General features: G+C 38.1%; 5 protein-coding genes across 21 annotated transcripts; 1 reads left to right on the top strand and 4 right to left on the bottom strand.

Moving 5' to 3' along the window:
- Positions 1-9,538: 9,538 nt before the first annotated feature.
- Positions 9,539-13,608, top strand: LOC110936307 (uncharacterized protein At1g01500). Of its 6 annotated transcripts, XM_035989095.1 has the most exons (4): positions 9,544-9,629; positions 9,720-9,867; positions 10,734-11,474; positions 13,341-13,608. In XM_035989095.1, exons 3-4 carry the CDS (start codon positions 10,782-10,784, stop codon positions 13,581-13,583), a joined length of 936 nt encoding a protein of 311 aa, XP_035844988.1. In that variant the 5' UTR covers positions 9,544-9,629; positions 9,720-9,867; positions 10,734-10,781; the 3' UTR covers positions 13,584-13,608. The 6 variants fall into 6 exon arrangements, with proteins under 6 accessions (XP_035844990.1, XP_035844987.1, XP_035844989.1 ...); XM_035989097.1 differs by having other exon boundaries at positions 9,539-9,867; positions 10,731-11,474; XM_035989094.1 differs by having other exon boundaries at positions 9,539-9,867.
- Positions 13,609-18,927: 5,319 nt separating this feature from the next.
- Positions 18,928-24,433, bottom strand: LOC110936305 (calponin homology domain-containing protein DDB_G0272472-like). Of its 4 annotated transcripts, XM_035989093.1 has the most exons (7): positions 22,092-24,433; positions 21,855-22,010; positions 21,591-21,722; positions 21,264-21,512; positions 20,094-21,193; positions 19,721-20,011; positions 18,928-19,645 (listed from the first exon to the last, which is right to left on the bottom strand). In XM_035989093.1, the coding sequence occupies exons 1-7, from the start codon at positions 22,789-22,791 to the stop codon at positions 19,232-19,234; spliced, it is 3,042 nt and encodes a 1,013-aa protein (XP_035844986.1). In that variant the 5' UTR covers positions 22,792-24,433; the 3' UTR covers positions 18,928-19,231. The 4 variants fall into 4 exon arrangements, with proteins under 4 accessions (XP_035844986.1, XP_022034350.2, XP_022034349.2 ...); XM_022178658.2 differs by having other exon boundaries at positions 21,264-21,722; XM_022178657.2 differs by having other exon boundaries at positions 21,591-22,010.
- Positions 24,434-28,884: 4,451 nt separating this feature from the next.
- LOC110936310 (ALA-interacting subunit 5) lies at positions 28,885-32,313 on the bottom strand. The gene is made up of 8 exons (XM_022178668.2): positions 32,124-32,313; positions 30,490-30,548; positions 30,317-30,391; positions 30,119-30,235; positions 29,947-30,017; positions 29,548-29,857; positions 29,186-29,475; positions 28,885-29,104 (listed from the first exon to the last, which is right to left on the bottom strand). The coding sequence occupies exons 1-8, from the start codon at positions 32,179-32,181 to the stop codon at positions 29,053-29,055; spliced, it is 1,032 nt and encodes a 343-aa protein (XP_022034360.1). The 5' UTR covers positions 32,182-32,313; the 3' UTR covers positions 28,885-29,052.
- A 2,535-nt stretch (positions 32,314-34,848) lies between these two features.
- LOC110936311 (phosphatidylinositol transfer protein PDR17) lies at positions 34,849-40,464 on the bottom strand. 2 transcript variants are annotated; one of them, XM_022178670.2, is made up of 6 exons: positions 40,313-40,464; positions 37,646-37,740; positions 36,674-36,850; positions 36,351-36,449; positions 35,397-35,642; positions 34,849-35,306 (listed from the first exon to the last, which is right to left on the bottom strand). In XM_022178670.2, exons 2-6 carry the CDS (start codon positions 37,721-37,723, stop codon positions 35,010-35,012), a joined length of 897 nt encoding a protein of 298 aa, XP_022034362.1. In that variant the 5' UTR covers positions 37,724-37,740; positions 40,313-40,464; the 3' UTR covers positions 34,849-35,009. The 2 variants fall into 2 exon arrangements, with proteins under 2 accessions (XP_022034362.1, XP_022034361.1); XM_022178669.2 differs by having other exon boundaries at positions 40,301-40,464.
- Positions 40,465-49,686: 9,222 nt separating this feature from the next.
- LOC110936308 lies at positions 49,687-54,144 on the bottom strand. 8 transcript variants are annotated; one of them, XM_022178665.2, is made up of 9 exons: positions 53,856-54,144; positions 53,004-53,062; positions 52,064-52,902; positions 51,896-51,974; positions 51,362-51,807; positions 50,890-50,988; positions 50,136-50,324; positions 50,004-50,040; positions 49,687-49,972 (listed from the first exon to the last, which is right to left on the bottom strand). In XM_022178665.2, exons 3-7 carry the CDS (start codon positions 52,859-52,861, stop codon positions 50,142-50,144), a joined length of 1,605 nt encoding a protein of 534 aa, XP_022034357.1. In that variant the 5' UTR covers positions 52,862-52,902; positions 53,004-53,062; positions 53,856-54,144; the 3' UTR covers positions 49,687-49,972; positions 50,004-50,040; positions 50,136-50,141. The 8 variants fall into 8 exon arrangements, with proteins under 8 accessions (XP_022034357.1, XP_035844994.1, XP_022034354.1 ...); XM_035989101.1 differs by adding an exon at positions 53,131-53,167 and having other exon boundaries at positions 49,689-50,324; positions 53,856-53,958; XM_022178662.2 differs by having other exon boundaries at positions 49,689-50,324.
- Between the last annotated feature and the right edge of the window lie 17,062 nt (positions 54,145-71,206).

The following is a 71,206-nucleotide window of genomic DNA, read 5'->3' on the forward strand; positions in this document are numbered from 1 at the left end:
CGCCATAGAGATCGAGTACCTTGTCCCACCACATCGAAATGCAACCCCCTCATTGTCAAACGGGTCACACCTTAAAGTGAAGGTGAAAGTACTGTAGAATTCCATAGTGCATTGATGTACCGATCGAAGTCGGGTGGTCAAGGCAACCCTTAGTGGTCCGGTAACAAGGTTGTTGAATCGGTCGAGCTGGTTCACCAAGGTTAACAGGTCCGTGCACGCTTGCCTTGGGTACTCTTCGGGTCTAGTTTGAGGTATCTCCTATCTTGCTCTAGCATCGAGTTCGTTCGCGTTAAATCTTGTGAACTTCGACATCTGAAAGAATACACCAAAAGTTAGCACGAAACACTGAGATTTTCGAAAGAAACTGCAAACAGTGAGCTGGACACGGCCCCGTGCTCGGCGGGCACGACCCCGTGTCCAGGCGTCTGTTACTCAAAAACTTCATTTTTCGACCCGGTCCCGAAAATCTGAAAAGTTTTTGGCCAAGTAGGTGCGGTTTCCCCCGAAAATGAAACCCCAAGTGCCGTTTTTCCCAAAACAACCCGTTTATCCCATCAATTTTATCTTTTTCGGTTCAAAAATAAGGGTTTGAGGTTTTTGTGAGAAATCGGGCAAATCTATCAACAATACAAGTGTATTTACTTCCCATTACACTAATCTAAACTAATACTAACAGATTATATCAAAAATTTGAGGGTTGATTCGGACGAACTTCAAGAACCCTAGATTTTCCCCCAAATTTTTGATGTTTAACTACATACAAGTAACTAATCTAACTACTAATGATGATAGAATCATACCTTGATGTTGTTAGATCTAGAGGTAACGTCGAAAATCTGCAGAAAATCGCCTCGGACCAGAGCTTTTTCGGGGAAACGGGGCGTGTGGAATGATGTAACTGTTATGAAAAGAGGGTTTTATCCCGACAGTTGCGTCTACACGGCCCCATGTCCAGCGGACACGGCCCCGTGCCGAGCAAAGTTTTTTTTTTTGTGTGTGCTCGTGTGAGTGTCCGTTTTTCCCAATAAGCATGGTTAAAAGACTTACCGCTTTCGATGTATACTTACTTGTTCGTAACATACCAGGTATGATGTGGATGCTTTTTACTCATTGACCGTTTGAAGCGAGATCTCTTCTTCCTCATCCTCAATGGATCCTCGATAGAGTTTTAGCCGTTGGCCATTCACTTTGAATGGAATCCCATTTCGAGCTTTAATTTCTACTGCACCGTGAGGAAAAATATGGGTGATGGAAAAAGGTCCTGACCACCTAGATTTTAGTTTACCTGGAAATAATCGAAGTCGTGAATTAAACAACAGAACTTGGTCTCCTACTCGAAATTCATTAGGTTTAATATATTTGTCGTGTAAATTTTTCATTCTTTCCATATAAATTTCAGAGTTAGAGTATGCACAATTCCTTAGCTCGTCTAATTCATTCATTTGACAAAATCGATTTTTACCTGCAGTTTCTAAGTCTAGGTTTACACTTTTTATTGCCCAGTAGGCTCTGTGAGCTATTTCTACTGGCAAATGACAACTTTTTCCATAGACAAGCTTATATGGGGTTGTGCCTATAGTGGTTTTATAAGCGGTTCGAAAGGCCCATAAAGCATCATCTAATTTATCAGCCCATTCCTTTTTATTTAAACCTACGGTTTTTTCAAGTATTCGTTTTAAACCTCTGTTAGTCACTTCGGCTTGTCCATTTGTTTGAGGGTGATATGCTGTTGAGACCCGATGATAGACCCCATACCTTGTTAAGATTTTTTCGAGTTGGTGGTTGCAAAAATGGGTACCTCTATCCCTTATTAACGCTTTGGGTGTTCCAAAACGAGAGATGTCGCCGCCAACACGCTCCCCCGTCGGAACAAACCTCCCGGAAAATTTGTGAAGTGGAGTGGTGAGTTGTTTGTGATGGCTTTCTAGACATTCCTTCCTTTTGAGGCAAAGAAAGAAAGGGGGGACACGTGTTTAAGCAGGTGACAAACACCCACCACTCAATAAAAGCAAAGATGTTTAAAAATTGAAAGAAACTTATATTGCACATGGTACAACTCAGTATGCAACATTTTGTTGCAAATTTATATTATATATGGCAACCCGTACTAATTGCCCTTGCACTGATACCAGTAAGGGGAGCGTCGGCCAGGGGAAAAATCGCACAGACTTATATACAGGGGAAGGACCTTAATTTTCTCAGAAATTTTACCACTACTCTTCCATCGTTTGTTGGAAAAGCTTCGGCCTCGGCCCATTTAGACAAGTAATCAACCGCCACAAGTATATATTTGTTTCCTTTTGACGGTGGGAAGGGTCCCATGAAATCGAGTCCCCACACATCAAAAATTTCACAAACGAGAATGCCGTTTTGAGGCATTTCGTTTTTGGAAGAAATATTACTTGATCTTTGGCAAGCATCACATGTCTTTACAAGATCTTGCGCATCTTTGTAAATGGTTGGCCAATAAAATCCTGAATCAAATACCTTTCGTGCGGTACTAGCGGCACCATGATGTCCTCCATATGGACCTTCATGACAATGGCGGAGAATTCTTCGTGCTTCGCCACCATGGACACACCTTCGGATGAGTTGGTCAGCACACATTTTGAAAAGATAAGGGTCTTCCCAAAAGTAATGCTTTACATCGGCAAAGAATTTCTTTCTTTGATGATGTGGCCATCCTTTGGTGACTATACCGCTAGCTAAGTAATTAGCGTAGTCGGCATACCATGGTTCTTGTCTGCTTCCCACCATTTCCAAGGATTCTGTAGGAAATTTTTCGTTGATCTGTTCATCCCTGGTTGCCTCCAAAGCTGGGTCTTCTAGGCGCGAAAGATGATCTGCAGCAGTGTTTTATGCTTCTCTTTTGTCCTTGATTTCAATATCAAATTCTTGGAGGAGTAGAATCCATCTGATCAGACGGGGTTTGGCGTCTTGTTTCTTGAAGAGGTATCGGATAGCTGCATGATCTGTATAGACTACAGTTTTAGAAAGAACAAGGTAAGAACGAAATTTATCAAAAGCAAATACCACAGCTAGTAACTCTTTTTCAGTAGTTGTGTAATTTTCTTGTGCATCGTTAAGTGTTTTACTAGCATAATAAATCGGGTGGAAATGCTTTTCTTTTCTTTGTCCCAAGACTGCTCCAACAACAAAGTGACTTGCATCACACATGATTTCGAAAGGAAATTTCCAATCAGGCGCTATCATGATAGGTGCATTGACTAGCATTTCCTTGAGGGTTAGAAATGCTTGATTGCAATCCTTGTCAAAGATGAAAGGTGCATCTTTTTCAAGTAATTTTGTTAGAGGTCTTGAAATTTTTGAAAAGTCCTTGATAAATCTTCTATAAAATCCGGCATGCCCTAGGAAACTTCTGATTGCTCTAACGGAGGAGGGTGGAGGTAATCGAGAAATAGTGTCTACTTTTGCTCGATCAACTTCCATTCCTTTGCTCGAGATTTTGTGACCGAGTACTATTCCCTCTGTTACCATGAAATGGCATTTTTCCCAGTTAAGGGCGAGGTTAGTTTCCTCACATCGGGATAGCATTCGTTCAAGGTTATTGAGGCATTGGTCATATGAATCTCCAAAGATAGAAAAGTCGTCCATGAAGACTTCCATTGTCTTTTCTATCATGTCATGGAAAATGGCTATCATACAACGTTGGAATGTTGCAGGTGCATTACATAGACCAAACGGCATGCGTCGATAGGCGAAAGTTCCGTAGGGGCATGTGAAAGTCATCTTTTCTTGGTCTTCAGGTGCTATCGGAATTTGAAAATAACCTGAAAAACCATCCAAGAAACAATAAAATTTATGACCGGATAGTCGTTCTAACATTTGATCAATGAAGGGCAAAGGAAAGTGATCTTTCCTCGTTGCTTCATTTAATCGTCTATAGTCTATACAAACTCTCCATCATGTGACGGTTCTTGTTGGTATTAATTCATTTTTTTCATTAGTTATTACCGTCATACCTCCTTTTTTCGGGACTACTTGGACGGGACTTACCCATGGACTATCTGAGATAGGATAGATTAGTCCGGCGTCAAGTAGTTTGATGACCTCATTTTTAACCACTTCTTGCACATTGGGATTTACTCTACGTTGTGGTTGTATTACTGTTTTGTAGTCATCATTCATTAAAATTTTGTGCGTGCACATGGAAGGACTTATTCCTTTAATATCTACAAGCTTCCAAGCGATCGCATTTTTGTGTTTCCTAAGAAGATTAACTAATTTTTCTTTTTCTATGCTACTTAATTTAGACGAAATAATTACAGGTAAATTACCATCTTTGTCTAGAAAAGCATATTCCAAACCTTTCGGAAGTTCTTTGAGCTCAAGGGGTGGGTCTTTAGGAGACACCTTATTTTGTGGCTCATCTAGATCAAGAACTTTAAAAGTTTGTTCTATGGCGACCTCTTCTTCAACAAAGTGGCCAACTTCTTCAATTGTATCGGGTGGCTCATCTTCATCTTCAATTAGGGGGTCATTATTGCCCAAAGGATATTTCATTGAACGCTCAAGATCTATGCTCCTTTTGAATGCCCTTAACTGAAGAGGTAGATTGTTAAATTTCCGGTTTTTCAACGCTCTATGAGTTTTTACAAAAGGTTTTCCCAAGACGAGAGGAGCGTCATCGAGGATGACAAAGTCGGTTGGAATAACCAATTGATTTGTTTGAATCAAGACATCCTCAACTACACCGATTGATTTTATTACTTTCCGATTGGATAGAAAAATGGGTATTTGAAGTGGAGCAAAATCACTAATACTTAATTTTTCAAAAATGTAATTAGGCATTATGTTAACACAAAGATCTTTATCAATGGTGACATTACTAATAAATGAATTTTGAAAAAAACATGGAACCGGTGTAATGTTAATTTCAAAAGGATCTTCTTTTATTAGTGAAGTTTGATCATTAGTTAACTTAACACTTACCATTTCCTCGATTTTAGTATTAGTGTTTAACTCTTTTAAAAACTTAACATGAGGGGTTACTAAACAATGATTTTCAAAAGAAGGTGACAAGAGATTAATTTCTTCAAAATTAGACTCTTCTTGAATTTTTACGTATCGGCCTCACCTCTTTCGTTGTTTATCTCATGAGTTGGTTTTTCACTTATTTGTTCTTCCATTTTTAATTCCTCAATTATCGTTTCTTCCTTTTTTTAATTCTTCTCTTGCGCGGGACTCCTCTTCCCTTGCGCGAGATTCTTTTATGCATCTTTCGATCAATTTGAGTTTTTCTATTATCCTATCGGCTATGTCGGTGATAGAGTAAGGATCAGGATCCTCAAAGCTTGAATCCGGTTGTTCGATCATTGGCTCCTCATAGTACTCGTATGAAGTAGATGGTTCACACCATTGTTCTTCATGGTGAGTATATGATGGATAAGGGTCGGAATTTTGTTCTTCATAGTACTCATATGAGGTGGGTTGTTCACGCCATGATTCCTCATAATAAGTGTATGAAGGTGGTGGCTCATATCTTGACTCTTCAAAGTATGAGTATGAAGGTTCATACCTTGGTTCATCAAAATATGAGTATGAGGGAGAAGGTTCATACCTTTGGTCTTCATAGGATGTGTATGAAGTCGATGGCTCCTACCTGGGCTCCTTATAATGGTTGTATGAAGTAGATGGTTGAAACAAGTTACAATATTGTACCGAGTGCGGTTTACCACAATTAGTGCAATAGTCTCTCATATAATCATCCTCCTCATAGGTGTAGTTGTAGCCTCCTGAGTATTGATCCGTAAGAATCACTCAACAGACCACAACCGAGTCTTGGGACCAGAAAACAAAAACAAAGACGAAAACAGAAGCTGGACACGGCCCCGTGTACAGGGTCTGTATCTGGGCGTTTTAATTAAAGTTACTGGTCTCGTTGAGTACGGGGGCGTGTTCAGTGGACACGGCCCCGTGTTCAGACTCTGTATCTGGGTATCTAACTAAAAATATGCAGCACGCTGCACGGGGGCGTGTTCAGTGGACACGGCCCCGTGTTCAGGCTACTGTAAATGCAAACTAGACTAAAATGCAGAAAAATGTGCGCGCGTTTTAAAAAGGTTTTGAAAAACTAATTAGGCCATTGATTTTAAGCTTTCTTAAAATCCTTGTGTCCCCGGCAACGGCGCCAAAAACTTGATGCGTGTCGGTGTGTATATGTTTTAGATATATATTTTAAGCCCTTTTTACACTTTTTAGCCAAGTTTTAAATTTATAAAAACACGATATTTACTAACACTAAACACACATATGGGCAAGTGCACCCATCGTGGACGTAGTATAGTGTTGGTAAGATACCGAGGTCGTCCAAGGACACAAGAGCTTTTAGTACCGGTTTATCCTCAACGTCTAATCAAATCAAAATGTTAGAAAAAGATTTTTTTTAAACTAAGAAAATAAAGCTAACTAAATGCTGAAAAATAAAATAAAAATAAAAACAGATAGACAAGATGAATCACTTGGATCCGACTCGTGTGTTAGTATAACCTTTGATTATTTTCGCACTTTTCCACTTGTTTAAGAGATTATCTTAGTTATTGTAGTAGGCCCCTCTTTTGAAGGCGACGTTACCCTCAACCCAGTAGTTTGAGTCAGCAAGGATACAATCCTAAAGGGTTGGATTATTGAAAGATAATTAATTAAGTTATTAATGCAAGTTATGGTAGGCCCCTATTTTGGAGGTGACGTTACCCTCGACTAAGTAGTCTGAGTAAGCAGGGATACAGTCCTAAATAGCCGGGTTATAGTATTAATAGTAGTTAACTTATGAGGGGGTCAAAGAGTTTGGATCTCCGCCATCCAATACCTTTAGGTATTGAAGGAGGTCCTACTAAATTTGACCCAGGTCCCTTGCAGGACCTCTAAACGCTGAACAAGGGCAAGACCCTTACCAAACCGTTCCCTTAACCCCCGACCAGGTAGCCAACATACCTCCATATAGACCGTGGAGATATGAATGGTGAAAATCTTTTATTTCATGTAGACAGTAAAATAGTGCCAAGACACCACGGACAAACGATAAGGAAGAATCACCTTCAACATAAGAAACTAGTTATTAAAGTCATTAATACAAAACCAATTAAGAAGTGCAAAAGATTAAAAATAAAAAGTATTATACTAAACACTTGTCTTCACCAAGTGATGTAAGAGACTTAGGCAAACATGGCCTTGATTGTCAAGAACTCTTACGATCAATCTTGGATCCCGAGACGACTCACACACTCTATGATGGACAATGGATGGTGGTGGTGGATGATGGTGTTGTGATGGTGGTGGGTGGTGGATAAAGTGTGAGAGAGGTGGTGTGCCAAGGGATGAGTTGCAATGAAGCCAAGCACTCCTATTTATAGGCTGAACAGAGGCCTGGGCACGGCCCCGTGTCCGCTGGGCATGGCCCCGTGCCCTTCTGACACTTTCTCTCTTCATTAATTGTAATTCGCAATTACAATTAATGCGCCTGCGGTACTTTGGGCACGTCCCCGTGTTCACTGGGCACGGCCCCGTGGTGAGCAATAGAAGCTTCTATAGGTTTGTCTTTTCTGCTGCTTCTTGGGCACGGCCCCGTGCTCGCTGAGCACGGGGCATGTTCAGTTTTCTGTCTTCTTGTTTTGCTTTGGGAGGATGCTGTCGAGGGGTCGGGCATTCCACTTTTGTTTCTTTTTTTGTATTTATGTTAGACTTAGCTGTCTTTTTGCTTCTTTTGTTAATTTGAGCTCATTTAATCCTGAAAATACAAAAGGAAGACAAAAACACACTTTTTCCAACATTAGTACTTAAAAAGGGTTAGTTTTATGCCTCATTTGATGTAATTTATATGTTGCATTTTACATACATCAGATGTCCCTCAAATAAGACACACCAATGTCTCGCCTATCAAAAGTGAAGAAGGGGGATTTCCACACGAGAAGGAAAAAAGCCCTAAAAACGGTAAGTTCGGGAATATGACCCAGGGCTATGCAAGCAAATTCAAACTGTCGAAGTTTGAACAACCCTAACGGATGCAGTTGGGAAATGTGAATGGGATAATGGTCAAGCACCAACTTACAAAACTTGGTGATTGGGAATCGGAAGTTGCAAAATTTGAAAAAATCACTAAACAGAGTGATTTTACCCTTTTTCAACGGAAATGTCGTGTCTGTCTTTGACGGCAACACCGGATTCCACTCTGCTCTAATGTCGTAATCTTGAACAAGATTGTTGAACGAAACAAGCCCCCATTTGACATATAGGGCATCAGAACTTGCTTGGGTAGAAGAAGAGGACTCGTCGGTTTTGGAAGCCATTTATGGAATCAAGAAGTTGAAGAAAGTGGTTGTGAACAAGGAATGGAAATGTAATCCCAAACCCTAAACGGGAAACCTATTTATAACGGATTACAACCTTTCGAATTCGAAAAGGCAAATAGATGGGAACACGCGTCAAGACAGGGGAGGTACAACTGTCATCCTAATGATGACTTAGCTGTCACATCCTTTCCCATCGCCGCCATTTTTCAAAAAACGTAACGGTACCCAGAGCCGTCCCTAAAAACTCTCAAAAAAATTTAGGTCTCGGGCGACAAAAAGAATTGGGCCCAAAATTGTAGTTAAGGGGAAATGAATTAAAAAAAACCTTAGTGGTGGAACCAAGAATTGAACTTGTGATCTTTACATTGTTTTCAGATGGTTTTTTCCACTACACCACCAACACTTTTTTGCATAATAAATAGATGAATATATGAAATATATAATTTAATAAATATATAAAAGCTTATAAAGACTTTTCGGGCCCTTTAAAAATTTGGGCCTTAGGCTTCGGCACGGGTTGGCCGGCCCAAGAGTCGGCCCAGACGGTACCCCACCCGAAAAACTTACACTCAAAGGGGGAATTTTGACTTTTTCCTTTTTTTAGTCTGATCTCATGAATTTCATTTCATAACTTCGGACTGGGGGGACATGACGAGGTATGACCCGGATCGGCTAACTCGACCCGGTCATTACCTATTATTTTATTATAAATATTTAATTACACATGTTTATTCTAGAATGTTCTATTCTGCATGGATAAACCACGTAACCAAATCCCCAAACTTTTGGGAAGATCATGCAAATCCCTAACTTATCGGAGCCCTAATGGTGAACTATAAATAGAGGTAAACATCAAAGGTACGAATCATCTTGCTCTCGTTTACTCTCTCTCTCTCTCTCTACATTCATATTTTCTTTCTCCCAAAACAAGACTTATTCTCACGCCGGATGATGGTTACAAGAATAACGCCATTCCTGTAACGAGTTCTAACTGTGTTTGGTTTTGCAGTTAGCTGTTTAGATCGCCAAAGAGTTGAAGTCCTAGCCGGAGCTTACCCATAAGGTCAGTGTTTCTTCAACACCAAAATAAAATAATAAATTATATGGAAGACATTTTGAGAATAAAATAATAAATTATATGCAAGATATTTTGAGAATTTTAATATTTTTAAGTCGACAAAAAGCAGTATTAAATGCAAACCTTATTTATGAAGCTCATTTAATTACTAAAAACCATCTATCCCTCCCATCACCCAAACCTCTTTCGGATAACGAAGGAACTTTCCCGATTTCCCCTGCCAATCGCCATCAAATCTACGTGTACGTATATACGTATTCAACCCTCGTGATCTCAAGATATTTCGACATCTGGGTCCTCACCATATCCAGTTTCTGATTTTCTTTTTTTAGGGCTTTTAAAGTGGTGATCTAAAGCTATTTTGTGGAGTGTTTGAAAGCGATTGATCAAATTAACTTGTGGCTTGTATTCACTGTTGCGATTGATCAATTTGATTATTTAGCAAGTGGGATTTCACTGTTGTGATTGATTTTGTGGTGGGTAAGTTGATTTATCAACAATTTGTTTGTGGTTTTGTCGGTGTTAGTGTTTGATTGCTGAATATTAATCGAGCATCAATTGGGATAAATTTTGTATTTTTAACAAACTGGGGTTAGTAAATTGAAGAAAAGAATTAATTGGGAGCAGTTATTGGGTTTGATCATTGGATTCTGGTGCGTTTTTATTGTATTTATCTTTGAATTTTGTTAGGGTTCATTGAATTCTGGTTTACTGTGTGTGATTTTAAGCTTCATGTGTGTTTAGGGGTGTGGATGGGGCGGTTCGGTTCTGTTCGGTTTGAGCATCACAGAAACTGAGATGTTTGGTTGTTGTATTCTATTAACCCGGTTTTCGGTTAATCAGTTCAGTGGATGCTCAAAACCGAACCAAACTGGCCCATCCACAGGTTACTGGATTCTATTAACCGATCTTTCTTTGGTTAATCGATTTGGATTGGTTCGGTTAATCTGTGAGGTTTGGTTTTTTCAGTGACGAATATGATCATAACCGAAACAGAACTGAAAAATTCAGTTTTCAGAAAATCATTAAACCTAACAGTTGGTTTTTGCCATGGTTCGGTTATGTTAGTTAATTCCGTTACGGGTTAATTAACTCGGTTTCTGCTCACCCCTTTATATATGTATATAAGTTGATTGGAAATAAAAATCTGATCTTTGCATATAAATTTCCAAGAATTCAGTTTTATAGAGAATCACTAAACCGAACCGTTGGTTTTTGGTATGATTCGGTTATGTCAGTTAATTCTGTTTTCTGCTCACCCTTATGTGTATATAAGTTGATCGGAAATTGGGATTTGTAAGATTTAATCAACTGATTGCGATTATAATGTTTGTTTTTTTAAGCAGTGTTTGTTCTTCGAGCTTATTTTCCATGAGAATTAAGCTCACAGAAACATGGAGAATATAAATGGAGGAATCAAGAACAACCTTCAAATCATAAAATATCCTACTTACAAACCGTACACGAAACCGCGACTATCTTGGTTTGATATACGCGTGTTCTATGTTCGCATCAGCAACTTTGACAGTTACACTCCTGAATATCTCACTCTCAGCCACATTCCGTTAGACCCCGACACGATTCTCGAAGTCAACAATAAAAGATGCACCCTCGACTCACCGGGAAGTTCATGCCGTTTGAAACGAAACCGCGTGGACAAAAAGTTCGAAGAAGCTACATTTGTGAGCACAGACAGTATAAGATTATCAGGAAGCGTTAAGTTCGAGGTTTTCGACGGTGAAGATTTGATTCTTTCTGGGACATTGGAGATGTGTAAGAATAGTAGTGATTTTGTTGGTAAACCGAAGAATAATAATAATGTTAAGAGATGGAGTATGACATGTGAATCGATGATTGGGCCGAACACTCGGGTTTTGAAGGGGAAACATTTGATGGGATGTGACTCGATGCCGCCGATGATTGAAGTTTATGTTGCGGGTTCGTTTTCGGGTGAACCTGTGATTTTGACCAAGGCGTTGCAGGTTGGTCTCAGAAAGAAGCAAAATCGAAAAGGGGTGTTGGATTCGATTCCCGAGGGTGATTTGACTGAACACAAGAAAGATGTTGCATCTGGACTTGATCTTCAGGTATTCATTAAAATTTTAAGATTTATTTACCTATGTACGGGTCATATGTTTTATCTCCGACGGATAAAATGGAAAGTTAGCTAAAAAGAAAACGGGCCAAATGGGTTGAAAGTCGCTTAGAAGTGTAGTAAACATCCTGAATCAGTTTGTTGAGATGATATAGTTTCTGTAATTATATTTGGCACACTAATTGTTTATAAAAAAAGAGTTAAATGCCATTTTAGTCCATGTGGTTTGGGCCATTTTACCAGTTTAGTCCAAAGGTTTCATTTTTCGCCTGTGGGTCCAAAAAGGTTTCACCGTTGCCGTTTTAGTCCCTGTGGTTTGGGCCATTTTACCAGTTTAGTCCAAAGGTTTCATTTTTCGCCTGTGGGTCCAAAAAGGTTTCACAGTTGCCATTTTAGTCCACTAGGTTAACTTCATCCATTATTTTTGTTAATGAGAAGGGCAATTCGGTCATTTTATATGGCCGAATTGCCCTTTTCGTTAACAGAAATAATAGATGACGTTAACCCAGTGAACTAAAATGGCAACTGTGAAACCTTTTTGGACCCACAGGCGAAAAATGAAACCTTTGGACTAAACTGGCAAAATCGTCCAAACCACAGGGACTAAAATGGCATTTAACTCTAAAAAAAATTAAAATTTTTTCACAAAAATTATATAGACTTGATCGTTTGGTATTTATTAAAATTCATGATTTACTTTAACTTATCTTGGTAACCTCATTGTTAGAGGTGGTAATTTTGACTTGTTTACTTATGAACGGATCAGTTCAAAGGCTAAAGGGGTATGGTCCCAAAAAGTCGCGCAAACCTCATAACAGGTTGCACGTGAGACCATACTCCTTAGCATAACAACTTGATAATAACAGCCTCGCGCAACTTACGTCACATTATGACTTAGCCCCGCGCGAGGAAGAGCACATAATGAAGACAGATAGCAACACTTAGCATGAAAACAATGGTATAAGTGAACACACTAGCCCCGCGCGGGTTAGTCGCCACCAAGCAAAGTCATCTTCATAAGAAGACGCGCTGTTACCTACAGAGGTACACAGGGTACGAGTGGCAGGAAAAAGAGCCAATGAACGTCCAGCAGGCTCTGTTCAATCGTGCGCCACGATCTTCTGACGATAAGTACACAAGGACGCCTACACGGCACCAATCAAGAGACGGGGACAACTGTCCCACGATCTCCACTTGTCTGCTGATGACAGAAGGGACAACAAGGCCGACAACAATGACACGTGGCTCCAATCAAGGTGCGCCAGCACCGACGAGCATCTAGAAGCCACTAAGCAGTCGAGGCCAGCGAGGCAAAGAGCATATTCGTTGTCCGTTTCTGGCCCAAGGCCCATCAGCCCACAACCTCTTACACCACTCTGGCTATAAATAGAGAACTCCATCCCTCAGGTTATTCATTCTATTCTCTCGGCTCTCACTCTTTACTACTTAATTACTCTCAAAGCAATCGCTTATTCTCACGCCGGAGCCCGGTTAAGAGGGAAACCCCCACATTCCCCTCTTAACGAGTAACGGTGTTCTGTTTTGCAGGTTGAGTAACCAGTCGGAGCTCAAATACCTAAAAGAAGATTAACCTCCATGAAAGGAACATAAACCCATCTAATTAATACCTTAATTAGATCTCTGTTTCTTCAAAGGCTTAGATGGTTTGAAAGCCGTTTAAAAGTGTATTTTTAATGCAATAAACATGTTGAATCCTTCCATTGAGTTAATATAGTTTCTGTGATCATATCTGGCACCCTAATTGTTTTGCTTGTTTATAATAAAGTTTAACATTTAGGACAATCATATGCTATTTTCATTTTTGTTTCTTGAACTTTTCATAATTTTGTTAATGCAGGAAGCAGAATATGGACCTTACAAGACTGAAAATGAGTATGATTGCAATAATAGCCTGGCGCATTGGAGGCAAAATGAGTACATGGAAGGCGAAGATGGAGAGCTCACATGGTTTAATGCTGGTGTGAGGGTCGGTGTCGGTTTAGGCCTCGGAATTTGCCTCGGCGTTGGAATCGGAGTCGGAATCGCTCATCGCGCAGCAAGCAGTGTTGACGGCAGAACCGTCCTTGGTCACTCCTCCTAGTCAGGGGGTGCGCCAAATGCCACCACCAGCCAATCTTCAAGGCAGAACCAACAGGCCTCCCCCTACAAGACGTGTAAGCGTACAAGACACGCGCGATACAAGAGGGGAAACGGATAGTCACTATGAATATCCGTCGAACCTTCAACGAGGCCCTGTTCACAGCCGGCTCACGCCGCGCAACATGAACAATGAATGGGAAGAAACCGACCCATATGATCCTACATGGGAAGGTGATGAAGAGTCGTCAGTCTTCAATCGTTTACCAAAAAACCACGAGTACTATAAGCCAAGACAACACATTGGCTATACAGAAGAGGCTGAAAGAGATTTCCGCCTGGCTTACAGGCCAGCGGAAGCTGCGGAACACTCCAAGTTTATCCCGAAAATCGCACTCGCACCACTCTCACGAGAGAAGCTACCCCCAACCGTTGGGAAATTCAATGGGTTGACTGACCCAGACGACCACGTCAGAACATTCACGAGTGTGGGCTGCATGGGAGGTTGGAACATGCCCATGTGGTGCCACCTGTTCATTCAAACGCTGACCGGAGCGGCTCGCGCCTGGTTTGACAGCCTTCCGCCCGGAAAAATTAAGTCATGGACAGACTTCAAGACACAATTCTTAAGCTATTTTAGCCAACAACGTCGCTATCAGCGTGATACGGCAGAAGTAGAAGACATATGGCGAAGGGATGGTGAAGGTCTGGAGGACTTCATCACGCGTTTCAACAAAGAATGTTTAGAGATTGGCGGCGTCAGTGAGCAACTCATGCGCTGCCACTTCAAGAAGGCTATACGCTGTGATAGCCTCATTAGAACCATCACAGGCAAAGATGGGATGCCAAAAGAGTGGGATAAACTGATGGAAGCAGCAAAGATCGTCGCGCAAACCGAGGAGTCCCTTGCTGGTGGAAAGGGTTATTACTCCGAAGATCGATTTTCAAGAGCAAACGAGAGGCCGCGCGACAACAACAACAACAAGCGCAACAAGTACAAGAGTCATGACTGGAAGTCTGAGAGACCCAGAGGCCGCGACGACAGGCCACGTTACAGAGAAGATGCGCGAGATACGATTGACCGAATCGGTTACAAGAAAGCAGTCAGAGACGACAACCGCGACAAACACTGGACTCCGCTCACAAAAACTCCAAAAGAGGTGTTGATGACGGAGAATGTCGATTTCAAGGCGCCAAGGCCGATGACAAACAAGAAAGGGCAAGACCCTAACTTATACTGCGATTTTCACAAAGATTCGGGGCATTTGACCGATGACTGCTACAGTTTGCGCCAGGAAATCGAAAGAGCGCTCAAAAGCGGCAAGCTAAGCCATTTAGTGAAGAATGCGCGCAAGGACACCCGTCAACTCCAGCGTCATGATGAAGGCAGCCACAAAAAGGTGAGACGGCTAGAGACTCACATGGTCAACGGACCAAGATACACCGCGAGAGAAAAAGGCAAACGGCCCTACGAGCCTTCTTGGCAAGAACAGCAAGTCATATTCCCAGTAGTGCGCGGCGGTCCTCGCGCTACACGACCCGTCGTCATTACTGGTATAATTGGTCACTATGAAACAGAGTACATCTTCATCGACCCAGGAAGCACAGCCGACATCATCTACGAACAATGTTTCAATCAATTCGATGAAGAAGACAAAGCGAGACTCGAGCCAGTCGATTATCCTTTGTCCGGCTTTTGCAACGAAATGGTCTTCCCTCTCGGCCAAATCAGTTTCCCCGTCACGCTCTCTGACGGGAAACACTCAAGAACAACAACCGTAAACTTCATGGTAATGCCAGTGAAGTCAAGACACGACGTACTCATCGGAAGGGAAACACAAGGCGAACTAAACATGGTGACTTCAACACCTCATTCTGCAATAGGTTTCCCTACCAAGACAGGCGTAGCAATCATATACGCCAAGAAAGAAGTGATGTCAACTGAAGAGCTGCGCCCAACAAAAGCGGCGAAGGTCTCTACGACCGAGCCAGAAAAATGGGTCTTAAACCGCAAGTACCCAGAACAGACAGTGACAATTGGCCACGCCATTTCGTCAGACATCAGAAAACGTTTAAAGCAACTGCTGTTCCGCAACATGGATATATTTGCCTGGACCCCGTCAGACATGACCGGCGTCCCGCGCAACATAACTGAGCATTGCCTAAACACGTACCCTTCTGTAGAACCAAAAGTCCAGCGAAGGCGCAGCCTAGGCGCGGATAAGACAAAAGCGATGAATGAGCAAGTATGCGAGTTGCTCAAGGCGGGAATCCTGAGAGAGGTAAGATACCAAAGCTGGGTCGCGAACCCAGTAATGGTGGAAAAGTCAAATGGCGGATGGCGCATGTGTGTAGATTACACCGATCTCAACAAAGCATGCCCAAAGGATTGCTATTCCTTGCCAGAAATCGATAAAAAGATTGACTCCCTCGCGCCTTACCGATGGAAGTGTTTCTTGGATTGCTATAAAGGATACCATCAAGTGCAGATGAAGCTAGAAGATGAAGACAAGACAGCCTTCAGGACTGATCTTGGAATATTCTGCTACACCAAAATGCCTTTTGGTTTAAAGAATGCAGGCGCGACTTATCAACGCTTGATGGACAAAACCTTCGCAGGTGACATCGGAAAACACATTGAGGTTTATATCGATGATCTAGTGGTGAAAAGTCCCGAGGAGGACCAAATGATAAAAGACATCGAAAAAACGTTCAACTCATTGCGCAGCGTAAATATGAAGCTAAACCCAGCCAAGTGTTCCTTTGGCATGGAAGAAGGGAAGTTTCTGGGCTTCATTGTCACAAACGGCGGTTTCAAGGTGAATCCAGAGAAGGTACAAGCTATAGAACGAATGCCGTCACCAAGAAACATCAAGGAAATGCAACGACTAGCCGGCCGACTGGCCGCGCTAAATCGTTTTCTCTCCAATCACGCCGCAAAGTCGTATCCCTTCATTAGCACGTTGCGCAATTGCGTAAAGAAGCAAGAGTTCAAATGGACCCCGGAAGCCGAAACAGCTTTTCAACAAATGAAAGCGTGTCTGATCGAACTCCCTACGCTGACGGCACCGTTTGAAAAAGAGCCCCTTGTGCTGTACTTGTCCTCCTCGGATAAGGCAGTAGGGTCAGTATTGTTGGTAGACAGGAACGGCGTGCAAACCCCGATCTATTACGTCAGCAGGGTACTCACAGACCCAGAAACAAGATATTCCACAATGGAAAAGCTGGTTCTTGCGCTACTACACGCCTCCCGAAGATTGCGCCGATACTTCACAGGCCATGTGATAACTGTGCTTACCAACTTCCACATTGGCACTATACTTCAGAAGCCTGAGACATCAGGCAGGTTGGCAAAGTGGGCCATTGAACTGGGCGGCCATAACATCTTGTATAGGCCGCGCCCAGCCATTAAGGGGCAGGTCCTCGCCGACTTCATCACAGAAGTGCCGGCCGATAAAATCAAGGAGTGCGAGATGATAGAGACTCCTAAGGAAAACACAACAGAGGAGATCTGGATGCTTTACACTGACGGGGCATCAAATGAAGATGGCGCGGGAGCAGGTTTACGTCTAGTGAGCCCAGAAAAGCACGAGTTTACTTACGCTATTAAGCTCGACTTCAAAAACACCAACAATGAAGCTGAGTATGAGGCTTTTCTGGCAGGCTTACGCCTCGCCATCAAGATGGGAGCAAAAAACTTGCGCGCACATGTGGATTCACTCCTGATAGCCAGTCAAGTAAATGGCATATACGACGCGAAGGGTGAAGTCATGGCTTTATATCTGGAACAAGCGAAAGAATTGCTCCAACAATTCAAAACCCACGAAGTCATACATATCAATCGCTCAGAAAACAAGCCCGCAGATGCCCTGAGCAAGCTCGCCTCGACCTCCTTTCAACATCTAGCCAAGGATGTAAGGATAGAGGTACTCAAGAACCCATCGGTTTTACTGCGCCAAGTTAACGTAATCGAAACAGGGCAGACATCATGGATAACCCCTATCATCCAATACTTGCGAGAGGGGGTGCTTCCTGAGAACAAAGCGGAAGCAAGAAAGCTCCAAAACAAAGCCCTACAGTACGAAATGAACAACGGTATCTTGTACCGAAAATCCTTCTTGGGACCACTACTGCGCTGTGTGGACCCCCAGGACGCGAATTATTTGATAAGGGAAATCCACGAAGGGATTTGCGGCATCCACTCCGGACCAAGGATGGTCGTCGCGAAGATCATGAGCGCCGGTTACTACTGGCCGGGTATGCATGTTGACGCAATGAAGGAGATCCGCAAGTGTGACTCTTGCCAGAGGCACGCTCCAAAAACGTTGCGGCCTAAAAATGATCTTATCCCCGTGTCCACCGCATGGCCCTTTCAGCAATGGGGAATTGACATGGTAGGACCCTTCCCGGATGCCCCCGGCGCCGTAAAGTTCATCATAGTAGCTGTCGACTACTTCACGAAGTGGGTAGAAGCCAAAGCCCTTGCATCCACCACAGCCATGATTGTGCGCAAGTTCATATGGGAGCACATCATATGCAGATTCGGCCTCCCGCTCAAGATCGTGACAGACAACGGCACCAACTTCGCGTCAGACGATCTTAAGAACTGGATGAAGGAGATGAACATTGAACACACTTTCACCTCCGTTGCGCACCCACAAGGCAACGGACAAGTGGAAAGTGTGAACAAATGCATCGTCGAAGGGATAAAGGCCAGATTAGGAACAAGGCGGCGCGGATGGGTCGATGAGCTCCCAAGCATTTTATGGGCTCATCGGACCATGCCAAAGACAAGTACCGGCGAGACCCCTTTCAGCCTAGTCTATGGCTCAGAGGCGGTAATCCCGGCAGAGATTGGCTTGCCCTCGCCGCGAATGACCACGGTCAACACGGTTGACAATGAAGCAGAAAGGCGTCTAGACTTAGACTTGTTAGAAGAACGGCGCGAAATCGCAAGAATCAGAGAGGCCAAATACAAAACCCAGCTGGAAAGGTACTACAACACAAGGGTTCGCATTTGTACCTTCAATCCAGGGGAGTACGTCTTTCGCGACAACGAAGCGTCAAATGCGGAACGCCCAGGGAAATTGGCACCTAAATGGGAAGGCCCATATCTGATTCATGAGGTCCTAGGCAAAGGGGCCTACAAATTGCGCACCTTAGATGGCCACATCTTACCAAGAACTTGGAATGCGCAACAATTGCGCAAATGCTATATGTAACCTTTTCGGCCTTGCGCCATTTTTCAGTTTCGCCACGCCGGCTACGAGCCATTGGCAAATATGTATGAAGGCCTAAGGGCCAACTTCTGATTTGAATGAAAACATACGACATGTTCTATTACATTGTTTTTTCGTTACAAATGCATGTTAAACTTCTGATTAGCGCGAAAACACTCCAGCATTTTGAGATGGTTCAAAACCACCTCCAAGGTCCTCCGCAAACAAAGCGCGAGACCGGGTGGCCACCTTATACTTAGATAACGCTTCCATTTATTCGAGCTAATTTAACCTAAGTTTTTACAGCAATGCAATAATTGCAACAGAAAAAACGAAGACATTTCATTGTCATTAAAACTGCGCAAAAGCGCATCACTTACAATCAAGTCAGAAACAAAGGCACAAACGCCTATCAACAAACTAACAACCTACTCTATTTGTCTTCTTTCTTCTCACCATCATCATCTTCGTTCCCTTCACCATCGTCGCCATCGTCATCACCTCCGCCATCATCACCAGCTGCTTCCTCATCAGATGATTCAACAGTAATCGGTGGATCAAGGATCGCCTTGAGGCGCTGACACCAATCATCCTTTTTTAAGGCACTAACAACCAAGTCCATGATGGGCAAGGAGAGGTTGTCATATGAGTTCTCAGCACTGGCCAGCGCAGCATCAGCTTGTTCCGTCACTGAGCAATGACTTGTATCGAATTCTTGTCCCAGCATTCGCTCAACGTGATCAGCACACTCCAGGTAACCTCCTCGATGACCAACTGCACGCGCCGCATCCGTAAGAGCAGCAACAGCGCGATCTAGCTCGCCGGCGTTCAGGATGGAGTTGGCAACCTTCATCAAAAGAGGAGCATTAAGAATAAACTCTTCAACATGTTAAAAGAAAAAGGTAAGGCAAAAGGGACTTACCAGCACTATTCCCCGAGTGCGCATCCATTCTGCTTCAGAAACAAGCGTGTCCACAATGCCTTGGGCCTCAGAATAATTTGTCTGAGCCACGTTAAGCGCCGCAGTGCTGACAGCACGCGCCTCCTCGGCATCGGTGGCCTTGACCTTCTCAGCCTCAAGGTCAATCTCCAAAGACTCGCATCTGTCGATTTGCTCATTCAAGCGACGCTTGAGTTCCGCTATCTCAACGTCCTTGGCATGGAGATCCTTGTCCTTGTTAGACAATTGCACCTTGGCTTCAGTCAGCTCAACCTAAAAATTGACAAACACCTTGAGAATTGACTTAGAGAAATCTCGTAAACAAAAAGGAAGAGCGGGAATCAGTAGAACTAACCTCCATCTGCTGCTTGGCAGTTTTTTCACCCTGCGCTTCCTCCACCTTTGAGGTCAAGTCCGCAACTGTAGCCTCAAGACCAACGATCTTCTGGCGAAGAGCATAAGTACGCTCGTTGTCTTGAGCGCATATACGCTTGAACTCGGCCTTCTCCTTGGCCAGTTGCTCTTCCACATTATGAAGTTTCTTTTGCAGGCCCTCGCGACCCCACTCTTCAGCTTTCCTATCAGCCTCAAACTTGGCTCTCTCCTCATCAAATGTGGCCTTAGCCTTCTCAAATTCACCAACACGTTTTAGCACACGTTCTCGGTAAGCCTCCCAGTCGGCGCGCTCTCTGACCATTGTTCGCCATTCACGAACTATCTGATGGTTAGCAGATCGAGCGTTAGCCTCGGCAAGAATGTAAGTGCGATACAACATTTCATGCGGCTTCGCCTTTTGACGGTTAACTTCGCCAGGAGTGAATTGGTTCAAGTACCAATCGCGAGAAGGACCAAATTCAACAAATGTATCCTTCTGCCTTAAGCTCCAAGGGGCTTGATGAGGAGCATCACCACGTTCCTCTTCAGTATAAGTTTTATAATATATGTCCCCGACGGTATCCTTCGCACCTATCACATTGGGGTTATAGCCCCCAGCCCCTCCAGAGCTTGCACCACTAGACACATAGCGCCCTAACCCCTTAGAGGTAACAATCGGCGCAGCAGGGGGAGGTTTTGGGACACCAGACTGCCCTTGAACAGAAGACTGATCGGCAGCTCTTTCTTTCCTCGCCTCTTCCGCCTTCCTCTGCCTATCCGCCTCCTCCCTCAGCTTTCTCTCCTCTTCCGCTTTCCTCTTCCTCTCCGCCTCCAGCTTTCTCTCCTCCTCCTCCTTCCTCTTTTTCTCTTCCTCTTCTTTGCGCTTTCGCTCTTCAGCGTTCTTCTGCGCAGCAATCCTACTCTCTTCTTTCCTCCGATCCTCTTCTGCCTTTCGCTGCGCTTCAGCAGTTTTCGCAGCATCACGCGCAGCAGAATCGGAAGGTTCAGTGGCAACCTTAGGTCTTTTCGTGCTGGGTTCAACAAACTTAACCCCCTTTTCAGGGGTCTTCTTCTTGATCTCTACAAAAATAAAGCAAACGCACTTGAGCAAAAGGAGGTTAAATTATAAAGAAGGGAGATAAGAGCATACCAGGAGAAAACTGGTATAACGAGCGCAACTTGCTTTTCTTCCCAACAACGGGAATAACAACTGAAACAGGCGCAGAGGCCATACCAGTTGTCGCCTCGCTTCTACCCCTCTTTCTTCCAATCAACGGGGCAGTCTCTTCTTCCTCTTCTTCTTCATCCTCAGGTTGAGATGGAGTTGCGTCAGCATCCGGGTTACGAGAACCCGCGCTCCCAGAGCCCTTTGACCCACCAGCGCCAGTCTTTCCCATAGCTGCATATGATAAACCTTCATAAGAGTCACTGATTATCACGTAATCGTCTAAGTCACGTTGCCGGAGGCGAAGCGTACCTTTGACAGCAGCAGTAGTTGCGCGACTGGCGCCAGGACCCTTGCTGGTCACTTCAACATCCGCCTTCTTTTTCTTCTTCGAAGGTTTCTTCTTCTTCTCCTCTGGGTCAACCCCCAGATCGCGCAACACACCTGCAAAGATTTTAGGCAACGAACTTAACTCGCCATTCGAAGACCCTACTGACTCCTCGCTGGAAAGATAGAAAGTCTCTTTCCCAGCAGAAGTCACAGAGCGCAACGGACGAGGTTTAGGATATTGCGCACCTTCAGTTGCATCCGGCGGCGAGGCGAAGGCGTCAGCAGGAGGAAACATGAAGTTCCCTTTTATCTGGTCATACCAGCCTTCCTCATCATCGCGCAGAGGGCGAACGCCCATGGAGCCACCAAAGGCTGGGAAGGCAGCCTGATAGAGTTGCGTCTCTACACAACAAAAACAAAGTATAAGAAACCAGTTAAGTGAATGTACTCGGAAGCAAAACAAAAAGGGGGAAAGTATCTAACCTTGATCCCCGATCTTCAAGACCGGGAGTTCCCTGCTACTAGGTGACCACTGGTCACTCATCTTGGCAGCAACCAGAACATTCTCCCCAAATACCCGGTTAGGGGTTGCGGTAAGCTGCTGATACCACTGAGCAGACTTCGGTATAGGAAGGTCCTCCTTTGGTATAACCTCGGTCCATTCCCTAAACGGCATAGCTATTGGCAAGACTTCCTCCCGGATGAAGAAGAACTTGGGTTTCCAGTCGTGGAAACTCTTGGGAGGATTCAACAAAATCTTCTTAGCCGTACCACGGCTAGCAAAAGAAAAGAACCCCATTGTTCTTTGCAGTTGATAGAAGACACGAAACTTATTCACCGTCGGCTCAATGCCGTGAGATTGACACAAGAACTCAAAGTGCCTCACCCTCACCATCCCAGGTGGGCTTAACTGTGAGATATGAAACTTGTAGTAGGACAATATGCTACCAAAGAAGTTAGTCGCCGGCAGCCGGAAGTTTCCTTGAAGGAAGAAGTCTTCGAACAAAGTAATGTAACCGGGTGGGGCATCAGCCGCGGTCTGACCCTGAGCAGGGTACCGGGCATCCCACTCCGGTGGAAACCTAAAACTTCGAACGATCTGTTCGAATAAACCTAAGTCCCATCTCAGGACTGGGACTGGCCCCTCCTCACTAACAGGAGCTTCTTGATGTTCTTCACTCATATTTCAAGAAAAAGCTGGAAAAAACTTGAAGAAAGTTTGAAGATTTGAAGAAAGTTTGAAGAAGATGAAGAACAATATGAAGACTCAAAGAGAAAAAGGGAGAAGAAACGAAGAGAAAGTGAATCTCTCACCTTTCTCTTCGGATATATATACCCATCGCATTTAATGCGATGGGTAACCGTGCCGCACTCGCCGCAGGGGCAACCAACGAGAGGTTGCCACGTCAAGCGGAAAAGCAGGGACGACGGTTACCACGCGCGCGTGGCATCCACTCTCCTGACATGAAGTGCAACCGCCGCAGGCGGCATGATGACATCCGTGCCAGGGGTCAACTCAAGCGTCGCTCTCAGCGACTTATCTCACCAACCTGTCAGAGGTTCAAATTTCGAAGTTTCCCGCCATAAAACGTGCAAGTAACTTCATGCAGAAGTCACAAGAATCGCGCCAGATATACGTAAACTACTAACACCTCGCGCGATTAAAAGGACAAACAAGATATCACTCGACACCTGCCTAGTACCTGCGCATCGAAAACCACAGTTTCCTACATGCGCCTTACAAGTCAAGACCAAAAGGACAACTTCCCCTTCTCTTATTTTTATCAAGTCCAGAGCTCCAACCACTTGCGTTGCGCATGGTGCAGCACTGGACTGGGGGGACTTAAAGGGGTATGGTCCCAAAAAGTCGCGCAAACCTCATAACAGGTTGCACGTGAGACCATACTCCTTAGCATAACAACTTGATAATAACAGCCTCGCGCAACTTACGTCACATTATGACTTAGCCCCGCGCAAGGAAGAGCACATAATGAAGACAGATAGCAACACTTAGCATGAAAACAATGGTATAAGTGAACACACTAGCCCCGCGCGGGTTAGTCGCCACCAAGCAAAGTCATCTTCATAAGAAGACGCGCTGTTACCTACAGAGGTACACAGGGTACGAGTGGCAGGAAAAAGAGCCAATGAACGTCCAGCAGGCTCTGTTCAATCGTGCGCCACGATCTTCTGACGATAAGTACACAAGGACGCCTACACGGCACCAATCAAGAGACGGGGACAACTGTCCCACGATCTCCACTTGTCTGCTGATGACAGAAGGGACAACAAGGCCGACAACAATGACACGTGGCTCCAATCAAGGTGCGCCAGCACCGACGAGCATCTAGAAGCCACTAAGCAGTCGAGGCCAGCGAGGCAAAGAGCATATTCGTTGTCCGTTTCTGGCCCAAGGCCCATCAGCCCACAACCTCTTACACCACTCTGGCTATAAATAGAGAACTCCATCCCTCAGGTTATTCATTCTATTCTCTCGGCTCTCACTCTTTACTACTTAATTACTCTCAAAGCAATCGCTTATTCTCACGCCGGAGCCCGGTTAAGAGGGAAACCCCCACATTCCCCTCTTAACGAGTAACGGTGTTCTGTTTTGCAGGTTGAGTAACCAGTCGGAGCTCAAATACCTAAAAGAAGATTAACCTCCATGAAAGGAACATAAACCCATCTAATTAATACCTTAATTAGATCTCTGTTTCTTCAAAGGCTTAGATGGTTTGAAAGCCGTTTAAAAGTGTATTTTTAATGCAATAAACATGTTGAATCCTTCCATTGAGTTAATATAGTTTCTGTGATCATATCTGGCACCCTAATTGTTTTGCTTGTTTATAATAAAGTTTAACATTTAGGACAATCATATGCTATTTTCATTTTTGTTTCTTGAACTTTTCATAATTTTGTTAATGCAGGAAGCAGAATATGGACCTTACAAGACTGAAAATGAGTATGATTGCAATAATAGCCTGGCGCATTGGAGGCAAAATGAGTACATGGAAGGCGAAGATGGAGAGCTCACATGGTTTAATGCTGGTGTGAGGGTCGGTGTCGGTTTAGGCCTCGGAATTTGCCTCGGCGTTGGAATCGGAGTCGGTCTTCTAGTTCGTACCACCCGGAATTTCAAAAGGCGGCTTTTTTAATTTGTCTCGTCAAGGTTTTTTTTTTTTTTTTTTTTTTTTTTTACCGGTTTGATGATATATGTAATTAGAGTGTGTGGATACAGATTGGAATGAGTACACAAGTAAAAACTACAGACATTAAAAAAGTCGCAGCAGCGATTTTGCATGTTGAATTTTAGTTGTTTCTTGTAAATAGGTTTTGTTGATATGTATAAGAAGAGTAAAAGATTTTGTGTACATGTTGACGGGTTCAACCTGAAACTGATCCGTTATCGTTTAGTCTAAACTTAAAACATATTGGAGTAAACGATTTTGTGTACATGTTGGTTCATGATATGCATGGTTCAAATCTAGCTTAGCTAAATGTATTAGTAGGTTCAGTTTGAAACTGGCTCAAAATTGTTTAGGCTATACCTGAAACACGTAAATTCATTCCGTTTTAGATTCAGGTAGCGTCATAATTTTATACCCTTAACGTAAAAGACATGTAAACAAGGCTCAAAGTTCCATAATGTAATAATATGCTAGCAAAAGAAGATGAATAGCACATGGCTTTATAGCCTAGTGGCATCTTGGAGGTGGGATAAGGCTTTGGGACCAATATGTCCTGAGTTATCCAAATTTGCCGTTCAAGAAAAAAAGAAGATAAATAGCAAAACACACCAAAGAATTCACATACATCTTAAGCAAAACTAGATTTAAAAAAAAATGTATATAAACAGAATGAATATATGCACGCACAGTGGATTTGTAACATTCAGCTAAAACAACTCGGTGTCTATGCCTTCTCTCGTCTTTTTATATACATACATAGCAAATCACATACAAAGAGGTATTCTCTTACTATTATATATAAGGGTGAGGGGGCCTAAATAGAGATTAGGCAAACCATTAAAAAAACAAAAAGATGTTACGGGCGGGCCTCACCTTCTCTTTCTCTCCTTCTCTTTCCCGCAACGGCATACACCTGCCGATTTCTTCCCCTCTCTCTTCTTGTTGATCCGCACCTTCTTATTGGCGGTGGACTACCGAATCGGCAAGAGGTTTGCCGTTCACCTTTGCCACGACCACCCCAGTGGCCCTAATAGATACGCTACCGCGCACTTTTTGTCCTTATGTGATATTTTTTTCCTTTTCCGTCATTTTTGGTTTTTCTTTTGGGTAAATTACACTTTTCATCCTTTATGTTTGTATCAAATTACAATGGATAACCTTTAACTTCAATAATTACAGTCACAGTCCTTTTTTTGTTAAAAGCATTACATCTTAGGTCCTTTAACACTAACCTAGTTTATTTTACATGTTAAATTGAGTCATGTGAAATGCACATCAGGGTATTTTAGTAATTTTACCCCCATTTAGTTGTATCAAATAGAACTCAAGAACAATAAATATTAGATCCAAAAAAAATCATTGCTCCTCTCCCTCTCCTCCTGAACTGTCTCACTCTCTCTGTAACAAGCACCACCACAGCCATGGTTACCACCACCGCCGGCGGAATAACCACTAAATCTGACCCCATGGTGGCGGTGTGGTGTTGTGGTATTCCGACGGAGAAACCCTAGATCTGGCCACCATCTCAAATAAGCACCGCCGTTGACCCATCAGCTTTCAGATATGTGGTTCAATATCGAAACTTTCTGATTTGTATTCTTCTCCGGTCATCTGAGCGGTGGCGGCGCAACAAGACGGTGGTGGTGACCAGATCACATCTGAACGGTGGCGGTGGCGGTGGTGCTGGTTGTTTATTGTGATGGTTGTTGGTGGGTTTCAAAGATGGCGGTGATGGCTTGCTTTAGATCGAAAAATGAGGTTGCCGGTGTATGGTGAGAAGGATATGGAAGGAATAGAATCCAATTTTACATTGTCGGTGGTGTACGGTGGTTTGCTTCAGATCTATAATCATACATCCAGAACTGATGTATGTGGCTGTTGGAATTGTGTTTAGGGTTTTGTTTTGAAAAAAGAAACCAACAAAGAAATAAAAATGCAAATGACACGAGGAAACTGTTTGTTTTGTTTAAATGGAAAAGAAAGAGGAGGCGGTGGCTGTAAGTGGTGGTAGGGGTTGGTTGGGGAGAGACAGGGGAAAGAGAATGGAGATTGGGTTTATGTTTATATTTAAATATATTGTTTTATATTTTTAAAATCTTGATTTGTTTAAATATAATATAATTGTATTAGTAAATTTACAAGTCTACCCCTATATCCAAGACACAAGTTATATTTAACTAAAAATTTTAATTGGGTTAGTGTTAAAGGACCTAAGGTGTAATACTTTTAACAAAAAAAGGATCATGTCTGTAATTATTAAAGTTAAAGGGCATCTATTGCAATTCAGTACAAACATAAAGGACGAAAAGTGTAATTTACCCTTTTCTTTTTAATTTTCCGTCATTTTTTTTTTTTCTTTTTAACTTTCAATCACAGTCGGTATTTTACAAGTAACAAAACAAAACAACTTGATACCGACCAAACATTATTAGTACCGATATCGATTTTACTTTTATAATTTACGACCAAATTCGCATATATTTACAAGTTTTTTAAGATTTAGTTTTTTATTATAACTAATTTTGAGTATACTTTGTTTCTTTTTTCTTATAACTTTTAATATACAATGTATTTTAAAATTACGAATATATCGTTGCGACCAGTGGCGGAGCTAGAAGAAAACTTCAGGGGTATCCCAAAACCCTTTTAACTAGACCCGTTCTTAAAAATTCGAGGCCCCCCTATTCGGTAGAGGTGTGAATGGGTCGGTTTGGTTCGGTGTTTACTATTAAGGCATTAACCATAACTATAACCGCTAGTTTCAGTTACGAAGTTTCCTTAACCATAACCATAATCAAACTATTTTTAAAAAAAATAAAATTGTTAAGTGTTTAATATTTTTTATAATGAATCGTTTCTAAGATCTTTATCTTTAATTTTATATATCTGGAGTTTAAAAATTGTTTTCGAATTGTCCTTCTCGTTAACAGAAATAATGGATGAAGTTAACCCAGTGTACTAAAATGGCAACGGTGAAATATTCTTAGACTCACAGATGAAAAATGTAACATTTAGACTAAACTGACAAAATGACTCAAACCACATAGACTAAAATCATATTTACCTCTCAAAAAAATAGTTACAATAAATTAAATGGTTAAATGTTAATTGAAGTTGACTAAATGTGCCTAGACTGCAGACTAGTGTTGTGTTTGACCGTCTGTTGCCTTTTTACTCTATCATCCCAAAGCTCATATTTATATTAATTAAATATAACTTCACCTTCTTCATTCTTAAGGTGTGCCGCTGCAATTCAGGTTACCGGAAAATTTCGTTTTAGTCGACTTGAAAATTTCAATGCATCTTAACTTCATCTACACTTAAGGGTATCCTAACATTTGTTTAGGGGTATCCCGTTAAATAAAATAGAGATTTAAGAAAAAAATTACACTATGCTAAGAAAGTTGAGGGGTATCCCAGGCTACCCATCACCACCATATAGGTCCGCCCCTGGTTGCGACGTGTCTACTTTTATCTACGTCTCGATAAGCGCACACGTAATATACAATGTATTTTAAAATTACGAATATGTCGTTGCAACGTGCCTACTTTTATCTACGTCTCGATAAGCACACACGTAAATATTATCAAACTGACCTCACATTATATTGACGTCGTTTTACTATCTTCGTTATTCTAATAATATAAAAGAAATTAATATTTGTGACGTGCTTAATTTTATACACATAAAAATTTTATGAGTGTTGGTACGATGCCCGTAGCGGTACTGTGATGAACCGAACTTACGTCAACAACCTAAAACATCGATATTGATATTGATATGTCGACCGAAAACATCGATTACGTATACGTTTCCATTTAAAATTTGTTAAAAATGGGGTGGTACCGCCGCAAAACGCGGGTGTAACCCACTAGTTATAGTAATAAAATTTAGAAGGTATAAATTTTGATTTTTTGAATTCGATTTAGCATTCACAAAATTTTAAACCGCACAACCAGGAACACAGGCGTCATCTTTGCATGCATTAAGAATGACATGTTTCTCCTCATATCGGACTTCGTTGGTTGTTCCAACCACACAAACCTAATTTTAGTATAGCGCGCTAAGCGTGTCTACTACATCAAGGTGCCACAAATAAGCACATCACATTAGTAATTTTATTAGATTATCAAAATCAGTATTCAAAGACCAATTACCATGTCTCTGATTGAATGCAAATAAAGACATAACTATGAACACAACTTCACTTCAGGTTAATAGCTATACATTAAACTTCACCTGGTTGAAGAACCACCTAATTCACTGCCTTTCTGTTCCATGACAAGTAGGATGGATCCCCAAGAGGCCTGCAACGCATCATGAACATTATTTCGATAATAATCTAATTATTTTATATACTTAGAGATGAAATATAAAATTTCACTAACCTAGGTTTGAAAACATATAGAAGGATGAAGTTTAGTGCCATAAACAAGCAGATCCCACCAACCGTAAGATACGCTATCCCGAGAAAATCATTTTTCCCACCAATCCAACTTGTGGTGGACAAAACAAGCTTCTTTTGGCCACCAAAACTATAAGTATTATAATTATTCTCCAAAACAACTGTTATCGTATCATGGGCCTCAAGACTCGTGTTTATTTTCCCGTAAAGCTTTCTAAAAGTAGGTAATGCAGCGGTTCTCATCCAAACAATAAGATCTTCTTGTTTGCTCAGCTATCACATATAGTACGAAAGTGTCACATAAGAAATCGAACAATGAAATATTTGATGTGTTGCAAAACTTACTGGTATGCTTTCATTGAGCTTTCCGCCCCCGATTAAATCATTAGATTGAAAATTTTTTGGATATACATTTGACCCGAATTTGACTTTCGTGTCACTTTTCCAAGCTATGCCTTTCTTATTGATGTTTAAGACTTTGTCTTTCTTTATTAGATTGTATGTATCATTAAACAAACTCCATGCAATCAGTCCACAAGGAACAATCGGGACCGGATCCCCAGACTTGTTGAATCGGGCTTCGGGTTCGCATTCCTTAGTTGAGGACTCATATGCAGCACTCCGCAGTTGCTTGTCACTTCTACTTTTGACGTATCTGAAACCATATAACTAAACTATATGAATATATGACCAAGATAACATCATGCCACATCAGCATGTTGACCAAATTTTATGCCGACTTACCTGCGATGATTCTGATAGAAGTTGTCAAGCTGATAATAAACAAAGATGGGGGGATCCATTTTTTTAGGTACCTATCGAGTTAACCCGCATGGGGGATCAAGAAAGATTCATGTTAGTGCCATAAAAAGTCAAAATAGATTATAATTGTTATTATAGTAGAGTGTAGACTAACGGTTATATTCCCGATGCAGGTTTTGTTAGTGAGGGAGTTTCGGATATATGCAGACACGTTGCCACGATACATTTCAGGGACACAATCTTGATCATAACGATAAACAATTTCCACCACCTGCGTGCCAATTAAAAGAAATTGTCATCAAGGAATTACTTGTAAGCAAATATGAATCGAAAGATATGGTTAGATTCTTACACGCTCTGATGCAAACAGAGAGACGAGTCCAATAGGGATGAAAAGGAAGGCAATGGCTAGAAATGATGTGATGACCTGAGTCGAATAATGTTAGATCAGACGTTCAACAAAAACCTTTAACAGATGCTAAATAAATCAGTTGATAATGTAGTATTATAATAATCACAGCTTACCCATCCTGGAGTTAAAATCGGTTTCCAAGCCGGAAGTTCTTGCTGTGTAAACCTAGAATCTGGAACAATTGATCATCATTACTAAAAAGATCAATAGAATTCAAGAAACGATAGCTTGAGAAAAATGTCATACGTATTCTATAGATTATACAATTGAATATCATTCATTACTCATGAAATCAATAAAAATTCAAGAAACGATAGCTTGCGACAAATGTCAGTGCGTACTTATTCTGAAGATCCACACCTAGCAACTAACTGATGAATAAAGAGATTGCTTGGATATACCTCAAGGCAAAAGTGAAAGCGCACTAATTTTAACGTTATTTTACTAATTTCGTGAAAACAACGTTAAAAGAGGCGGATGGTTAATCATGCATCATGTGGTGGCGTTGATAGCCGAAAGACAAGGGGGTACATGCAGTCATGCACTAATCGGTGTTTGTCTCAATTGCTGAGTGTTATGTGCCTTATGTCCAAGGCTTGATACAAAACTACTATCGAGCCGGGGGTCTCATTGGAAGCAGCCTCTCTATTCCTACGGGGTAGAGGTAAGGTTGTCTACATCTCACCCTCCTCAGACCCTACCTTAGCTTTGCTATTGGTGGGATATACCGAGTATGATGAGTAGCATGATGAGTATGACAATGACGATGATGATGACGATGAGTTTACCCCAACGGTCAAAACAGCTTACAGGGACATCAAGTTGCATTAATCAGTTAGAAAACATACAAGCCAAACACCTCGCATTTGTAATCGAAACCAACATTTCCCATATTTTGATATCAGTTACAACAATGCTACATCAAAATCAGATATAAATATAATAAATGATTTAGAACAGTGTTAACCAACCTATGATTCTGCTAATTCCTGCTTAGTTGACTAAACCCTAAAAGTCAACATACAAGTTATTTAAGCTAATACCAACTTTCCAGTGTCTAATCACTCGTCTATGATCAAACCTCACAACTTTCACCAAATCTTACCTCATACAAGTTATTCAAACAAAAACCGTAACAAAACCTAAGCACATGTTCATCCAAAAAAAGTTAAAACCCTAGCATTCGACTACTTTTCTCCATAGATCAAAGAAACCTTTCAGTACAAAACACAAGATCACAATCTCCGATTAACAATTTCAACGCAAATCACAATCTCCATCATATATTCAAATACTCAATCTATAATTCTGCTTAAGTAACACTAAACCCTAAAAGTCAACACTAAAAGTCAACATACAAGTTATTGAAGCTAATGCTAACTTTCCAGAGTCTAATAACACATCTATGATCAAACTTCACAGCTATCACCACCTCTTCAATCACCAATCACGCAAATACCTATTTCCATATTACAATTTCAGATAAAAACCCTAACACGACCTAACTTCATCTGAAAAAAGCCGTAAAAGCGTAAAAACCCTAGCACACAACTACTTCTCTCCACAGATCAAACAAAACCTTGCACAAATTTCAGTACAAAACACGAGATCGCAATTTCAACGCAAATCACAACAAAAACAGTATCAATAGCAACCGCTTCACTACCATAACACGATGAAACATCAACATCAGAACAAGAGAAACAAAATTAACAACAAAAGAAGTGAAAGTGTAGAATGAAGATACATTCGGGTTTTTTGGAGGTTTTTTTGGATTTTAGGGCTCCGTTGGTGACCGGATTCATGTCTGCGTTTGTAATTTGGGGGAGAAAGAGAATCGGTTGCAAAAGTGAGTAGTAGTAACTTAAAGGGAAAGGAAGTGTGGGAGGGGAAGAGTTACAAGATTGTGGCACGTGTCATGGGTTTGTATTTGTTGTACAGCTCTACAGTGTGTTGTTGTGATTTAATTACATCAGAAAGTCAAATAAGTATAATACTTTAGTGTTACCTCGTGTGTATTGATTATTGAATAGGACTCTCAAACTGCTCGACGATCGTTCGAAAAAATACTCGTTCGATTTCTGTTCAGTTTGTAAATGAGCTGTTTGGTTTGGTTTGATTTGAAAACAAGCCAAGCATGAGCAAAGGTCCGTTCGCTCGTCGATCAGCTCAGTTTGCATATTTTAGTGTTACCTGGTATGTATTGATTATTGAATGGTTAACTTACATCATCATATAAGCTTTAATCTAAATGATAGTAAAATATGCAAACAAAACAATTAATAACATGTTTAGAGCTAAAAGTTACTTTAGTTATAATAAGTTAAAGAAATAATGAATAAAATTAAAAATATAAACTTTTAAAGGAGATAAAAGAACAATCATTTATTGAAAAAAAAAAAGTAACTTTATTAAACTTCAAGAGTCATATGATAACTATATTAAAGTTCGGGGTTCAAAATATAAATCGTTTATAGAAAAAAAATTATTATTAAACTTCTATATAAATCTTTTAAAGTTCTGGGATATAAATATAAGTCGGTTATAGAAAATAAGTAATAGATTTTAGGGGCCGTATGATAACCTTATTAAAATTTAGGGTTAAAAATGTAAATTATTTAAAGAAAAAAAATAATATGGTATCGCTACAAAATAAAATCACATAAAGTAAGAAATATTATTATATTGATTTAATACAAGATTATTATATTGATTTAATACTGTCCACAATTATAAATGTTACTGTATAGAATTTGTTAACGCAGGAAGTAGAATATGGACCTTACAAGGCTGAAAATGAGTATGATTACAACAATAGCCTGCATTGGAGGCAAAATGAGTACATGCAAGGTGATGATGGAGAGCTCACATGTTTTAATGCTGGTGAGAGTTGGTGTCGTCGGTTTAGGCCTTAGAATTTGCCTCGATGTTGGAATCGCAGTCGGTCTTCTAGTCCGTACCACCCAGAATTTCAAAAGGCGACTTATGCAATTTGTTTTATCAAGTTTTTTCTTCTTTTTACGGTTTGATAATATGTGATTAGAGCCTGTGGATACCCGAGTATACGCAAAACTACATAGACATGAAGACATTAAAAATTTGTAGCGATTTGCGTGTTGAATGTTTAGTCGTTTCGTGTAAATAGGTTTTGTTAATCTGTATAAGAGTAAACGGTTTTGTGTACTTGTTGATTTTTTTATACTTATGTTTACCTTAACATGTTTACTGGTTGAGCCAGAAACTGACTCGTAATCATTTAGAGTTAAACCTAAATCCTAGAGTAAACGATTTTGTGTACTTGTTAGTTCAAATCTTGTTTAGCCAAATATGTTTTGAAGGTTCAGTTTGAAACCGACTCAAAATTGTTTTAGGCTAAACTCGCAAATTTTGTTTTAACTTTCTCCGTTTATGTTTTTCATTTTTTACTTTATTATTGTTTTCTTTTTTTTTCTTTTTCCCCTTTTTGTGTTATATTTTTTAAGAAACCAAACTTACGCCGTCATGGCGATTCTGACTAAAAGACATCGGTATCAATACTATCAGAATCGTTATAGGAATTGACGTAAAACACATGATGATGACATCTTATTGTGCTAATGACGACTTTGACCATTGCATCGTCTATATCGAGTGTTGTTACCTATGTAGCACGGGAACGGGTATGGGGAACGGTAAAACTCAAAAATTCAAGATATGGGTACGACAAAAAGAATATAAAAAGGTTTTTATGGTTTACACAACAAAAGTGGATTTTGATTCTATATTTTAAGAATAATTGTTATTTAGAGACGTAAATCAACTAAATAACTAAAGTAAAAAGAATAGATATAATTATAAATCTAGATATTTTCAAGCTAAATTAAAAAAAAATCTCACAAACGTTTTAAAAGGAAAAACCTGAGGAATTAAAGTATTAACATGATAAGAAGGCATGACAGTCGATACTTTTCTTTGTACGGTGGTAGGCTAGTAGCCATTTCTTAATGGGCAAGGTTAATTACAAGATCACCCTTCACTTATAGATGATTTACCAGGTGACCATTGTCTTCCTCGCAGCCACTCCTGTAACTCCGAGATCGATCTGAATATTTTCCGATGACCTTTTTCCCACTTTTTCTTTTTAATAACTACTCTTCACTGCGATTACCCTAAAAATAATAGGATATGTCCCCAAAACTTGTAGTCGCCGTCCCCGAAACGTGTAATCGTCGTCCTCAATACCCGGAAGCGTTTAGGGGACGTCCCCATGGCGTTTCCGTCCCAAAAACGTCCCCAGGACGGGTACCCGATGGTTCTAGACGTCCCCGTGCTACATAGGTCAACATCAACCAGGTTCCAGCCATTAATGTTACTTTTACCATCGTGTCTACGTTTTCATTTAAATTTAAAATTGTTAAAAATCGGCACGCCCCGCTGCAAAGTGCGAGTGTAACCCACGAGTTGTATGTAAAAGACATGTATAGGGCTCGAAGTTTCAAAATGTAATTATATGCTAGCAAAAGACAGATGAATAGCAAAACACATAAAAGGTTCAAACATCATAAGCATACCAAAAGAGTTAAGAGCTATCATTGATCTAACAATCATCACCAGTTAACCAACTACACTACACACCATGGTTAATCAGATCACTCTAGCTTGCTGTAATACTTATTGGCTTAGAGGGCTCAGGAGCCACTGCTGCACTCGCAGCAGCGTAGCCACCGGTCTTTTGGTCAAAACCCCAGAATTTAGCAGCTTTCACATCATCCTGAGCCATTAATCTCGAGAAATCTTCATGGTCATACTTCATGGTCGCTTTTCCACCAAACTCGGCCGGGAGGTTATCCATGTCGAAATACGACCTCATCAGCTCTACGCTTTCTTTGTTCTTCGGGTACACAAATTTCACCTTCTGGACTGTCTTTGGATCCATGAAAATCTTTACAATCTGCAATCATGAAGTATGGATATGTAGATCATATAATAAAAAGTTAAAAACTAGCATAAAAAGGTGAGATTGTCAAATTACTATATTGACCTTCCAAAATGCTTGGAAAATTCTTGGTGGAGCGTACAAAAATGCCACTGCGAGTCTCTGAGGATAATGGTCTTGTAGTATATTGATGGTGTCTTTAGCGGTTCTAACGGGTACGTTAGTGGTAAACGACCAGCCAGTAAAGTCGATCAACCACACCATTTCTTCCTGGCCTTCCGGAAGATTAAGCATCGCGTTTTCCATCAGGTACACGAGATGTTTGATCTGGTTGTCCATTGATGTAGTATTCTGCACAAAGTGTATAACCGACATAAGTTATGCAAGAAACATTATAAATTCCATTATTCTTTTTTATTATGAGTAAAATGCCATTTTCATCCCTGAGGTTTGACTAGTTTTGCGACTTTCGTCCGAAGGTTTGTTTTTCCGCATTTGGATCCAAGAGGTTTTAAATCTTGCCATTTTCATCCGGCTCGTTAACCCCATCCATTTTTCTCCGTTAAGTCAGGGGTATTTTCGTCTTTTTTGTTAACTTAAAGGGCAATTCGGTCTTTTTCACTTTATGTACAAGCATTTAAAATACCCCTGACCGAAACTGTTAGACCGAATTGCTCTTTTAGTTAAAAAAACGGAAATACCCCTGACTTAACGGAGAAAAATGGATGGAGTTAACAAGCCGGATGAAAATGACAAGATTTCAAACCTTTTGGATCCAGATGCGGAAAAGCAAACCTTTGGACGAAAGTCGCAAAACTGGCCAAACCTCAGGGACAAAAATGACATTTTACTCTTTTATTATTAATGTTGAAATAGTATGATTTGTAATCATATCCAAACTACTTTCCTTTTAATATAAAATAGTTAAAATCTATTGAGAAAAAGCCTTTTGAGTTTTGGATCAACAGAACCAGACCCGTAAGATAAATGCCTGTTTAGAACGTGACACAATACGCCCGACATACACAATTTATATGGAAATAGAGATCGGTCAATCACCTGCAACCCCGGTTTCAGTATCAGAACGGTTCTTCCAGCTCGATCATGAAAGTTTGCTCTGAAAAGTTTCCCTGTTTCACCTTCAACTGCAACTTCATGCTAGAAAGTGAAGATAAACTTGAGTATATTTTTCCGAATAAAAGAGATTTAAGAGGTTGTAAACATTTAAATATAGTCTGTATCACTTTTAATCCGTCCGACCCAGTTGACCCGTTCCATTTTCACCAAGTTTTAGAGTTTACCAATTTGACCCATTAGAGGTAAATAATAACCTGAATCAACCCATTTTCGGTAAATAAACATGAATAAAATCAATCACTAACCCAACGTATTTCTTCGGGTTTATAGCTTGATCTCCAGGCAAGCGTTTCTTCCAGCATCTTTTTTGCTTTCTCTACATTCCAATTACGGGCTTCCAAATATCTTCTCAAACATGCATCACTGCAGTAAAGTAAGCTACGTCCAGAAAGTGGTCCGAGAGTACCTTTGAGCTCGTTGACCTGCAGTGACCACAACCACAGCAGCCATCATAAGACGGCATAATTAGGGCTGTAAACGAACCGAACGTTCGGTGAACAGTTCGTGAACCGTTCGGCGGGAAGTTCGTTTATGTTTGTTCGTTTAATAAATGAGCAAACACTAGCAAGAAATTTTATTGGATAAGTTAAACAAACGAACATGAACAGAGGCTGCGTTCGTTCGTTTATGTTCGTGAACGTTCGGTAATGTGTTCATTTATGTTCATTGGAGTTCGTTCATTTAAAGGTTTTTTATGTTATATTTTTATATTATTAGCTTTAGTTTTTATAAAAATGAAACCATAGTTATATTATACGCCTCTTCTAACATCTCTCATTTGATTATTTCGATTTCAATTTGTGTTGAAGCTTGACAAACTCCTAAAGTTTTGTGCTAATTATGTTTTGTATTTATTTATTTTTGATGGATTCTTCGTAATCTTTTTGAAGAAAAATGCAGATTGTATAATGAATATATAACATTTGTTTGTGTTCATTCATGTTCATGAACACTTGTTTGTGTTCATTTGCGTCCGTCTACATTCGGTAAGTGTTCATGAACATGCTCATTTCCTTAATGAACGAACATGAACAAGAAATCTCGTTCGGTAAGCGTTCGTGAGCCGTTCATGAACATGTGCATTCCTTAATGAACGATTCGTTTGGTTCGTTCACAGCCCTAAGCATAATCACTCACAAAAAAACAATTAAAAAATCCCAATCTTTTGACGTAATTAACAACAAATTATCAAAATAAAATCTGTCAGCTTGTTTCACCTTCGATTCTGATTGCAACTCAGGCTGCTCCTTCTCTTGCTGTTGGAGAGAAGACCCGCGACGCCAAAAGATGGACATGCTGATAACCAGTGAACCTACAGATTAACAACCGAACTATCTATAATAAACATGACACATGCAAGTAAAGAAGTTCTATCAAATTAAAAGAAAATGAACATCCATTTCATAAGAACAAGATAAATACAGGATCTCACCTGCAGAAAAAGCTAGTTTGATAAAACGAAAGTTCCTCACAGTACGCAAATTTGGACATGATTTTGGTAAATATAACCAAAAGTCCAAAACTAGCAACGCATATATTGGTAAGCAGATAAAGCTACTTTATTGAACCAAACTTTTGTTTATTATCATATCCATGTATAGTCATATAGATACTAATGCGTAGAAGTAAGTGAAAAATGCTGAATCGGTGATTCATGATGTATGCTTTTTAGGCTCCGTAAGCTACTAATAACAAAAATATAAAACAACATGATATCCACTGATCCACAATAGTAGATCCTGGTTCTGGTTATCTAAATCAAAAGTTAAACATCAATTTAAAGGAAGTCTTAACAGACTAAACCTTAAAGGGGGTGGCGCAGTGGTAAGCGCATGATTCCACGTGAAGGCTACCTGCCATTGGTTTAGAAAAGCGCTCCGAGACGTTTAGGTCCCAACAGCCGAGTCACGTGCACTTCGTATGCGAATCGTTGCTCGATGTATAACCAGATAAATTATTTTTTACTAGAAGTTGTATCTCTCCACATGTTTTATATATCAGCCTTTTATCAAATAAACCTTTCACAACTGTTCACACCTTTGGTTGGTTTTATATATCAGCCTCCTACATACCCTAATTTTGACCAAAAACATGAGGCGCCGCCTCAACCCCATGAGACGTGTTCTAATTCGCCTCGCGTCTGATCGAGCCTTAGGCGCACATTTTAAAACCAAGCACCTGCCAGTGCAAGCTCAGTGTATTGGTGGGGCCAACTAGTTTTCAAGGGACGGGTTCTCACGGTTATTAAAAAAACTGTGAACAGACTAGAAAACCTTCAGAAACAAAGAGTTCAATCATTTATGAAGATGTATCAAAATACAAACAGCAAAAAACTTTCCGGCCTCGTATTTGGGTAGTTTTCGACTTTTCATGTTAGAACATAAACTCATGCCTATGGATAATTCCTATTGTTGCATAACATTTTCAACAAATGAGTAAAAAACTAATATAAATCTTTGCAAATACCAGAATCCTTGAGTTCTTCACAATAATTCATTAATCACTCAGTAGGCACCTCCACCTGTTCAAACTTAATCTAACTCAATTTCAAAAACATGCATTACAAAAACTAACACCTACAAATCACATCCAACCAATCCCCATGATCTGAACAGCAAATTTCATGACAAAACGAGATTAAAAGCAAAGAACAACCACATGAATCTCCTTCCTGCATAACTCTAGATTCTCATAACATACCACTAATTCAAGCACATGTTAATGTAAATTAGACTAAATTCAAGAATCAATTACACACAGAAGCAAAATTATAACGATAACATATATAAAAACTCCTATACAGCATCAAAATCGATAGATCTCAAGCATCATACATAATTGCTACAAAACAACATCTCGATATTCATACATATTCATCCAAACACGAAGCAATTACAAAACTATAAACACAAAAAAACAAAATGTACGAAGCATCGATATTCACAACAAAATTACATCGCGAGAGGTTGAATTCTTGTGTCTACGCACACAGAAGTAAAATCCAAACGAAAACATTTCTAGAAACTTCTATAAAACAACAAGATCTTCAAGCATCGTTCATAACTGCTACAAAATAGTTAAATAACATCTCGATATTCATAATTATTCATACAAGTGCGAAGTAATTAAAGAAATATTAACATAAAAACCAAAATGTACAAAAACGCATAATATTCACAACAAAATCACATCGTGAGAGGCTGAATTTTTGCGTGCACACACACAGAAGCAAAATTCGAACGAAAACATTTCTAGAAACTTGTATAAAAACATCAAAATCGACAGATCTTCAAGCATCGTTCATAACTGCTACAAAACAGTTAAATGACATCTCGATATTCATAATTATTCATACAAATGCGAAGTAATTACAGAAACTTTGACACAAAAAATCAAAATGTACGACATCAATATTCACGACAAAATGCGTCGCGAGAGGTTGAATTATATACGCGCTTTTGATCAAGCACACAGAAGCAAAATTCTGACGAAATTATTTCGAGAAACTTCTATTAAACACAGATCTTAAGCATCGTACAATCGTACATAATAAACACAGATTAACATCTCGTATTCATACAAATACGAAGTGATTTCAGACGTACTGATACACAAAATCAAAATGCACGAACGATGCATCGATATTTACAACAAAATTACATCGCGAGAAGTTAAATTCCTGTGTGTACGCACACAGAAGCAAAATCTGAACGAAAACGCTTCTAGAAACTTGTATAAAAGAACAAAATCGGCAGATCTTAAGCATCGTACATAGTTAAACACAGATTAACATCTCGAATTTCATAGAAATATAGGAAGTAATTACAGACGAATTGATAGAGAAAATGTAGGAAGGATGCATCGATACATACAGAAAAATTTACGTAGGGAGAGGTTGAATGACGCAGCTTCGATCGAACAGTAATCTGAAGAGAGTGCAAAAAAGAAGTGTTGGTGAGATGAATTGAGCTCACAAGATGTGAGCGAATTGTGTGGGAGAAGAGAGACGAGAGTGTCAATTTGCAAAAAAAAGTTGACGCGTGGGGATTTCTTTTATTTTAATTTAATTTAATTTTTGAATGTGTAACAGGCAGGCTGACAGGCGTTCAATACTTAATTTATTAATTATTAAACACTAGCAAGCAAAATAGATATTTTGATTTGAATTAGTTTAAACTTTAGAGAATTATCACTTTCTTCTTCAAATCCATTCTATAATTATACTACAAATTACATATCTTTTTCAACTAAATGATATTCTTATACATTTATCATATCTTTTTCAACTAAAATATATTAAAAAACTAATATATATTAACAATTTCCCCCAAATATACAATAAAGAGTAACATTTTATCTCCCCTCCACAGAGTAACATTTTATAGAGTTTGGAGAACTCACTCACATAAAAATATAGAATGGGATGTGAATGCTCTTATTCAATATGAATTGGAATTAAAATGGTTTAAAAAGAACCAAAAATCGAATTTAAAGTTGGTTCGATGCAAAAATAAGTATTATTTGTTATTGGATTGGGTTGTTAGGCTAAAATCGTAATTAAATAGGGCGAAATAATGAAACTTAATTAAAGCATTATTTGTTATTCGGTTTTAACCAAATTCGAATTTTTTAAACTGAGTACCCAATTCAGTTTTAAACTGCGTAATTCGGGTTCGGTTTCAAACGAACTAAAATATGAATACATAAACATGTTCAGTTTTAAATGGCTTATGTTTGGTTTTCGGTTTAATTGGTTTGAAACGAGATATTTATCACTTCTTATTTGGGCTAATTTTTGCAATCATAGTCGATTAATCAAATGTTGAATGGTAAAATCTTGTCTTGTACTTGTCAAGTAACTAATTACTTGTTATTTGTTAGGTTTGTAGGTTTCCTTGCGGATATCAAAAATCATACTTATGAACTCATATTGCCAAAATAACTAGATGAGATTCTCATTACATGAAATTCTATCACAAACTAACATAAGATGACTTGAAACATCATTCAAGTACAACTAGGGGGTTACCCGCCCGCGCATTGCGCGGGACGCCCTTGTAAAATGCACGGGACGCCCTTGTAATCTGGTTGGTGTTCCCTGAAGTGTTGAAATGGTCTCAGAACCCCTTGTAATCCGGTAGTGTTGAAATGGTCTCATTTCTCGCTTTGATGGGTCGGTACAACCCTCCACCTAAGAACCTTGCACGGCCATAAAAAAAATTTGGAAAGGCAAGCGAGGATCAATTTTATTAACCACACCTCATTCTTAGCAAGGTGCTAAGAGCGTAGATAAAATATGACACCAGATTACAATACACTGACCATTATCTTCTTATATCATTCCACCGTAGAAAAAAACAATTCTACCCAAAAGTAATCTGCCCAAATCTTTGACTCTAGTTTTTCCCAGTTTAGTTGCTTCCACTTTGATGTTTCTTTTATGGCCTCCGTCAATTTTTGTTGAGAGTTTGAGCCTCCTTCGAATATCTTTTCATTGCGGCTGTTCATTTTTGTTAGAGAGTTTGCGCCTCCTTCGAATATCTTTTCAATGCGGCTGTTCCATATCTTCCACAGCGTGCACATTTCGGTTCCAGTTGCTTTCTTCTTGGCCTTGCTCAGATGTTTTTGTTCTATGTGTTGTAGTAGCCCATTTAGTCTCGAACTGGGCTGGGATAGGTAGTTGTAGCCATACACATACTTGCCACCAGATGCTTCTTGCCCTAATAAAATAACTTTATTTACAAATGTATGATTCTCAGAAAAACATTGTTTTAAGATACATGTAAATAGATGAAAAAACTACTCTGCTACGCATGCCTTTTTTTATCCAAGATATATAAATGCTAATGTGGAAATTAGTTTAAGTGTATAGTTTATAAATGATGAAAATGTTTCTTCTAATGCTCAAAGAAAAGTAAGTGGGTCCAGTCCAATTCACCTACATCGGTCAAATGAGTTTCGCTGGTTGAATTAATGAGTCATGCTTAAGTTGGCCAGTTGAATTGATGAATCCGAGCATGACGCTTAAAGACATCTACTCTAGTTCAAGACACTTAAAATTTTTCATCTTTAACATGATCCACGTAACCCGTTCATCTACACGGGTCAGATCGGTTTCGCGGGTTGGTTTAATGAATCATGCTCGAGTTCACGGGTTAAATTGATGAACCCGAGCATGACACTTTAATTGTGTCAAATACATTAACTCTAATCCAAAGACACTTGCACTTGTTCATCTTTAAAATGGTCCGCGTAACCCATTCATCTACACGGATCAAATGGGTTTCGCGGAAATCATTGCCTCTGTTATATGCATTGAAAACAGGGAAATTCAATCGATAAACATCTAAGGTATTTACCGTGATTTGTTTGTTTCTTTGTCATATGCAACAAAACCTTCTTCTTTTTTTTGGAAAAAAAGAAGCAGCATTCCACTTGTTTCAGGAGACAACCCGCCAATATAAAGCTTTCTTTGTGCTTGATCACGACTACTTGTGGTACTTCTTCATAAGCTTGGGTGCAAACCTCCACTCATCCTTAAAACATATAAAAAACCATTTTAGCAAACAGGAAGCCACGAACAGAATAATCCGCTACCACCAGATCAAAGAAACCAAGTGCTTCAGCGATGCGTCAATAACATAAATCATGGGTAAATTATTATTGGTAGTACTATGATTATTATTATTAAAATAATTAAATAACACGTTTAAATTGATGCAAAAAGATGACCCTAGATACGGGTTCATGTAATAAACATTGATGTCTCACTTGGTGGTTGAGCTTGTGCTCATTACTGTAGCAGTAGTTGTCTGACTTGGTGTTTCGCTATTGGCTTATTCATCTGTTTCTCGCTTTCTTTCAGGAATTCCAGTAACATTTTTTGATCTCCATTTCAGTATTTTCATTTATCATCATAAATTGACGTTAGTAAAGAGATTTATGAGGTTTTTGTGTATTTGAATACACCTGGAAGACGGGCAGAACAACTCTTGATTACCACCGGTCGATTGATCTTCAGGCGTGGCGGTTTGTTAACCACACAATGTGTACGTTTTCCACTTCCAATCTGCAAAGCATTAACAAATAAAAATATTGCCACCATATACTTTCAATAGAATTCTTTTTTGAAGTACCTGTATTTATCAAACCTAAAAACGTCCTCCATGTTCTGCAAGTTCATAGTTTTCTAGTAAGGATCAGTCTCCAAATCAATTTATCCCCGATATCAATTATGCCCTAATTTTAAGAACAATTAGGGTTACCAAACGGGAAAACAAATTGAAGAAGACACAAACATCTGGATACGAAAGATAAACTGGTAGAACATGAATAGAATACAAACCCAGAGCTATTGATTCGGAGGTCGGGTGGTATATTTCTAGAAAAGGGAGAGCTCAGGCGAGAGAAACTGGATCATCGGACCCTCATTTGTCTTCTGCTACTCCTGATTTTAGTCTCGTCACCTCTTCCTACCGCCGTCGAGGGTCAATGGCGAAACTAACAACCACCCCTTGCATCTAAAACGAAAGAGAAGATCAAATATAGCACGCATGGTACCTTACCACCGGTTCAATCTCGACAACCATCTGCCGCAGATGTACAGATAAGAAATCGATCGATGGAGAAGCACGCCAGAGACAAAACGTTGGCGGTGGAAGAAACTGTGTGAAGTAGATAATCAACTGTGCAAGTAAAACACGTGGGTAACTAATGACCGGCAGATATAGGTTACTAAAACATAGAAACCGGAACTGTTGTTAAGAGCTTTCATCAATTGTTAATATATAAAATTTCATATTTTTAATAATTTCAACCTTCGAATAACTTTAGAATGTTATCTGTAATATTTTTAAGGAATAATATAAAAGTACATTTGGCTTTGAAACACGTGTCTAGAATAATGTAATCAGACTGGTAACACCTTATATTATGAAAACTTTATAGTTGTTCTTATGCTCGAATGTTATGAGTTTTGATTTTTCCTATTTAAATTCAAGTTTTCTGATACCTAGGGCTCTATGGTGTGTCTTATAAAGTGTTCTTTATGAAGTGAATTTTGCAATCGGTTTTTTTGAAAATTTTGTTTGCTTAGATAAAATAATTTCTAATAGCAATGTATGTATAATGTATGTGACTTGGGTAAGGTGCCCTTTTGTTGTAGACATACGTTGACATCAAAGAAACATATCACCAACTATCGAACTCATAGACATGTTAATTATTTCTTAGGGTGTTTATAGTTGTTGTCACATTCTCAAATCAATCAACCAAAGGGTGTCACGTACACATCAAAATAAGCTTTATAAATATAAACGATTTTATGAAATTTGAAAAAAATTATGCTTGTGATGTATAAAATTTTAAACAGAAGGTTATACAAATGGTGTCACATCATGATGTTGGTGTTGGTGTTTGGTTTGCCATTAAAAGGTGTACATTTGTATCAGTTTTTATTAGTGAGTGTCTAAATGTTTTTTGAACGACAACCACTTCTATATATCATATAGATACCGGTCTAGTAAGAAACTGACAACTCGAAACACAACACAGAAAATTAAGAAATTACATCGCAAAGGTTGAGGGCATGTTTGGCTTAACTTATTTTCAACTTTTCCAAAAGTCCTTTTGGAAAATATAAGTCAGAAAAACCTGACTTCTAGCTTTTGTAAAGGACTTTTGCCTTCAAAAGGAAAGCCAAACACCCTCAAAAGTCTTTTTTTTCCCTTCAAAAGTCCTTTTTCCTAAAAAAAAAAAAAAAGGAACCCCAAACACCTCTGAATCTAACCATCCATCCCAGTTTACACAAGTGATCCAGAGAAAAGAATTTATCTTAATATCCTCGCCACCTTCACCGTCGGGATGTTCCAACCTTCAAATTCCTTTGCGCTTTCCAAATATGCCAAAAAGTAGCCATGAAGATGACAGCCACAAGTTTCTTCAATTCTTCCACTCCTTTGAGCTATTCAAATTTTGGAGCATGTTCCATATCAGATTAACAGGGAATTCTCCTTGAGGAATTGGTATTTTAATCCACACTAACACAAATCTTCACCTCTAGCATTGTTCCACACCCACCGGTCTTGTTGGTCGCTTGTGATTTAAAAGGTACGGGCTAGAAGGGACGGTCTTTCAAGCGCAACTCCAAGCAATGCCCCTCCCTTCCTTGGTGTAACAATCCGAAACCAAAGTCGATTTGTTTTGAGTCAGCTCGTAAAGGTTAGGGAATCGACACCTTAAAAGGCCTCCTTGTAACAAATTGTCGATCTAAAACATTATTTTTTCACCTCTACCAACTTTCATGAACAAATTGTCTTCCAAAGCTATATTCACGGCTGCGAAATCTTTACTATTTTTTGGTTTTGTTTCCCTTCGACTTTTCTTATCTTTCGCCGCCTGCAACTATTTTTCTTTTGTTTTTTCGTCATCTTCTATTTCCTTTGACTTTTCTTATAATTTCTTCTACTAAGACCATGCGTAATGGTTAAACATTATAATGCCCCCTCCATGGGGCGTTTTGCGCCATGTGGCAGCCCAGTCAGCAAGGGGCATTATACCATAAAATGGTGTAGTGGGGCATTATTCAAATAATGCCCATGCAATCATTTCCTAATTATTTTTTTTAATTTAAAACATAAAAAAATACAATACTAAAATATTAAAAACAGAACTTAAAAATAAAGAAAATAAAAATACAGAAAATAAAAAACAGAAAGTAAAATAAAAATACAGAAAATAATAAAGTTTAAAAGTATAGGGGCCTAAGTGTCAATATCAAAGTTTTAAAAAAAAAACCTTTCTTCTTCTTCATTCCCATTCTTCTTCCCTTCTGCAAACCCTGCAAACCCAGAAAATCCGGCCAAAAATCCGGCCAAAAATCCGGCCAAAAAATCCGGCCACAACCCCATCTCTCTCTCTAAACCCACATGTCCTCAATTGATTGGGCATTCAAACCATTGTTCAGCGTTTTTAAAACCACGCCACCACCATTTTTTTTCAAAAAAAACGCCCGGAAACGCCCCATGTAATGGGGGTTCCGGCGTTATCCGGCGTTTTTTTGCAAATTTTTTTAAAAAAAACGCCCCGTTACGGGGGGTCTAAATTACTTTTCTTAAATTTTTATGTTGTAGCGGGGTGTTTTAGTCTCCATAACTGACCGTCATAACTTCATATGTTTTTTTCTTTTAATCCTATCTCCCCTTGGTAATGTGTGGGTACCATGAAAAATGAGATCGACACCGACTAAAAAAACATCGTTTCTGTTACATAATTGTCTTTTATCATGTTTACTTCGCAGCATAAATTATATATTTTTCTTTTAGTACTTACCCGCGTTAGTGCCACCGCCTCAATTGTTTATATGTTTCCCGCCTGGGAGCACCGGGCTACGTTTCTCGTATAGTTCAATTTAAAAGATTATATATGTAGAAAATTAATATGAAGAATTTGTTTCTTATTTATTGAATATTTTTTTTAAATCCATTTATTCATATATTCCTAGCATTTGGTTCGTTCGTTTTTTTCAATTTTTCTTAACCTGATACATTTTTATTTATCAATCACAACAACAAAACCTGATACATTTTTATTTATCAATCACAACAACAAAAAAGAAACATCTCGTTTTTAAGAAGTTTTTTTTTTTATTTCATCCATAAGAAAAATTATTATAGATAAATTTTGATGGGAGTAAGCACGTTAAGTAAATATATATTAGTAACCCAAGTTTTGAATATTGATGAAGTTTGATCAGGTCGCTTCGATATTTGAGACACATTCGGAAGTATGAACTACACATGAATAATGCTCTTACCTATGGACGTTGTGCGACACGTGTCATCGCAGTCAGCAAAGGGACATTATGGGGCGTTTTTCATATATGGGTGTAGTGGGATAATGCCTAATAATGTCTCATCAATGATTGCCCAAAAAAATAAAACAAACTAATAATATTTGGGAGCTTCTTGTTGGACAAGCAAATAATGCCCCAGCATGCACTAGCGTTCTTTAAACCCCCCCCCCCCCCCCATTTTCTGAAAGCAACGCCCAAGGGGGCGGTCCGGCGGCGTTAAGGGGCATTTTTTTGGGAAAAACGACCAAAAACCTCCCACTACAGGTGGTCTAATAGATATTCGATTATTATTGAATAATGTCGTGATGCGAATTGGATGCTTGATATAAAATGAACTACATTATAATAGATATTAGATTATTATTATCGAATAACGTATTGATGCGAATTGGGTACTTGATATAAAATACTTCAAATCAACAAGTCTATATTTTAACACTTATTATATCTTGCACATCATCTACATTTATAGCTAGATCCATCCACAATAAAATGTGAGTTTATGACAAATGTTAAGAAGATGCAGAGTAGGTGGTATGTCTTTATGAGATAACTATTTCAATGCCCTTCTTCACTATTTACTATGGAAAGTCAAAAGGATAACATTAATTACCAAAGACTTTGGGAAAAGTTAGTTAGCATGTATGTCATCAATATGAGCAGACAGACTAAAACCCTTGATTGAATGAGTTTCTTTGAAAGAACCTAATTGGATATCAATTCACTAGTTCAACATGCTTGAATAAACAAAGGGATGTCATTGTGTGTCAAACAGGGGGTAAGTAAGTATATTCCATTTTATAGAAATAACTAATGGTACGACTTTTAATTATTTGTGAAGAAAAAATAAAAACACCTGACAACCGACCTATGGGTTGCCCCATTTACCCGTATTGGGCTACTATCGCGTGGGCCCAACAGCATCTTACCTTGCCCATTAAGGTTTTCGTCATATCAAATGGGCGGGAAACTAGGATCAGAAGATACAGGCGACATTTAATGCCTGATTAGAAAAGGATCTTTGGCTGGAAATTGTACTTCCTAGCCGGAAACATTAAATGAGGCTGCCATCTTACCGTTGGGGGTCAGACACGTGTCTGAGCCCCCCGAAGACTCTCGGAATCCGTTGGATCATCTCAATAAAATATCTCACATGGGAGATAAGGTCTCGGGGTTATATAAGGGAGAAAAAGGATGATCATAGGAGAGACTTGAAGGTATTGCATTAAGAACTCTCTCATTTATTTCCGACCAATATTCCCTTGTATTAAACACACACACACATTTATTGGATTCACACCTTAGAGGAACATTCCGGTGATCATACTCATCGGAATAAACTCCTCGAACTTTCCGGCAAGTTTACTTATTCTCACGCCGAAGCTTGGTCACGGATCCCCCTCCCGGGGCCCTCCGTGACGAGGCTAACGGTTTACTTTTTTGTAGCAACGAAGACCGGGACATCTTGACGTCAGCGAAGACCCATTGAACGTCACCGGGGATTTGGGTATTCGACAACACCTATGTAAGAAACAAGTGTGGTAGTAAGAGGAGTCCATTGTATCAAGAAGGTTCATGTTTAAAGTGTTTTACAATTTACAATCTACACATCTGATACAGAGCTGTTAGTAGCGGTCAAGATAAATGGGTTTGGTCGGGAGAAAAATCTGGTATATTCACTGTTACTTCAGTAAAAAGGCTGCTGAGCCCAAACCCCTCCAACATTAGCAGTTCAGCCTTTGTTTGGAACAACTAGGTGCCAGCGAAACTTAACACTTTTGGCTGGAGGCTCTGAGGAAGAAAAGGAATATTGTTTCGTCTATATCATGGGGGACATCAAATTTTTGAGCTTTCTGTGGATTTCTAATAGGAATATCGTGTCGATTGGGATACGTGGAAAAGTTTAGTGTAATTGGTTTTGTTGTAGTTGTTTAGCCTTCCTAGCGGCTTGCTAGAGGCCCGTTTGCATAATGTATTTGAAGAGGCTAAAATTTGAAGAAATTTGTGTTTAGTATTTTTTATAAAATTTTACACAGAAACACTCAAATGTAACAATTTTCTATCATATGCACGATCCAACAATCAAGAAGATTGTTAGAAAGAAGATAGAAAAAACATAGTTTTTTATTAACTTTTGACTCGTGTATTAACTAATATACGTTCTTGACGATAATTTCCACAAAATACGTAGAAGATTGTTAGAAAGAAGATAGAAAAAACATAGTTTTTTATTAACTTTTGACTCGTGTATCAACTAATATACCTTCTTGACGATAATTTCCACAAAATATTTAATAAGGTGTCTAAATCCAAAGGGTAAAGATAAAGAATTCATTTTTTTCAAGATGAAGTGTTTAAAATGAAAAATAAAAACGAATTTAGCTGAGATGTCATGCTGAATAGATAGGTGAACAAACTAGTGAACAATTTATAAAGAAGCCAACATGTTTTGCAAGTAACATCGCCAGTTTTTACTCACATCTACACCATGTAAGAAAGGTGCAAATCCATTGTCACTTGAGAAAACCAAACTTGTGTGTCCATTACTTGCAAACACAAAGTTGGACCAAAGCTCTCAGACACAGACAAACCAGGTCTCGTTTCAACCCATAAACTTTTTCGTCGCAAGATAATAACATCTGCCCATTTAAAACGAAAAAGTTTTGATCATCCTTTTAACTGTTCAATAAACGTTAGATTGCATAATTGAAGCGCTTAATGACCGCTTCGGCTATAAAATCGACCTCACAGGTACAGTTTCTACACCACAAAAATATACATCGTCATTGTTAAACCACTTGATGCATTCTTCCTCGGTCCATAAAATCGCCACGAATAAAGATTAAAAAACCAACCGTCATTTACGGTAGAGACGATTCTTGTTCAACTTGTTCAATTTCATAAACTTTGATGTCGCAAAGCATTCCTCCTGCTTCGTCAGCAAAACTGATTTTCTTCTTTTCTCTTTCTAAAGGCTTCTCAGGAATGCTGTTGCCCAACGCAGGATCACCGGAAGCAGAAGTTTTATGATCCTCAGTCAGTTTCTGCATATCACGTATAGCATAATTTAAGTTATGTAATTGTCACATTCCAAAATAAACCTGTTTTGAAAAATAAATTGGCACAAGCTTCTAAAAGTTGCTCCAAATTTGGCATATGATTGGGGGATTGGGTAACAGGTCATTTGCATGTGTAAATCAAAACAGATATTAATTAACAGGTTGTGTGTTATTGTGTTTTGTGCATACTTAATTTAGTAACTATTATAGCAAAGGCTTTAATAAGTAATCGTAAGATAGTTTCTTTTAATAAAGAGTTTAGACATTCTAATTGTTTAACCACACTTTAGACTTTAACCAGTTGTACCTAATTTGGCATGTTTGACCAGTTATAGCCAATTTGACCCGTTTAACCCACTCTACCGAATTTGACTCGTTACATTTATAGCTAAAACTCTACATTTGACTAGGTATTAATAAGGTACAAGACAAATTGACCCCTTCCTATATAAATATTTTTTAAGAAAAATGCAATGAACACTTGTACTTTTATAAAAGGTGAAAACTAATATAGGAATATTAATTAATTAATGATAAAAGAAAAACAAACCATGATTTTGCAGAAACGGTTGCAGTCTCTCGCCATCAAAGATAACCGCTTTTTTGCTGTTTTTTCAGTTTTTGTTGCACTCTTGATGACTGATTTCACCTGTCAAAAGTGTAAAAACTATAATCAGGTGCAAGTGAGTGCCATAATAAAGGTGGTATTTTCACCGTTTAATTATGATGGGTCCATTGGAATTAGTTTTAGCTCAAACAAGTCAAATCAGATGAAAGTATAAAACAATTTATTCAGCCATTTTGAATTGTTACGAACCTTAGGGTTTTTTTTTTTTTTTTGTGTTCATACTAAAGGATTAACTATTTATTAACAGAATAAAAGACGGAGCAAATATCAATGAAAGAACTAGACTTGTTATATGATACACACACATGAGTATGTGACTGTGTGTGTTTGTTTCTGTGAGTGTGCCATGTACATTAACAAACGAAAAAAAAATGCCTATTTCCAGTATAAATACCTCATCTGCCTCATTTTTCAAGGAGGCGGAACGATACGCTCCATAGAGCATTTTTTCTTCCACAATAGTCTTCATGGAATTCAATTTACTCATTAGCTTCGAAGCAAGAGACTCAATGTCATGCATCTGTCTCTGAGAAAACGCAATAGCACTCTCTGAACACCCTTCGATGGAGGTGCACCCTGAGCTAAGACGAGGAAGTGAACGACATAAACGGGGCCCACCAAGACAACCCTTAGCTGCAACGCCTTTTTTAGTGCGAGAGCCTTTTTTGAATTTCCTTGGTCTCTTTCGCACTTGTTTGGAGCTTTTTATAACAGCTTTGTTCTGAATGAGTCCTGTAGCCAGTTGAAGATTTAAATTTAATTCGTTATCGTTAACATCAGATTTAGTTGGTGAAAGCTTGTTCTCAGATTGTTCTCCGAAGTACAGTTTCTTCTTGCATTCTGGAAAATAAACATTTAATATCATCAAAACAGATAATAGACGTAAAAAATTAAAAAGCATGTAAAAGTATTGTGTATAGTGGCTTACTGAAATTATCGATGTCATCTAATGACTCTGGAGATTTCATTGCCTGACATAGTTTTTCCTGAGAGTTCGGAGAAATGAACTGTACAATACTAAGGTAAGCATATCACATGATAGAAAGAAATCATTTGTTTATGAATTTGATGTTATGATTTATGAACTATCAAGTACCTTTCTTGTCAAAGGAAGCCTCTCAGTTTCTCGAATCTCCGATGTGTCACTCATGACACTGGGTTTATCATTGTTGTCCAACTTCACTTCTGAATCGGCATTTGCAGGGACAGTTGATATCAGCTCCCAATGAATAGAAACGTCATCGGAAACTAAAGATATGTTATCTTTAGATACAGGTGATTTGGCCTCCATGGAGCCCACATCTTCATTGCGCTCATCATCAATTCTGGAAGATGAATCTTGAACAGCCTGCTGAACTGATGGCGATTGGTTGACATTTGCTATAGTTTCTTCTTCATTATCCATCTCCATGTTCTCGATGTCATCCGAACTATCAAAAAAAGATTCATTAAGTTCACATTTTTCATCTTCCTCAGAAACAGGCGGTTTGACTTCCATTGACACGACAACATTATCACAGAAAGCTTCATTGAATTCACATGTTTCCCCTGAATTTTGAGCAACGGAGATATCACTACTAGCTTGCTCGGGTGTCAGCTGGATGTAAAATTGACTTTGAGAGGCATCAGTTGACTTTAATGTCGGATCTTTATGTAATGAATCATATGTCGGAGAGCTTAAAACTGATAGTGGTTGGCTGACATCTGCTATAGTTTCTTCATCATCCATCTCCATATCACAGAAAGCTTCATTGAATTCACATGTTTCCCCTTCCTTTGTAAACGATTCTGATTTCTCTCTCTTCAAATCATAACCGCTTTCAAAATAGTCAACGTCAGGAGCTTTAACAGTTACAAAATCTTTACTTAATTCAGATGTAACTAACTGGGCCATGTTCGAAGATGGAGGAGGGTTATAATCACAGCTTACTCATCCTTGAGTTAAAATCGAATAATGTTAGATCAGATGTTCAACAAAAACCTTTAACAGATGCTAAATCAGTTGATAATGTAGTATTATAATAATCACAGCTTACCCATCCTGGAGTTAAAATCGGTTTCCAAGCCGGAAGTTCTTGCTGTGTAAACCTAGAATCTGGAACAATTGATCATCATTACTAAAAAGATCCATAAAATAAATGATTTAAAACAGTGTTAACCAACCTATGATTCTGCTAACTCCTGCTTAGCTGACTAAACCCTAAAAGTCAACATACAAGTTATTTAAGCTAATACCAACTTTCCAGTGTCTAATCACTCGTCTATGATCAAACAACCTCACAACTTTCACCAATCACACAAATACTTATTTTCCCATTACAATTTCAAACAAAAAACGTAACAAAACCTAAGTTCATGTTCATCCAAAAAAAGTTAAAACCCTAGCATTCGACTACTTTTCTCCATAGATCAAAGAAACCTTTCAGTACAAAACACAAGATCACAATCTCCGATTAACAATTTCAACGCAAATCACAATCTACATCATATATTCAATCTATGATTCTGCTTAGGTAACACTAAACCCTAAAAGTCAACACACAAGTTATTGAAGCTAATGCTAACACATCTATGATCAAACTTCACCACCTCTTCAATCACCAATCACGCAAACACCTATTTACACATTACAATTTCAGATAAAAACCCTAACTCCATCTAAAAAAAGCCGTAAAAACCCTAGCACACAACTACTTCTCTCCATAGATCAAACAAAACCTTGCACAAATTTCAGTACAAAACACGAGATCACAATTTCAACGCAAATCACAACAAAAACAGTATCACCAGCAACCACTTCACTACCGTAACACGATGAAACATCAAAATCAGAACAAGAGAAACATAAAATGAACAAGAAAAGCAGTGAAAGTATAGAATGAAGATACATTCGGGTTTTTTGGAGGATTTTTTGGATTTTAGGGCTCCGTTGGTGACCTGATTCATGTCTGCGTTTGTAATTTGGGGGAGAAAGAGAATCGGTTGCAAAAGTGAGTAGTAGACTAGTAGTAACTTAAAAGGGAAAGGAAGTGTGGGAGGGGAAGAGTTACAAGATTGTGACACGTGTCATGGGTTTCTATTTGTTGTACAGTGTCTTCTTGTGATTTAATTACACCAGAAACTCAAATAACTCCACCCACGTGGTAGGCCCCTCCGCATTCCCTACACTCATTGATGTTCATAAACTAGGGTTTGTTGCTTCTTCATCCTTATTCCTTTGTTTGATGTTACTTTTTGAGTTAAATGCTTGGTTGGTCCCTGTGGTTTGCAAAAATTGCAGACTTGGTTCCAAGGGTTTACTAATTACACACTTGGTCCCAATGGTTGTAATTTTTGTACTCGGGTGGTCCTTAATACTAACCTTTGTTAAATTTTCTAGTTAAGTGTATGTGAAATGACTAGAATACCCCTGAACATTTAAAAAAAATATATAATACATTACCCACCTTCTTCCTTCTCTCTTTCTCTCTCTAATAAAACCACTGCAACTTGCAAGAAAACATGAATCTCCACCACCGCCACCTAACACCTAACCACCACAACACCACCCCCAACCACTGCGACGAAACTGTTACTTCGTAAACCACCGCACAGCCCTGCCGCGCCACTCATAACAACCAACCACGACAACCCCTACCACCCTCAACTACCTGCTGCAAAAACGAATCTGGCCGGAAACACCAATGTGTGGATTTTAGAGAGATCGAGAGAGAGTTGGAGAGAAAGTGAGGAGCCGACATAATTCCGGCGACTGTGGTGCACCGCAGAATCCCGACGACCGACGACCCCTTTCTTCTCTTTTTCTTGCGTCACTTCTGCTTTGAATTCAACTCAGATTCAATCATTCAAAATGGTTAATCAAGCATATTCAATACGTATAATGAATCTAGATGAATTATTCAAAGAAACAAACTAATTGAATGGGTCTTTTGAAGTACTATAATATGTGATAGACTTTGCTATTTTTTGAAGAACATGGAGTCTAGAATACATATACGACTGATATAAAATTAGCAAATTAGGATTTGTTTGATACTTTAATTGATTTAGGATCCGTGTGCAAAATGATGAGTTAGGTGGCGCTTGAGTACTGGTTATGGAGGATTGTATGAATGATAGAAAAGGAAGAAGAAGGTGGAGGTGGAGGTATTGGCGGTGATGGGTTAGAGAGAGACTGAAAGACGGGGAGAAGAAAAATGAGGGGGTAGACCCATCTTTTCTTGTTTTTGTTTTTTTTTATTGTTTAGGGACACTTTAGTCATTTCATATTTCATAAAGACTTAACTAGAAAATTTAACACAGATTAGTGTTAAGGATCACCCGAGTGCAAAAATTACAACTACTGGGACCAAGTGTGTAATTAGTAAACCCTTGAGACCAAATCTGCAATTTTCGCAAACCACAGGGACCAACCAAGAATTTAACTCTTACTTTTTTAACTATTGTAGAAAACTAGTTGGATGCCCCGCCTGTGTTGCGGGGCTTTAAGCTGAATATTTCTTAGTTTCATAACATGTACGCATGTATTTTAGTTACATGTGCATACTACTCATAACACGATCTCAAAAAAATTACATCGAGTCAACCAATTAAACCAAAACACTGCCATAGTTTTGCTACAAAAAAAGATGGCAAACCTGAGCTGGGGGCAAAATAGTAAATTTTCAGAAACAATGAGCGAGTGTTACACCTGGTTGACAAAAAAGTTAGATTGAGTCAACCAAGTAAAATAAAAACTGCTATAGTTTTGCAAAAAAAAAAACAAAAAGAAATTAAAACGATGACAAGACTAAAGATTTTAACTGGGGGCAAAATCATAAGTTTTTAAAAGAGGGCAAATTCATAATTTTAAACAGATGGCAAATTCGTAATTTTAAGCTGTGGGGCAAACCAAAATTTTGTTTTGACCGAAGGGCAAAATCGTAATTTTTAGCTGGGGACAGAAGCATAATTTTATTTTGTATGAGGGCAAAAGCGTAATTTTCAACTCAGGGCGAAGTCGTAATTTTTCAAAAGGGGGCAAAATCATATTTTTGAACTGAGAGCCAAATCGTAATTTTGAGCTAGGGAAAAAACTAAAATGATGGAAAGACTACAAATTTTAACTGGGGCAAAATTGTATTTTTTTAAATGAGAGCAAACTCATAGTTTTAAACCGAGGGCAAATTCGTAATTTTAATTTGGGGGTAAAACCATAGTTTTATTTTGAACTTGAGCAATATCATATTAAAAATGAAAAAGAAAAAAAAAGGGGGCAGCCACCCATTTTCCACCAATGGGTTGGCAGAACTATTGCCGCCATCTTCTTTTTATTACATTGAGTCAACCAATTAAAACAAAACACTACAATATACTTTTGCTAAAAAAACTAAACGTTGGAAAGACTATAATTTTAAACTGTGGACAAAATTCTAACTTTTCTGGATAAATGAGTGTGTGCCAGGCAGCCGTTTGACACGAATAAAAGTTACACCGAGTCAACCAATTAAAATAAAACATTACCATAGTTTGTCACAAAAAAAGACTGACACGAATAAAAATTACACTGAGTCAACCAATTAAAACAAAACGCTACCATAGTTTTGTCACAAAAAAAGGAAAAAAAAAACTAAAACGATGGCATGACTGTAATTTTACATTGGGGGCAAAATCATAATTCGAAAAGAAAGAAAACTATTGCAAAACAGTAAATTTGAATTGAGGACAAAATTGTAATTTGGCTGAAAGAAAGAAAACAACATAATGGTAAAACTGTAAATTTAAACCGGGCAAAATCGTAATTTGGCTGGAACAATAAAAATACCTATACCTATACTTAAAAAAAAAAAAAAAAAACTAAGTTCCACCAATAGTATAGGGGAACTATTCCGCCAGGTAATTTGTAGATATAGGTAATACACACAAGCGTATAATTCGAAAAATGTAAATCGAATTGAACTTGTTTGAGTCGTAGACATCTCACTGATCTCTCGTATAATCTCAATATCTAGTGCAATAGAAAAGTTAAAGTTGTTATCTATGTTTAATTTTTCTAACCAAAGTTAGAAATATGTTCGAGCACAATAAAAGAAAGTCCACAATAAAATTAAATATAATTGGTGTAAACTCTAATATAATAAGCTTAATATATTTTAATCAGACATAATAATTGTAGTAATACAACCACCATATAAAGTGAAATAATTTATTTATAAAAAATGATATCTAAATGATGGATAGAAGAAAGGGTATTTGGACTCCATGACTGATACATACATGAAAATGAACGTACTTTTAAGTATTAATAGGTTTAAATAAGTTTTCCCGTTGCGGCGAATTTCTTTTATTATTTAGTCTATATTTACATGTGTTTTGAAATCACTACGAGCGTGCTGCGAACGGAACCTTTGACAAGAATAAAAAGAAAATATAGAAAAAAACACTAAAAGATAACCGAAAGAAAATCAACCAAAAAAGTTGTATGGTAAGTAACGATGTTGTTCGTATGAAACACGTGGTCAGAGACGAGCAAATTGTTCTCGGTATCGGTACCAAATTTGCCGAACCGAAAGATCTTAAGTACCAATTCGGTACTGACTTTTGGCGTTCCTGGTACCGGTTCACAAATGTTTCTTACCTTCATATATCGGTACCGTAACTGGTGTTCTGTATCGGTTGGCACCAAGCTCATCCCTACCCCCTGAAACTAAAAAAAGAAAAAAATAAAAGTTGAAGAAAATCAAAAACAAAAGTTGTACGATACCGTTGTTCGTACCGGGTAGCAGCACTGAATTTCCCGAATCAAAAGATTTCAATATCAATTCGGCACCAACTTTTGGCGTTTTCTGTATTAGTGCCGGTTTTTACCTTCATGTACTGATACCGAACAGGACCGTCCCGGTATTTTCGATACCAATATTGGTTCGATACCGGTTAACACCAAGCTTATCTCAACTCCTCCTGATATTAAAAAAGGATTAAAGTTTAAAAGTAAAGAAAATAACTATTATTATAATATTAAAATAATAGAAATATTAAAAAAACTATGTATTATAGTAATATTAAAGTCACTATTCATTTCTATTCGTTTATTAATATATAGTAAAGTAATAATAATATATAGTAATTTGTTAGAAAATCCTCTTGTGATGCCGCCGCCGTTCAAGTTACATGATAATTTGTATATAACGTAACTAAAATCCTTGTAAAATAGGGGTTAGAATGTTCTGAAATCAAACTTATAAGTAATGTTTCGATTTTTAGAGTTTTATAACCAATCAGTATCGGTTATACACGTTTAATTAGTTACCTCGTTTATTTTAAATGAATGTTAGTTTAATTCTATTACTCTTTGACATTAGAGGTGGATGGATTCATGCTCATTTTAATTAGTTAATCTAATTATATATTGGGTTAAGTAAAGTATTTTTTTGAACGGCAAATTTGGATCACGAACCACTGGAGTATCATTGTGTCACCAGCGGAACCACCCGATCATATTCATCTCTACTAGGTTATAATGCATACGCACAAATTCAGTAGGTAACCCAATAAATCGGGTAACCCACTGGAGTATCATTGTGTCACCAGCGGAACCACCCGATCATATTCATCTCTACTAGGTTATAATGCATACGCACAAATTCAGTAGGTAACCCAATAAATCGGGAAACCCCCCCCCCCCCCAATCTCTTGTGGGAACCAAACCTAGGACCTAATGGTCCCTAAGCATATCTCACTCCCAAAAATGTCACTAGTCTATAATGTCACGCAATACTTTTAATTTGTAAGGAGAATAAAATGTAACTATTATGTTATATAAAAACCAAATTTCTTAATACACAACATTATTCATAAAAAAAATTAATGTTGATTTTAACATTGGTAACCATATTATAGAACTATAAAAATCGATTATAAAAGACTGTTTCAACTCTTTTGATTTTCCCTTTCTCAAAAAAAATTAAAAAAAAAAACCCTCTTATGATTATGTTGGTTATCATTGGATTATTTGCTTTAAAGTACACTAATAATTCATAAGAATTGAGATGTGACAAGAAGTTGTACGAAACTACAATACAAAGGACCTCAGTGAGTTAGCCCCTAAATAAGGTAAGGGAAACCGATACTCTACGGATCAAGTGGGCCTGTATGCTTAAGTTTCATTGAAATGGTTGTTGTCCAACTATCACACATGTGACCTCTTCTCTGGCTATCTGAATTAACAATTACAGTACTATTTCTTTCTAAGGCCATTGGTTGGTATTCAGTAATTTAACTTTAGAATATTAAAATTATATAAATCGAGTTATCATAAGGGGTTTAATCTTTTAATATGGTCTAAAACACACTCTAAGGGGTTGTTTGGCAACATCTGAATGGTTAAGTGCTGAACCAGTAAGAGTTCCGAACCATTAAGGGGTTGTTCAGAGGCAAATGTCTGACCAATTCAGATTAAAGGTCTTAACCATTCAAACTCTGTATAAATCTTAACCATTCAGAGGCAAATGTCTGAACCATTCAGACATCTGCTTGTGAAATAAATAGTCTGAAAAGAGGTCTGAATCATTAATTGTCTCATTAAGAGGTAAACAAACAACCCCTAATAGTGATTCACGATTTCAAGGGTGTTCAAGGGTGAGTTGATCTAACCCTGTCAAGAATTGTTATTTACTATTTACAGTTTCTTTACTTTGTAAAAACATAAAATATGAATGAATTCATGGGTGATTATTTAAAAACTTTTAAAAAATAAAAAAAAAATTGAGGGATCAAATATGACCACCAAACAAAGTTTGGTGGCATAAAAGAAAACAGACGAAACCAACTACAAATTTAAATGTCAAATATTAATCGGAGACTTACTAATTGTTAGCTGCCTGTGTAAACATGTGCCAATAGAAAATTTGTGGTCAATTTATAAAAATAAAAACTAATGTGTACATAAGAATAAAAGCAAAAGGTAAATGGCGCATTGGCATATTATTGATTGATATATATAATAATATTTTAGTGTTACCTCGTGTGTATTGATTATAGAACTAGGATTGCGACCCGCCGCAATGCGGCGAGGAATCTTTAGTTATAACTAAGTCGATCTAGGACCCGCACGTTATGTTAAACTTGTCAAACGGGGAAAAATAGATGATGTAAAATCTTTCACTCACACACACACGTTGCGTCGTGTTAACTCGCAAAATTAGAACGAAACGTAAAAACGTTAAACCAAAGACGCACGTTGTGATGTGTTAAGTCACAAAATTTAGGACCAAGCATAAAGCGAAAAATTTGCGGAAAATGAAAACTATAAAAGACCAAGTTGAAAGTAAAAAAAGTTATGAGAATAGATTGCAAAAGATAAAAAGTTTTGGGTTAGAAGTAATAAAACAAATAGTTTTGGGTTAAAAGTAATTTATGAAATACTTTTGGGTGAAAAGTAAAAAAAAATCAATTTTTTTTTGGAAAACCCCCAAAGCCAACGTTACGCCAACCATATGCGTAACTAATTTTTTCTTTGAAAAACCCCAAAGCACACCCCGCGTTGCGGCGAGGCGTAAAACGTTGTCGAATAGTACTAATGTCACACAACCGTCATCGACCACCAACACTGACTCGACCTAGGGTATACGTGTTGAGACGAACCTGTCAAACATGGAAAATAGAGGTAAAACGTTGAACCACACATGCACATTGCGTCGTATTAACTTGAAAAAAATTTAGAACTATACGTAAAACGAAAATTTGCGAAAGATGAAAAGTATAAGTGACAAAAGTTGCGAAGTTAAATTGCAAATAATGAAAAGTTTTAGGTTAAAGTTAAAAAACAAATTATGTAGGGTTAAAATTGAAAAGGGTAAAAACCTTTGGGTTAAAGTAAAAAAATCAAGTTTGTTTTTTGAAAAACTCCCAAAGCTCAATGTACAACTTATGATGCACAAAAAACTTGCAAACTTATATATGGAATAATAGGACTGTCAAACTGCTCGACGGTCGTTCGAAAAATCCTCGTTCGATTCTCGCTCAGTTTGTAAATGAGTCGTTCGGTTCGGTTCGGTTCGATTTGAAAACAAGCCAAGCATGATCAAAGGTCCGCTCACTCGTCGATCGGCTCAGTTCGCATATTTTTGGGGGTGTTTGGCCTAGCTTTTTTATCTAAGCTTATAGCTTTTTTAGCTTATTTTTACAAAATAAGCACTAATGGGCGTTTGGTTTAGCTTTTTAAGCTTATGCTTATTAGCTTATATAAGTTAATTCTAAGAAGTTTATGGGAACATGGTTTTTTAGCTTATTTGAATAAGGTTATTTGAAGAAGATGGTTTTTTACTCATTACACACAATGATATTATACCCCTTCCTATAATACAAAATAACTTAACAAACAACTAAAGATTAATTATTAATTATCAACTTATAGAATATAAGCTAATCCAAACACTTAAAAATAGCTTATCAAATAAAAGAAAATATGCATAAGCTACTTTAAAATATAAGCATAAGCCAAAAAAATAAAAGCTAGGCCAAACACCCCCTTAGTGTTACCTGGTGTATTGAATATTGATTATTGAATGGTTAACTTACATCATCATATCTAAACGATAGTAAAATATGCAAACAACACAATTAATAATATGTTTAGAGCTAAAAGTTACTTTAGTTGCAATAAGAAGGAAATAATGAATAAAATTAAAAATATAAACTTTTAAAGGAGATAAAAGAACTTGAAAAAAAAAGAAAAAAAAAAGCAACTTTATTAAACTTAAAGAGTCGTATGATATATTAAAGTTTTGGGTTCGAAACGTAAATCGTTTATAGAAAAAAATTTATTGTTCAACTTCTATATAAATCTTTTAAAGTTCAGGGATATAAATATATGTCGTTTATAGAAAACAAGTAATAGATTTTAGGGGCCATATGATAATTTTATTAAAATTTAGAGTTAAAAATGTAAATTATTTTTTACTCAAAAAAATGTAAATTATTTAAAGAAAAAAAATAATATGGTATCGCTACAAAATAAAGTCACATAAAGTAAGAAAGATTATTATATTGATTTAATACACGATTATTATATTGATTTAATACTGTCCATAATTATAAATGTTACTGTATAGAATTTGTTAACGCAGGAAGCAGAATATGAACCTTACAAGGCTGAAAATGAGTATGATTACAACAATAGCCTGCATTGGAGACAAAAAGAGTACATGCAAGGTGATGATGGAGAGCGAACATGGTTTAATGCTGGTGTGAGAGTTGGCGTGTCGGTTTAGGCCTTAGAATTTGCCTCAATGTTGGAATCGCAGTCGGTCTTCTAGTCCGTGCCATCCGGAATTTCAAAAGGCGACTTATGTAATTTGTTTTATCAAGTTTTTTCTTCTTTTTACGGTTTGATAATATATGCTTAGAGCGTGTGGATACTCGAGTATACGTAAAACTACATAGACATGAAGACATTAAAAATTTGTAGTGATTTGTGTGTTGAATGTTTAGTAGTTTCGTGTAAATAGGTTTTGTTAATTTGTATAAGAGTAAACAATTTTGTGTACTTGTTGATTTTTTGATACTTATGTTTAGCTTAACATGTTCACTAGTTGAGCCTGAAACTGACTCGTAATCATTTAGCCTAAAACAATTTTGAGTCGGTTTCAAACAGAACCTACAAAACATATTAGGCTAAACAAGATTTGAACTAACAAGTACACAAAATCGTTTACTCTTACCATTGCATCGTCTATATCGAGTGTTGTTACCTATGTAGCATGGGAACGGGTGCGGGGACGAAACGGGTATGGTGAACGGTAAAATTCAAAAATTCAAGATACGGGTACGACAGAAAGAATTAAAAAAGGTTTTTATGGTTTACACAACAAAAGTGGATTTGATTCTATATTTTAAGAATAATTGTTATTTATAGACGTAAATCAACTAAATAACTAAAGTAAAAAGAATAGATATAATTATAAATCTAGATATTTTTAAGCTAAATTAAAAAAAAAAACTCACAAAAGTTTTAAAAGTAAAAAAAGTAAAAACATGAGGAATTAAAGTATTAACATGACAAGAAGGCATAAGAGTGGATACTTTTCTTTGTATGGTAGTAGGCTGGTAGCCATTTCTTAATGGGCAAGGTGAATTACAAGATTACCCTTCACTTATGGATAATTTACTAGGTGGCCCATTGTCTTCCTCGCAGCCACTCCTGTAACTCCCACATCAATCTGAATATTTTCCGATGACCTTTTTTCTACTTTTTCTTTTTAATCCAACTACTCTTCATGCGATTACCCTAAAAATAAAAGGACATGTCCCCAAAACTTGTAGTCACCATCCCCGAAACGTGTAGTCGCCGTCCCCAATATCCGGGAACATTTAGGGGACGTCCCCATGGCGTTTCCGTCCCAAAAACGTCCCCGGGACGGGTACCCGATGGTTCTAGACGTCCCCGTGCTACATAGGTTGTTACCGTATGGATACCATAATGAAAAGAATTAACATCAACCAGGTTCCAGCCATTAATGTTATTTTTACCATCGCGAATTCGTTTTCATTTAAAATTGTTAAAAATCGGCACGCCCCGCTGCAAAGTGCGGGTGTAACCCACGAGTTGTATGTAAAAGACATGTAAATAGGGCTCGAAGTTTCACAATGTAATTATATGCTACCATAAGACAGATGAATAGCAAAACACATAAAAGGGTTCAAACATCATAAGCATACCAAAAGAGTTTGAGCTATCATTGATCTAACAATCATCACCAGTTAACCATCTACACTAGACACCATGGTTAATCAGATCACTCTAGCTTGCTGTAATACTTATTGGCTTAGAGGGCTCAGGAGCCACTGCTGCACTCGCAGCGTAGCCACCGGTCTTTTGGTCAAAACCCCAGAATTTAGCAGCTTTCACATCATCCGGAGCCATTAATCTCGAGAAATCTTCATGGTCATACTTCATGGTCGCTTTTCCACCAAACTCGGCCGGGAGGTTATCCATGTCGAAATACGACCTCATCAGCTCTACGCTTTCTTTGTTCTTCGGGTACACTTTATGTTTTCATGAACTTGAAGTATGAAAATGATTTTATGAATGATGAAGTATGTAACATGTTACTAGTCATAAACTTGGATGATTTCAAAACTAGTTTTCTCAAGAAACTAAAGTTGTACACAAGAATTACTAGAACATTGTTTTTAAAGAAACTAATCATGCTTCTAGTGGTGAAACAAGTATAAAAGTGCATGGTTAACAAGAAAAATACAAGAAGATTAATTTTTGAAAAATCATCATACAAGTTGTAAAGATCCAAAATCTTCAAGAATGATGTTATTAAATAAAAAATCATATTTTTAAAGGTAACTAGGCTTACTAAAAACACTAGTAAGTTACTACAAGTTTTTATAAAAGTTCAAGTTCATGTTGTTATGTAAAAAGCATTGTTATGGCACTTGGTAAGTATAAATTGTTTAGGGATTGATTGTTGATTGTTTGTGACAATTTTAAAAAGAAAATGATATGCTTTGATAGCATGGACACCTCCATTTTTAGGGGAAACTATGGCAAAATTTTCTAAAAATATAAACACTTAGAAAAATATTTTCTAAATATTTACAAGTGAGTTTTAACTATGATTTTCAATATAAACTTTGCCATAGAATTTGTTACAAAAATACAAGTATTGGAGGTTGGTTTTTATAAATAAAAATGGATGAATATGTATCTAGAATATATATTAAAGACATGATGTGTGCGAATACTTGTATACGTTGTGTATTAACTATATTATTTTAGGGATAAAATAATATAACATAACAAAATACCAAGAAATCACAATCCAAAATATTACCGGAAATCTCATGGAATAAATATACAAGTTACACACATAATATTGTGAAACCGCACAAGAATGTAGCTTACAAAATATTCCGGAAAATACATTAATGAGCATACTTTTGGTAAATATTATTTTGGATACAAAAGAAATGAAAATACGATTTTTATTATCATTACAAAATATATCATATTTTTAACGAGAAGAAAATATATTATTTTTTTGGAAGTAAAAATATATTTTCTTAGTATATTAAGAAGATATATGATTTTTGGGAAAAATATATACTTTCTTGAATACATTATTTTGGACAAAATAAGTTATATATATTTTCTAAGTAAGACTTGAAAATATATTGTTTTGGAAATATATATTGGGAATATATTGGCATATTTTTTTTTATTTGGAATAATACACTGGAATACGACGCCAATACATGGCAAGTTATACAAATATAGGAATACGAAAATACATGTATGAGATACCCCCATCCTTGGGAAGGAAATACGAATATGAATACTTGAGAAGTATGGTTACAAAATATTGTTTCACGATTATTCCAAAATTAAAAATATGATTTAAAGTTAAAATAATTATTATTTTAACAAGTGATTATAACTTGGAATAATATCGAAGACACTTTAAAACGTAACTCAAAGGCACTAATCAATACTAAGACAAGGCACGACCCGCTCGTCTAACGGACCGTAGTACGCATGTAGGTAGTCGTGCGTTCTAGAGGAAGCTTTGAGTTACATCGGATACAAGGAACGCGAAACTGTGAGTTCATGTCCCCCTTTTCTTTAAACTGTTTTGTTTACTTACTTCGGGGGTGAAATACATGTTACAAAAGGATTACATACGAATACTATTGGTATGATTAGCCTAGGAAAGAACCATAGATCATGTGAGTGGGTAGGCGGATACTTGAGGCCATTAATCCTCGTCGTAGGACCGATGGACATGAGTGATAGATCTATTCGGGTGTAGCGAGCCCCACCCCTGAGTCCATTGAGTGGACCATGTGGTGACTATGTCTTACTGACAAAGTCTGCTATGTTTGAGTCTTCCTGCATCACTTCACACATATCAGTGGCCTTGCAAACCATTGGTGATCTTTTCCTTGTTGCTTTCATACCGGGACTTATAAACTTAAAGACATACTTACAATGATTTCAAAGGTTTACTCATACACACAAACAAACACATGAACTCGCTCAACTTTTGTTGATGTTTTCAAACTACAATTTGTCTTGTTCAACATGAGGACGGAGAACAAAGCATGTACATCCAAAAACCCTTAATTCATCGTAATCTGGGAGTTCGCCATACAGTTTCTCAAACGGAGACATCCCAGAGCTATGAGAAGTAGGGATCTGATTAATTACATGTTGGGCAGTTAGGAGTGCTTCTCCCCAAAAAATACTCGGGACGTCGGCATATAAAAGAAACGGGCGAGCAGTTTCCATAAGATGACGATGTTTCCTTTCAGCTACACCATTCTGCTGAGGTGTGTCAGTACAAGATACCTGGTGTATTGTACCATCTGATGCAAGTAACTGGGTAAGTCATTGGAGGTATATTCACCCCCTTGGTCATAACGAAAGCACTTTATCACATCCGAAAATTGGGTCTTAACATAGGCTCAAAAGTCTTTGTAAATACTAAAGAACTCAGATCTACGTTTCATAAGATACACCCAGGTATAACGAGTATAGTCATCTATAAAAGATACATAATAAATTGACCCACCCTTAGTGGATACAGGTGATGGACCCCACACATCAGAATGCACAATATCAAAAGGAGCCAAAGAACGAGAGGTACTTTGTGCAAAAGGCAGGGCGGAAAACTTTGCAAGTTTGCAACCACTACAATCAGAAATATCACAAGTGTTCAACTTACCCAAAGCACCTGTAGAAACCAAAAACCTTAAACGAGACGCGGACACATGTCCCAATTGAGAATGCCACCGATAAAAGTCAGGAGATGAATGACTCAAGCGAAAGGACGACAAGTCAACACTAGAAGCAGCAACATCAATTTCTTTGAGATCATCCAAGACATAAAGTCCACCTACCCTACGGCCGGTCCCAATCACCCTCATAGAACGTGAATCCAATACATAACAAACAGAATCAGAAAAGAGCACCAAATGACCAGATTTGCACAACTGACTAACCGAAACAAGGTTTAAAGCAAGATTTGGAATAAAATAGACATTAGTAAGAGAAATATGAGGAGTATCAACTGATCTAACACCTTCTATTGGCATAGATGTAGCACTAGCAGACATAACAGACGTCGCCGAACCAGAGATCAAAGATACAAAAGATGACAAGTATGGTGACATATGATGAGATGCACCGGAATCCAAAATCCATATGGATGAAGGAATACCTGAAGTATTAGACGAAGACATGGCTAAATTTAGAAACAACCTGAATTGGTCAAAAACCCGAGAATCTGAAGCAGGCATTGGAACTGGACCAAAAACACGTGTAGATGAAAGAGATTCAGCCTTTTTCACCATATCATCCATACCACAAAAGCAAACTAATCCAATATCAAATACAAACCCAACAGCGGAAGCACCAAATACGAACAAGTGCCAAACAATTCGAACCCTAAACGACAGCAAACACAAACCCAACAGCAGAAGCAAATACGAACCGATAGCGGAAGCAACCAATACAAACCAAATGCAAATTCCAGTATAAACCAAAATACGAACCAAACTCTAAACCCAAAATAACGAACACTTGCTTATATTCTTGTATGTGTTTAACTAGAGTATGGAACCAACATGGCAGAATACTAAAAGATATCTCTTCATAGTTCAATTCTTCACTATATAATTCCTCACAACAATTCTTCACCAAAATTAATTCCTCACAGTACACTAAAATAGACATATTTCCTCACAGAAATCGATGCACACATGTTACTTTCATAATATCAATCTTTGTCGTGATATATGAACACTTATTTAAACAAGGTATAAACATTAACTAAATGGCATGATGCTATACGAATTAATGTAAAAACCTTGGTGGAGGCAGACCCTTCATGCAAAAGCACTCAATCGTAACCCAACCAAAAAAACTCGTGAAGTTCTATCGACAAAACTGATGCTTGCTACAAACTCTTCAATCATCAAAGCAAGTTAAGAATATGGATTGAATAGGCTCTGATACCATGTTGAAAGACAAACATGTATCAAAGAAAAGTGGCTAGGGTTTTTATTATAATGAAAGGTGCATACATAAACAAAGAAAAGTAACACTATAAATAGAGAAACAATCTAGGGTTACTAGGAAAATGTGCTAAACAATAAACCCAATATAATACAAGCCCACTAACTTTATTATGCTAACAATAGGTTCCACAAACTGGTTCGAAAAGAACTCGAAAAAATTTTCTATGATCTCCACAGGATTTGTCACCCAACTTCCATCAATAATGAGCCCGTTGACATGATTATTGCTGATATTAGAGTTAATAATGTTGTGATAATAGGATGAATTTTCATCACCTTCGATGGCCCACTTAGCACAGGATTTCTGTCTTGCATCCATTTGTTTCCGACGATCCACTTCCAAAACAACATTAATATAATCGGCTCTTTCACTCAGTTATTCATCGCCCAGTGCCCGCTCCTCAGCAAGATTTTCAAGACATTGGATCCTGTTCTTTTTTTCCATATAAACACCATCAGTGCGATCTCGCTCCGATTTTAACCAAACTTTGATGTTGTGCATGACCCGTTCATATTATAACATATTATAAGCGATTCCCTGCTTTTAACAATCATCATTCAAACTAAATTCTACATTTAAAACTGAATTCTACGACATGTTCCAAAAGACATAAAAGATGTAACCATTACATCATAAAAAATCCATTAACCAAAAGACACTATCACCCTTTAAAGAACTTGACGTGCGGAAGCAATTAAATGGCGCGATGTGTGTTCGTTCCTCCGGTTCAGGATTTGCTCCAAAGGACTATTACCTACAACATTCTTAACAAGTTAACTAAATATGCAAAACAATAACATTCTTTTGTTTGTAACCATACATACTTTTATTTCAACAATATCATTCTTTTATTTCAACAATTATCATTCTTTTGTTTGTAACCATACATACTTTTCCATTTAACGGGTCTTTACGATCAAACCAAATTCAAACACTAAGACTTGATCCAAGACCCGTCTAACTTTCTAACCTTCTCCATTAATTCGTTACGATCAAACCAAATTCAAACACTAAGACTTGATCCAAGACCCGTCTAACTTTCTAACCTTCTCCATTAATTCGACCCGTTCACACGGTTCGACTACATGACTTTCCAACATACATACTATTAGTACGACCCGTTCATACGGTTCGACTACATAGCATTCCAACGTACATTCTATTAGTACGACCCGTTCATACGGTTCGACTACATAGCATTTCAACATACATTCCATTAGTACGACCCGTTCATACGGTTCGACTACATAGCATTTCATCATACATTCTATTAGTACGACCCATTCATACGGTTCGACTACATAGCATTTCAACATACATTCCATTAGTACGACCCGTTTATACGGTTCGACTACATAGCATTTCATCATACATTCTATTAGTACAACCCGTTCATAACAAGTCTTTACTTAAACCATTACGACATCATATTTTCCAAACATTTTGACCCACTTGAAGCGGGTCATTACACATCCATTACTATTGCATTTCCTATCCATTTTCCAATATTCAACATATCACAATTCTACCATGAACAATCATACAACGTTACACTAGGATTCGTTTACCAAAACTAACGTTTGTAAATCTACATGAACGGAGAATTAAGTTCATATGAACTTACCGTGATCTTGCGTTTCTAGCGCCTTGGATTGACTTGTTCCTTCGTCTTTCTTTGTTCCTACATGTCACAACTTCATACACTTAGCTTTCTTACGACTTCATTACTTAGACATTATTTGATGTACATAGTGATGTTAATTACTCGCATACATTTTGCCATCATCATATTACATTAACTTAGCAAGTATTCATGTAAAATCACAATAAATTCCAATTAAGGCATTTCATCGAACACGTGGTGTACGTACTTTCTACAAAGCATAATGTACAGATATCTTAAGCTCATCTTCCATATTTCATCCATTGATTAGCATAACAAATCCCTAACTTCATAATTTACCATTCTAACTATGTACATTTAGTTCTACATCAAATACCCATCAAGTTATCATCATCATATTTCTTCAAACATCAACAACATATTAATTTTTGCTTATAAAACACCACTAATCTTAATCATTCTACAACATAAAAATGGGGTTTTCCCCAAATCATCATTATAGACAAAATTAAACATATCTTAACATCTACATATTCCTAACAACTAACGTTCATGCTTAATTTTACACTACATTCGCGGATTACACAAAACCCACTACATCGAACATCACAAAAACACCAAATTCGACTTACTTGATGTTAGAAACACTTAGGTAATCAACATTCCTGGTTCATGCATTCAATTAGCCTTCAATTCCCCTTTCAATTTGATAGATTTATGTTGTTAGGGTTTTGGTTCATCCCCTGCTCTCTCTCTCTCGATCGTACGCCCACATCCCCAAACATTTACCAAGTTTTTGTTTTATATTTTCATTTTCAGTCCCTTCTCTTTTTAAAACATGCCACATTCCTACTTCACATTCTAACTTGGTCATCTTTCCTTTGGTTAACTTAGGTTATAAATATATATATTTTAATCTTACCATCATTTTCTTACGGTACAATTTTATATTTACCGTTTTCTATTATTTAAGCATCGCGAACATACGATTATTTTATAACATACAAAATTTGGGGTGTAATAGTTAAGGTCAAAAGATGACTCCCCAGGCCCAAAACCATGATTAAAACTCCTCATAGGTGGGCCTTGCATAGACCCAGTTTAAGGTGGGCTTCTAACTTCTCTGGACCGTTTACCAAGCCCAACTGCTGGAGATGGGCCCTCTACATTAGGATTATTCAATAAAAAAATTACCTCTCCTCCAGAACTTGTGGACCACTACCAGACAAAGCAGCCGCCATATTATCATTCCCCATGTAATTATTACCCTCATGCATAGAACCATCCCCATGCATCTCTTGGATATCAATTCAATAGTTCAACATGCTTGAATAAACACAGGGACGTCATTGTGTGTCAAAGAGGGGGGTAAGTAAGTATTCCATTTTTATAGAAATAACTAATGCTTTGACTTTTAATTATTTGTGAAGAAAAAAAACACCTATGTAAGAAACAATTGTGGTAGTAAGAGGAGTTAATGGTATCAAGAAGATTCATGTTTAAATTGTTTTACAATCTACACATTTGATACGGAGCTGTTAGTAGCT

This window comes from Helianthus annuus, chromosome 4 (assembly GCF_002127325.2).
Source record: "Helianthus annuus cultivar XRQ/B chromosome 4, HanXRQr2.0-SUNRISE, whole genome shotgun sequence".
NCBI classification, from domain to species: domain Eukaryota; kingdom Viridiplantae; phylum Streptophyta; class Magnoliopsida; order Asterales; family Asteraceae; genus Helianthus; species Helianthus annuus.

What these genes read in the sequence shown, in the direction of transcription:
- LOC110936310 (XM_022178668.2), bottom strand. Translation starts at nt 32,181, where the DNA reads ATGAATCCGGTCACCAACGGAGCCCTAAAATCCAAAAAAACCTCCAAA. An exon ending in CGATTTTAACTCCAGGATGG is followed by an intron (nt 30,392 to 30,489) that starts GTAAGCTGTGAT and finishes TATTCGACTCAG; the next exon opens with GTCATCACATCATTTCTAGC. An exon ending in TTCTATCAGAATCATCGCAG is followed by an intron (nt 29,858 to 29,946) that starts GTAAGTCGGCAT and finishes ATATGGTTTCAG; the next exon opens with ATACGTCAAAAGTAGAAGTG.
- LOC110936308 (XM_022178665.2), bottom strand. Translation starts at nt 52,861, where the DNA reads ATGGCCCAGTTAGTTACATCTGAATTAAGTAAAGATTTTGTAACTGTT. An exon ending in GGCTTCCTTTGACAAGAAAG is followed by an intron (nt 51,975 to 52,063) that starts GTACTTGATAGT and finishes AGTATTGTACAG; the next exon opens with TTCATTTCTCCGAACTCTCA. An exon ending in TGAAAAATGAGGCAGATGAG is followed by an intron (nt 50,989 to 51,361) that starts GTATTTATACTG and finishes CACTTTTGACAG; the next exon opens with GTGAAATCAGTCATCAAGAG.
- LOC110936307 (XM_035989097.1), top strand. Translation starts at nt 10,782, where the DNA reads ATGGAGAATATAAATGGAGGAATCAAGAACAACCTTCAAATCATAAAA. An exon ending in CATCTGGACTTGATCTTCAG is followed by an intron (nt 11,475 to 13,340) that starts GTATTCATTAAA and finishes TTGTTAATGCAG; the next exon opens with GAAGCAGAATATGGACCTTA.
- LOC110936305 (XM_022178659.2), bottom strand. Translation starts at nt 22,791, where the DNA reads ATGAGTGAAGAACATCAAGAAGCTCCTGTTAGTGAGGAGGGGCCAGTC. An exon ending in CTTGAAGATCGGGGATCAAG is followed by an intron (nt 22,011 to 22,091) that starts GTTAGATACTTT and finishes TTTGTTGTGTAG; the next exon opens with AGACGCAACTCTATCAGGCT. An exon ending in CTGCCAAGCAGCAGATGGAG is followed by an intron (nt 20,012 to 20,093) that starts GTTAGTTCTACT and finishes GTCAATTTTTAG; the next exon opens with GTTGAGCTGACTGAAGCCAA.
- LOC110936311 (XM_022178670.2), bottom strand. Translation starts at nt 37,723, where the DNA reads ATGTCCATCTTTTGGCGTCGCGGGTCTTCTCTCCAACAGCAAGAGAAG. An exon ending in AGTTGCAATCAGAATCGAAG is followed by an intron (nt 36,851 to 37,645) that starts GTGAAACAAGCT and finishes TGGTCACTGCAG; the next exon opens with GTCAACGAGCTCAAAGGTAC. An exon ending in AACCCGAAGAAATACGTTGG is followed by an intron (nt 36,450 to 36,673) that starts GTTAGTGATTGA and finishes TTCACTTTCTAG; the next exon opens with CATGAAGTTGCAGTTGAAGG.